Source organism: Micromesistius poutassou (assembly GCF_964030765.1).
Source record: "Micromesistius poutassou genome assembly, contig: SCAFFOLD_156, whole genome shotgun sequence".
NCBI lineage: Eukaryota > Metazoa > Chordata > Actinopteri > Gadiformes > Gadidae > Micromesistius > Micromesistius poutassou.
Window position 1 is genome coordinate 1 of NW_028178812.1, and position 65,330 is coordinate 65,330.

Below are 65,330 nucleotides of genomic sequence, written 5' to 3' on the forward strand. Positions count from 1 at the left end.
GAAGCATGAATAATGTGGAAGATTTACGAAATGAGAAAAGAACGCGTTTGCGCAAAGTTGAAATAAAGGTTGGTACTAAAACTCCCGGTATGATGTCACCACCTAGTGGTCGAAAGTGAACATTACATCTATTACTTAGAAACGACTTATATACATATTTGTCGCAATAGAACAATAGAACGTGCGCATTACATGTAGACCACTGCAACGTCTCTCATTACGTCTGCGAACCGATAAACGCTTTTTTTTTTCATAAGGTACGCACACCAACCGGCGCATTTAACACTCATGTTACAGGCGCTTAACTTGTATAGTAACAAACTACTTTAATTACTATTTGGCCGCGAACTTAAACGTGCTACTCGCCAACTCAGAACGAAGCGGATAAAGGCTGCACATGCGCAGCGTTGCTAGGCAACGTCACGTAACAAAGGGAGTCTTTCGTAGACATATTGAACCCAAGTTCGCGGGTTATTAACAGTTCAATAACCAATAAAAATGTACACAAGCACTGTTACGTATTAAACTTCAATAGCTCAATAATAAAACCTTTAATAAAACTCTGAATACACATTTTCCTGTCCAGAAGAAACCAAAATTTTTTTTTTTTATTCAAGCAATGTAGCACGAGTTGGAGTGGAGTTGGTAATGGATATAGCCTACCCACGGGCGTCGCAATTTATTTTAAACAAAATTAACAATAATGGGGGCGCCAGAGGATCAGGGTAAGTTAAGGGGGGCGTTTGCTCAAAAAAGGTTGAGAAACACTGAGCTAGAACAACTTGCGTCCAGGGGCCTCATGTACAAAGACTTGCGTGGATTTCTGACTAAAACTTTGCGGACGCCAAAATCTGGAAAGCTGCTGCGCACAAATAAATCCGGATGTATCAATCCTTGCGTAAGCACGATTTCACGCAGATTCTCTTTGTACATCCCAATTAACGTGAAATTGAGCGCACATGCACGAGCCCGTCTCTCCACCCAGTCTCCTCCCTCATTTAATATGCTAATTCGTATAAATAGGCCTGCAGTAGTGCACTCGTTAGGAGAAAGGAGAACATGGAGAAAGGAAGAAAAAATAACTTTAGTGAATGCGAGGTGGAGGTGCTGATTTCGGAGGTAGAGGCCAGAAATACGATCTTGTTTGGCTCTCTTTCCTCCGGAATCAGCACCAAAAGCAAAAAACTGGCGTGGGAAAACGTTGCCAAGTCGGTCAGTGAGGTTGGGGCGGAAAGCCGAACTGTGGCTGACATTTAAAAAAAGTGGTCGGACATCAAGGTGGACGTAAAAAGAAAGGTCTCTGCTCTGACCCCGGAGAAGCGTGGGTCAGAGCGCAGCGGGGCGGAGTCTGGGAGCTCGCCCTATTTGAGCAAAGGGTGGCAGCTGTGATTTGGGATCGGCTCTTTTTTGTCCAAAAAATCATAATAGTCGCGGAACACCCGTTAATTTTGAATGCGACCATCTTCTAACAAGGCCAACACTGCCATTGTCAACCGATTATTGCCACATTTTGCGCATGCTTTTATATTCTCATTTATTTGGATGCATGCTGACGATAGGTTGTATCCATACACCCAATGTGTCAATAATATGTACATAATTCGAAATTGGCCGACTGGTTCATTGATGGATTGATTTTAAGTAACAATGGCTTGTGCTTACTCCACTCAACATCACATAATAATATTGCAGTCAAGAATTTCACAACAAATGTGTGAAGAGAGATCATATGTCATGCGTGGTCCGGAAAATATGTAACGTTTAATAAACAAGCCATCACTGAAAATAATATTGCTGGGGATTCCTTTTAATTCCAATATTGACAATTTAGTTTTATGGGTCTGTTTAAGTTTAGCCTAACAACAGTGTCACATTATGCGTCTCGACAACAATAACGCATGATTGAAGCGCATTTAAGATCACGCATTCCGACGTTCAAATCCACTTTGAACTCGCCTCATATTGCAATATTACTTCATGACTCGTGATCGCGTAGGCTTAATGTTGTTGCGCTGCATTGCCTCTATGTGCCGCCAACTGACAAAATGCAGCAGAAATGTGCGTAAGCCAGGCATTTAGTTTGCGTGGAGAACCGCACTTTCTCACGTCAAGTCAGTCTTTGTACATCCGAACGTTTGCGTGAGAAGTTGCTTACGCAGCTTTTTTGTGCGTAAGCAAGCTTTGTACATGAGGCCCCTGGTGTCTGAATAGGCTTGTAGGTCCGCGCTCGGACCGTTTTAGAGACTGCTTTTACAAGCTGTACAAGCCTGACCCCTAGTGGTCAAAAAATACATTGTCAATAAAAAATGCTACAAGCTTAGTTTTGTGTAACTAAAGGAACCCTTTTGAAGTACACATGCGTGCGTTCTCACACATACAGAGTAAATTGTGTTGATCTATTAAGCGTCTATTTAGCTGTATTTGTAGTGAATTTGAAATTTTCTTTAAAGCAGCTCTTGAGTAATATGTTGTGCTTATATTTTGGTATTTGGATTAAGTTTGTACTTAGTCCCTTTGAGAACAGACATTGACCTGATATTTAATTTACTTTTGCGACTGTTTTGGGATCAAAACGTACTAATGTCAGTCAAGAAATGTTCAATCTGGCATATTTTGAATGGCAGTGTTCCAAAATAACGCTTATTAGTTGTTTTTTTTGTAAAAATCCTTTTTTATTAAATCTTTTGAATGTTTGATTCCTCTCTTAGCCCTATTGTCGTCAAATAGATAAGACATTATATATGAATCAATTATTTGAAATCCTCTTATCCTTTTTATTAACACATCGTAAAACATCATATTTAATGTTTTAAGGTCCTGTGTTCATTCTCTTCAAACAGAAAAACAAGTTCTGCTATTGAACTGTGTGTGTGTGTGTGTGTGTGTGTGTGTGTGTGTGTGTGTGTGTGTGTGTGTGTGTGTGTGTGTGTGTGTGTGTGTGTGAGCGAGAGGGCTAACAATTTATAATTACATGTATCCCATCTCAAAACACTGCTTTCAGAAACTCTTTCAAAAATATATTTTCACTGTAAGATAGTCTCTATCTCCCTCACAAGTCATTCTGTGCCCCCATGAATGAGTGTTTGGGTCACTTACTGTATGTCTGTGATGGTGATAATATTAGAAGCTTTTAGAAGGTTTTGACTGCCCAGTACTTTGATTGCATTCACACTTAACAAAAAGTTAAAGTGGCATTGATCTGTCGTGATTATCGTGTTCAACTAAATGTCTTATAAAAGGAACCTTTGCAATGGAAAAACACACCGTCCTTATCCCTCCCAAAGAAGAAGATCGCTAGAAACGCTGTCATAGTGCATTTTAACGCCGAAACGACATTACGATGTGGCCTTTCCCCCTGAGATTATAACGAGTGTCGTCCGTTTTGTTTAGGCAGGCAGATCTCCTGACATACGGGAGGTTTTCACCACCAGCCGACGGTCATATGGGTCGTTTTGGGGCGTATTGACACAACCGATCCTGTAGGTTGACAACAGGCTGAAGAGACTCAAGTTGGTGGTTTCTTGGAGGTTTGGTGGATCCGGTCAGAGTTGGATCCTCGCCTGTTGAACTTGTCTTTGAGTCGGCATTGACTGTGGAGGGACATTGGCAATGTTAAAGTTATGTCCACTACCACAAACCACCACCGAATGCAGGTTTATTCAGTGAAAACATTTTAGTATTTGCTAAAAAAAAAAAAAGAAAAAAGAATGAAACATATTGAAAGGGTAATACAATACGTCTTATAATATTTTGTCACTGGTACTTCAATAGGACCATCATTGTGATGTCCTATGGTCGCCTCTAGGGGGCAGTAATGTACAGTACCCGCTCTACTTGGCATTTGTTTAACCCAGGCAAGGAGGTAATCCCCAATCAGTGAGAACGAAAAGTTATTGGGCCTGCTACACTAAAAAACAGTGTTGTCTCTAGATTGGTAGTTATTCAGTTATTATTGTTTTCTCATAGTGTAAGGTAAGTGTGTGATTTCAGCATTTAATTGACATCAGGAGTGATATAATTTGCATGCAGTGCATCTATTTAGTTTTGTCGTGGATTCCTATGCATGCTTTTGAGGATTGTAGCCGCTGTGTTCCTTTAACCACCTTGGGCTTTGCTTCGCCAGCAAAGCCCAAGGTGAGCCCATAGGAGTTATAAAATAAAATGTTCTCTTTACTCCCAAACCACCCCCACCCACCCTCATAGGTAACAAGGAAAACCCTTTTGTTGTACGTCCTAGCTATCACAACTGGGCGCCTTGGATAGGGCCCCACACCAGGAGTGGCAACGTAGTCCTAAACACAGAATTCAGAAAGGTGCATTCCCCACGAAGTCCAGCAGAAGAGTTGGAGTTGAACGTCACAGAAGACCGACTCACAGACGAGCTTCTCAAGGTCAAGGTATGAAAGCAAAGTGTTGCAATAATGTCCCTGTGTAGGATGTACAGGCCTTTAATTGTCATCTAGGTCATTTGTGACTACACTTTTTGCATTTACTTTTTGTCTTTAACCACAATTTGCATATGCAAGTGCCTGCCTTGAACGGTAGATGTATTGGGTGATGAGATTGATTGTAAAGAAGACTGCTTGTTTTAACGTACCTGTACCTATGCTTTGGAGTGTTATACCGGTTGCCTGTGACCGTTGATAGAAACGTGCCGTAATAGCCACTTAGATTGTGTGTGTGCATGTTTACATTGTGTTGTACAGATGGCAGATCTACGTGCCTTGTGTGGGCAGTGTGGTGTGGACCCCCGGGGCTCACCAATGGACATTGTCAACAGACTTCAGCAACAAATGAAGAACAGAGATACCTATGACAAGGTCTTCTCTCAGATCTGGGGAGCTTCAGGTAACCAACCCTCTCTGGAAACCAAGTGTTGTGTTAATAAGTGTTTCTCAGTTGCTTTAGTCTCACAAAAGAAGGACACTTGTGACATTAAAAAATTATAGATCAACTTTAAGCACTTTTAATGCACTAAAAACTGTGAAAATGTTAATGATCTGAGAATAACAGAAATGCAACTGAAAAACTAAGTTGTAGTGTAGAACCCTTACTCAATCTGTGGATAACAGTGAAGAACAGAAACGTTATCTACCAAGGTCATGTTCTCTCGCTCTGACCCCTTTCCTCTATCTTTGGGGCTTGTTCTCATAGGTGGATGGGCAGTGGTAACCTGTCCTTGTGCCGTGGTGTATGCTGTCAAATTCAATATCCGAGCAGAAAGCCCACGCGACTACACCGACATTCTGCTGTCCATGAAGCATTTTCCAAACCTAACACTGTACGATTTTGCCCGCGGTTTGGCTACCCACGCCAACCAAAGAGTGCCTGGCACTTTTCGGCCGCATGGTGGCAGGTTGCTTGAACCCACCGAGAGCAACATTGCAGAGGCAAACGCAGGTGAACTTACAGTGAACTTACCATGGCTACATAACAAAAAAAAGTTGCCAGACCAAGAAGGACACCCTCTCACAGGATCATCGGATCATTACGCCCTCTATGATCGCTTTCATGAGGACAATACAAAGGACAAGAGTGATGTCCTTCGGAAAATCGAACTCTCTCCTGAGATCTGTGGCTGGGTGAACAGTCAGACAGCGGAACAGCTGTTTTCTGGAATGAGGCAGAATAATCATTTCTTAAACATGATGACGCCATCTTCGCATGTTTTCCTAATGAGAAACATTCTGCACCATTACAACCAAAACAAAAATGCTGCCACAATGGATAAACTGAAGAGGACATTTGGCCAGGAAGTCACTCTAAATTCTTATGGCCAAGCAGTGTTGGGTATGTATTTGAAATGACACAAATGTTGCCTTTATGCCTTCACCTAGAAGTCTAATTTACAGCATCCTTCAGCACAAAAGCAGAAAGCTGAATGAATGATGATTTTAATATTGGGTTTTTTTGTATTGTAGAAGGCACACAGTCCACAGACTCCCGCACAATTCAACAAGGTTCGACCGATGGGGACACTCTTGAAGAAGGTTTGTCTATGTCTATTATAGTTGAAGTGGCACATAATGTTTAATGTATGGGTCATTAGTAACCGTATGACATTGCACAGAAGTATTGCTTTTGTCCTTCACAACACATTTTGTTTGTCTTAACTACTTACTTTTGGTGTTTTCTTTTTTTTTTCTTTTTTTTTTTAACCTCACTTGTTTACGTTTCTTATGTGTACAATATCTGCCAGAAAACAGCCATGTGTCAGCAGAGCAAGGCCAAAGCACACATGAAGACATGACTGTGGACCCTCCTAAAGCAGGTGCACTTATGTCCTTTTGTTCTTAAAGGGGCACGCAAATAGTTTATGTACGATGCACCAATGTTCTCCCATTTTGTCTTTCAGTATCACTTCAACAGCAGGCATGCCGTGTGGGCCTCACTGTGCAGCTCTTACATGTGTAGGCTCAATAGAGGTCAAGAGGTCACGCTGGTCCTTCGCTTCGCACCCTGATCAACAAAAAGTGGTACTGTGATTGTCGATAGTTATAATGGAATATTTTAAAGAGGTAAACTAGGTTTGAATTAAATAGTAATAGTACTTTGTGTTTTCCAGCTGCATTATGTGTTGGACCACAACAGACCGGGCCATGAACTCATAGTGCGTGACCACAACAGCTGCCTAACCCGTTCCGACTTCCAAACACTAGGCCTGCAGAGGGAGATGGAGTCAACTCTAAGTTCCTTGTGGTACATAGTGCGAACCCAATACCCAATTTTCCACATGTAGTAATCAACTTTTTTTGTCACAGATTGGGAATGCCTGTTTTGATATAATCAAGAGGATAGCAGTTTCCAAGGTAGAGTAAACTAAGTATCTGCTATGTGCTGAGTTAATTGCCATTGTAGGTGTTAACCCTTGAATTTAAATTAAGGTTGTGTTTTGATGCTTGATCAGAGGAAGAAGGTCCACATTGTAGATCTGTACGTCTGACCAACTTGGCTGCCACCTCTTAGCAAGGACCCTATGGCAAATATACCTGTAAGTATGATCCCTATGATGTTGGACAATGCTATGCTTGAGTTGAGTACATTGATTAATCTTGTCTTTGCAAATCTCTTTTGTTAGAGCCAAGCCCATCAGCTGGATGCCATTTTCATCCCTCTGTGGACACCTGGTCACTATCAGATCTGTGTGCGTATTATCTACCATTAATTACACTGTCTCGAAAGAAGTGGGAAATCATGTCTCTTCTTTGTATATTCTCATTTCCTTCACAATTGCTTGACGTAGCAGCCAGGCTCCATGCTGACATGTACCTCCACGAGGAAACATTTTTTTCAGATGCACTTCACCATGATGCTTTTTTAACTTATTAAACCAAAGGTTGTTCTCTTTAGGTCATCGAGCCAGCTCAGAAACGCATCCTCTTCCTGGACTCGCTTTTTGCAGTGAGCGAGTCTGGATTTAGAGGAGGGCAACAGTATATTCCACTATTGAGGTTTTATATACTATATATTTACATATACACATAGCAAAATGTTGGACTTGGCCACGTTCCTATGACCTGTCCATGAAGTTCGTATGACCTTTTCGTAAGTTTCATTTGGTCGTGTTCGTATGACCTTTTCATAAGTTTCATTTGGTCATGTTCATATGACCGTTTTCATTTTTCAGGGATGCTAACAACTCGCGGGGGGTTTTATAAAAAAAGGTCAGGGTAAGAGCTGGCACACAGATCTGGACCCTGTGTGGCAAGCCTGGGGCTTGGAGATAGGCTTAGGGTTAGGGCAGTATGAGGGCTTGAAGGAGAGACAAAAATGTTTCTGAACATATCTTTGGATTCATGTGTAAGTGCCCTGTACATTTCAGATGAAATCAAATAAATAGATAAAAGTTGAAAATAGTGGACAGGTAACTAATAAATTTGAGTGGAAAAACACTGAATAACACAGATAATTTTGATTCAACTACCGCTCTCTTCTTTTTGACCATACATGCGTTTGCAACCCTGATTTTTCTTTGGTCATGTTCCTTTGACCTTTTCACTGTTACGATGTGGTTGAGTTCATTTGACTCTTGTAATTGATTTGGCTGTGTTCTTCTGGCCCTTTTCATTTGAATTGAAGCAATTGTTGATTGTTTTTCTCTTCATTATGACAAATGTAATTGTTTACCTTTGATTATTTTAGGAACATTGCTCAAAACATTTCTGTTGGTTCCTGGGAGGAGCTAACCGGCAAAGAGTTGCAGGTATTTAAATAGTTATATGCATCACACATTGCATGTGCGAGTGAGTGTGTTCAATTCATGAATACTTGACTTTCTTGATTAAGGGCTTCCCTAGCCAGCAAATGGGTTTGGACTGCGGCATCTTCATGATAATGGTGGGTCCTATGTCAATGGTGGAATTTATTAAATTTTAAATTTGCCATAAATTACTCCAATGCTGCACACATGTCTATATCAAACTTTGAAGCTATAAAACATTTTTTGGGGTACAGGCAGCCTTGTACGTCACCTTAGAGGCCGAATTTGACTACTCTGTTGTAAGTATTTTTTTATTATGACATTGTTATGACCCGGTTCTTTCATTCTGTGTTCAGTACTGAAGCAAAACCTTCTTTAATTTCAGCACGACATGCCTGCCCTGCGGAGATGGTGGTGTCTGCTGCTACTGGAAAATGACACCCTTGACAGGTATGTACAGTAATCTTTGTTGATGGCATGGGTCAATGACCATTGGTAGGTATTGGTAGGTATTTTCTCTCTTTCTCTTTCTCACATTCTCTCTTAATGAGTTCACTCAGTTTGACTGTTTTACCTTCGGTAGGTAATTTCAATGCCGTACTTATTCAATTGTACATTTTCATTTGTAGTCATGGCCAAGTCTTCGCACATTGGACAGCAGAGTGCCAGGAGCTATTGAGTGGCAATTATTCCCCAGTGTTTAGGCTGAAGAGAACGCGCAAACTGGGCTCTGAGGTTAGTCCTGAGGAAGAACCTAATACACAAAACTGCCCCCCTCCCCACCACCACCTTAACCTGACTCCCCCACCTTACTGTGCCACCCTCCCATATACAGACTACATACAACCCACTGCATCATCAGTAAGCCACTGCCCCACATACACAGCACACAGGCCACCCCCCGCCCCCCCCCCCACCTGTTAGGGTATGACTTCACTCATCACAACACACAACCACCTTTTTTAAATTTAGGGTTATAACCAACCAGTTTTTCTGATGACACCCCTAACATTTAATCTAAAAGTAGGGGACGCTAACCACTGCACCAACACACCCACTAAGTGTTCTTCAATATGCCATTTCTGGCCTTCCTGCCTTACTGTCTTCCTGTCTTTCATGTCTTCTCCATGACACCATCGGAACAACACACAACGGAGAAGGACTCACAGCGATGAGGGAAGGAGAGGAACCCAGCCAACCCAAAAAATTCACTGTTACCATTTATTTCACTGTTACCAGTCATTTATCAAATATGAGTGTTCTTTTTGTTTGTTTCTTTTAGTTTTTGTTCTTATGTTCTTCATTGGTTTCTTGGATAGACAGTGAGACTTGAAATAGGCGACTTGTAATATAATTTGTAGATAATTTGTAGAATAGCTTTGGGACTATTTTACTAACTAACTGACTGACTGACTGACTGACTGACTAACTACTGTTTTGGGACTCCGATGAGACTTGAAATAGGCGACTTGTAATATAATTTGTAGATAATTTGTAGAATAGCTTTGGGACTATTTTACTAACTAACTGACTGACTGACTGACTGACTGACTGACTACTGTTTTGGGACTCCGATGAGACTTGAAATAGGCGACTTGTAATATAATTTGTAGATAATTTGTAGAATAGCTTTGGGACTATTTTACTAACTGACTGACTGACTGACTGACTGACTACTGTTTTGGGACTCCGATGAGACTTGAAATAGGCGACTTGTAATATAATTTGTAGATAATTTGTAGAATAGCTTTGGGACTATTTTACTAACTAACTGACTGACTGACTGACTGACTGACTACTGTTTTGGGACTCCGATGAGACTTGAAATAGGCGACTTGTAATATAATTTGTAGATAATTTGTAGAATAGCTTTGGGACTATTTTACTAACTGACTGACTGACTGACTGACTACTGTTTTGGGACTCCGATGAGACTTGAAATAGGCGACTTGTAATATAATTTGTAGATAATTTGTAGAATAGCTTTGGGACTATTTTACTAACTAACTGACTGACTGACTGACTGACTGACTACTGTTTTGGGACTCCGATGAGACTTGAAATAGGCGACTTGTAATATAATTTGTAGATAATTTGTAGAATAGCTTTGGGACTATTTTACTAACTGACTGACTGACTGACTGACTGACTACTGTTTTGGGACTCCGATGAGACTTGAAATAGGCGACTTGTAATATAATTTGTAGATAATTTGTAGAATAGCTTTGGGACTATTTTACTAACTAACTGACTGACTGACTGACTGACTACTGTTTTGGGACTCCGATGAGACTTGAAATAGGCGACTTGTAATATAATTTGTAGATAATTTGTAGAATAGCTTTGGGACTATTTTACTAACTGACTGACTGACTGACTGACTGACTACTGTTTTGGGACTCCGATGAGACTTGAAATAGGCGACTTGTAATATAATTTGTAGATAATTTGTAGAATAGCTTTGGGACTATTTTACTAACTGACTGACTGACTGACTGACTGACTACTGTTTTGGGACTCCGATGAGACTTGAAATAGGCGACTTGTAATATAATTTGTAGATAATTTGTAGAATAGCTTTGGGACTATTTTACTAACTGACTGACTGACTGACTGACTGACTGACTACTGTTTTGGGACTCCGATGAGACTTGAAATAGGCGACTTGTAATATAATTTGTAGATAATTTGTAGAATAGCTTTGGGACTATTTTACTAACTGACTGACTGACTGACTGACTGACTGACTACTGTTTTGGGACTCCGATGAGACTTGAAATAGGCGACTTGTAATATAATTTGTACCCGGTTCTTTCATTCTGTGTTCAGTACTGAAGCAAAACCTTCTTTAATTTCAGCACGACATGCCTGCCCTGCGGAGATGGTGGTGTCTGATGCTACTGGAAAATGACACCCTTGACAGGTATGTACAGTAATCTTTGTTGATGGCATGGGTCAATGACCATTGGTAGGTATTGGTAGGTATTTTCTCTCTTTCTCTTTCTCACATTCTCTCTTAATGAGTTCACTCAGTTTGACTGTTTTACCGTCGGTAGGTAATTTCAATGCCGACACCATCGGAACAACACACAACGGAGAAGGACTCACAGCGATGAGGGAAGGAGAGGAACCCAGCCAACCCAAAAACCCAAAAAATTCACTGTTACCATTTATTTCACTGTTACCAGTCATTTATCAAATATGAGTGTTCTTTTTGTTTGTTTCTTTTAGTTTTTGTTCTTATGTTCTTCATTGGTTTCTTGGATAGACAGTGAGACTTGAAATAGGCGACTTGTAATATAATTTGTAGATAATTTGTAGAATAGCTTTGGGACTATTTTACTAACTGACTGACTGACTGACTGACTGACTGACTAACTACTGTTTTGGGACTCCGATGAGACTTGAAATAGGCGACTTGTAATATAATTTGTAGAATAGCTTTGGGACTATTTTACTAACTAACTGACTGACTGACTGACTGACTACTGTTTTGGGACTCCGATGGGACTTGAAATAGGCGACTTGTAATATAATTTGTAGATAATTTGTAGAATAGCTTTGGGACTATTTTACTAACTGACTGACTGACTGACTGACTACTGTTTTGGGACTCCGATGAGACTTGAAATAGGCGACTTGTAATATAATTTGTAGATAATTTGTAGAATAGCTTTGGGACTATTTTACTAACTGACTGACTGACTGACTGACTACTGTTTTGGGACTCCGATGAGACTTGAAATAGGCGACTTGTAATATAATTTGTAGATAATTTGTAGAATAGCTTTGGGACTATTTTACTAACTGACTGACTGACTGACTGACTGACTGACTACTGTTTTGGGACTCCGATGAGACTTGAAATAGGCGACTTGTAATATAATTTGTAGATAATTTGTAGAATAGCTTTGGGACTATTTTACTAACTGACTGACTGACTGACTGACTACTGTTTTGGGACTCCGATGAGACTTGAAATAGGCGACTTGTAATATAATTTGTAGATAATTTGTAGAAAAGCTTTGGGACTATTTTACTAACTAACTGACTGACTGACTGACTAACTACTGTTTTGGGACTCCGATGAGACTTGAAATAGGCGACTTGTAATATAATTTGTACCCGGTTCTTTCATTCTGTGTTCAGTACTGAAGCAAAACCTTCTTTAATTTCAGCACGACATGCCTGCCCTGCGGAGATGGTGGTGTCTGATGCTACTGGAAAATGACACCCTTGACAGGTATGTACAGTAATCTTTGTTGATGGCATGGGTCAATGACCATTGGTAGGTATTGGTAGGTATTTTCTCTCTTTCTCTTTCTCTTTCTCACATTCTCTCTTAATGAGTTCACTCAGTTTGACTGTTTTACCGTCGGTAGGTAATTTCAATGCCGACACCATCGGAACAACACACAACGGAGAAGGACTCACAGCGATGAGGGAAGGAGAGGAACCCAGCCAACCCAAAAAATTCACTGTTACCATTTATTTCACTGTTACCAGTCATTTATCAAATATGAGTGTTCTTTTTGTTTGTTTCTTTTAGTTTTTGTTCTTATGTTCTTCATTGGTTTCTTGGATAGACAGTGAGACTTGAAATAGGCGACTTGTAATATAATTTGTAGATAATTTGTAGAATAGCTTTGGGACTATTTTACTGACTGACTGACTGACTGACTGACTGACTGACTGACTACTGTTTTGGGACTCCGATGAGACTTGAAATAGGCGACTTGTAATATAATTTGTAGATAATTTGTAGAATAGCTTTGGGACTATTTTACTAACTAACTAACTGACTGACTGACTGACTACTGTTTTGGGACTCCGATGAGACTTGAAATAGGCGACTTGTAATATAATTTGTAGATAATTTGTAGAATAGCTTTGGGACTATTTTACTAACTAACTAACTGACTGACTGACTGATTGACTGACTAACTGACTAACTACTGTTTTGGGACTCCGATTGGACTATTATTTTTACTATTATTACTATGATCTCTGTTATCAAATGTGAGTGAACATAAATCCAAAGTGTTAATACACTGCAGTTGTCTTCCATGAATGCCCCAAGTTGTGATGCTTCCTACACTTTAAAACCTGACTTAAAAATATTATATATATATATATATATATATATATAGCTGTGTATAGCAGCTCTGTATAGCTGTGTGTATACGCTCAATATACAACAGTTGGGAACCAATCAGATCGCTTGATTTATGCCACCCGTTTTATATATATATATATATAAATTAATATATTTACGTAATTTACCGTCAAGCGATTTAACGATCTATATATATATATTATATATTAAAATATTAATTAATATATTCGGGCGCAAACAATCCCAGAATGCACTCGCCCGTGATGTGTCCCAGAATGCACTCGCCCGTGAGGCCTTCCCGCAGGCCGCAGCGAGACGTACTTGCTATTGTTAGCCATTAGCCTGTGTTCTCCCTGTAGTACGACAAAGCTTCAATCTGCTACGATGTCCATCAGTTCTCTGCTCAACAATCGTTAAATAAAGTGTTTTTATTTATTGATCGTCAGCCTCTGGTCGCGTTTATTCAGGGCTAGTAATTCGATTCAAATGTGATGTAGAACCTTTCGTTGTTATTGGGGTTAGGCTACACTAAAAGTGTCCATCACATGCAGCATGGAGAAAACGGGTGTAAAACCCTATGAGCGGGCGGGCATGAGCAGCGCTCATCGGACGGACATGGTCATCAACGTCAACCGCTCCACACCCACGCCCAGGTCGGTTCGTTCTCGTTAAAGAGTCGTTCATTCAAACTGATTTGTTCGCAAACGACCCATCTCACACACACACACACACACACACACACACACACACACACACACACACACACACACACACACACACACACACACACACACACACACACACACACACACACACACACACACACACACACCTGCTCGGAGGAGGCGCTTCGTCGGCGAGAGAAAAAAGTTTTTTCTCAATGACAACATGTCACCAACCACCGTATTTTAGAGTAGCGTTGCGTAGTTTCCTTTCTATTATCTATATTTCATGAAACAAAACGTTTCCGATAGTCCGACACGGCAAGAACCGTGGAACGAGTTTCTCCTCGTTCTCGAACGAGTTTCCTCGTTTACGATGAGACGAGTCAAATCTATGATTGGTTGGGTTAGGTGTGAGGGACGGTAATATTAGCATATTAGCTCTGATAATAGGCGGCGACGTTGGCCCCAAACCCATGCTTTGCTGTGCCTATGAAGTCTAAGTTGAACATTTCTCAACATTTTACGCAGGCCAAGTTCAGACTTGGCCCCTGGTGTGAGAGTCTGCATGGTTGTATTCAGTCAGGCTGAATGGACTCTTGAGCTTGGTGAGGCTGCAAACCTGTTTGAGCAAGCAAACAGAGCGCCACACACAATGGCAAGATGGAGAAGCATTGTAGCGTTATATTATATATATATATATATACATACACAGTAGCGAACCGTGACTCTTAAACCTGGGCCCTCTGACCCCCCTTCCCCCGTCGCGAAAAAAGCAAACCACCAGCTTATCTTACTGTGTCCTCTCTATAGTACTGCAAAAGTTACCTATGACAATTCCAGCTCTGAAACAAAAATGAATACGCTAGTCCAGCCTTAGCAATAAAAAAACAATATATATATATATATATATATATATATATATATACAGTAGCGAACCGTGACTCTTAAACCTGGGCCCTATAACCCCCCTTCCCCCGTATATATATATATATATATATATATATATATATATATATATCCGAGTCCTGTAACTAACTGTTAGTTACAAAACACTTGGTCAGTGTTGAATGACCATGTACGGAGGGAATACTTTGCAACAGGAATAGTATTTATTGTGACATAATGGTAAGCCCTAGATCAGACCCACAGGACATGACTAAAGAGGAGAGCGTAGTGAATGCTCTAGAGTCTACAGTCGGGGTTATGGAAAAATCTTGGTTTGGCTTTAAACTGTCTCTACCAAGCACTACCAGGAGGGACGTGGACTCCGGTCTCCTGTGTCCTGATGATAGTTGGGTGGCGTCTGTCACTGAAACGTAACAGCGTTTTGGTTCAGAAAGGTCGACCTTCCATTTGATTCCATGGAATGTAATCTGTTTGGTTACCACGTCCACGTAGGAGGAACTCAACCAGGAGGAGGGGAAGACTGACAATGTGTCAAGAACAGGTTATTATTGTTTGCACACTCAACAGGTTCCTCTTATTTGCAAACTCAACAGGTTCCTCTTATTTGCACACTCAACAGCCCGCAGAGCGACTGGACCAGGACAACCTGCTGGCATGTAGACTGTTCCTAGGATGTTGGAGAAGCATAAATCTTAATTGTAAGTATCTGCACTTCAACAATTGATAAGGATCATTTTCAACTAAACATACACAAAGGGATGCAATAAGTATTAGTATTGTGGCAGGATGAAAATACAGTCTGTCCGAATATGTGTCCCTCTATAACATTGGCTAGGAAAGAAGAAACATGTATATTTTTTCTTCAGTGTGCATTATAGAGAAGGGATACATATTTTGACTATTTTTGTGTAGGGGAATGAAAGGCACTATAATTGCGATAGGCCTGCATTATTAGGCCTACGATGATCATTGTTATAATTATTTATTCCGAATAATTTGTAACAAAATCCGCAGATTATGATAGGATTTGTGCAACTGTAACAAAAGACTTGTGAACTCATAACCCCTATGTTGTGTTTACAGTGGTAGAAATATATTTACGACTTCAAATTTACTGTTACACATTTGTGACTTTAGTGTATGCATGCAAAATCTGCAGTTACATGTGCTTAGACTTTTGCTACAATAATACCTTCATAGCTACGGCCAAAGTTGTTTACCAGAATAGATAAGAGGTGTGATAGAAACCTAACCACTTCCTCGTTGTGAGAATGTTGTCATTGTGTGTCATGTGAACCGATGCACTTCAACATTATGTCCTTCAATAGACCTCTGAAGAATAAGTCCCGCCTCTGAGGCTCCTGGTTCCCTCAGTCAAATGTCTATGGGGAATAACACGGGGTTTATGAATGATCGTACATAACAAACTCTGTAGGTGGCGGAGAAGTAAAAGCTGATATAAACCCCCGTGTTATTTCCCATAGACATTTGACCAAGGGAACCGGGAGCCTCGGAGGCGGGACTTATTCTTCAGAGGTCTATAACACGCAAGTTTAAGCAAGCACTCCGATTGGTCAATTCCCATTCTCGAGCGTGTTTAAATGCCTGGTGAAAGAACGGACAAAAAGAGCGTGCCTAATTACAGAAAGTATCGCTACGCTAACTAGCCGAAACCACTTTCATGAGCCTAGTTTCCATAACAACGTTCAACTGACCAAGAGTCGGCTATCGTTACTATAGGAACTATTTTCTGATGGAGATGAACTCGGGCAGAAAGCTTGAATTTGAGGGCAAATTAACCCACAATATGAAAATATTTTACAATATTGTTGATAATGAAGATGGTTTGTGTTATTGAATCGCAATCTTACACAGGACTTCAGAACTCGGCGCAAGCGCCTCGTTCCTACGGCTGTGCTTTGCGGATTGCTTAATTTGGGTTTGCAGCCGTTCCGAACACTCAGACAACCCGCTGAGCGCCTGGACCATAAGGAGGACAAGATGGCAGCTGGACTGTTCCTACGACGTTGGGGAAGCATGTACCTGCCTCTTGATTGTATGTATCTGCACTTCAACAATTGATAAGGATATATCATTTTCAACTAACGTACACAAAAGGAGGAAATAGAAAAAAAAGCACAGTTCAAATAGGAAAGATTAAGAAACTTGATTTCCTAGAGAAATGCAAGCTTATACAGCCCTTAGCACATTCATGTGGACATTTAATTTAGTTTATTTAGTATCTCTTATTGTCCATAGTAGTCATGTGGATCCCTTTTTTTTATAATCCTGTGTATGGTATCTCTATCTATCTAAATCATTTGTGTATTTTAACCAGGGACGTCACTACTAGGATTGAAATTGGAAAGAAATGTCACCACATCTTTAAAGTGTTTCTTTAATTCATTCCTGATTCATAATTCATTATAACAGTATAGAGTATAGCAGAGCCTCTACCAGGCCTGTTTTCTGTCTCACTCTTTTCTTCAACGGCCTTAAGAACTCCTGCTCCCCTCTGAGTCTTCAGGATGTCCTCCTTTTTAAAAATAGAAATAATCTAGACAAATGTGAGACAAGAGTTTATATGATTTAAAAGTCTACATATTGGGGTGAGTTCAATAAGATTAAAATATGGTAAAATTGTAATGACCACGGAAGAGACAATATGTTAAAATGAAAAAATGTATAGGCTGGTTTAGCCATCTTTCTGCCTGCCACTAATAATTCTATATATATATATTAAAAAAAAAAAAAAAAAAAAAAATTATATATATATATAGGCCTTATATATATTTCTTTTATGGGTGGGTGCTTCTGATCATCTGATCATCCCCCCAAAATAGGCCCAACGACGTCCCTGCTTTTAGCTGAATGAATACGTTGTAATCAGGTTTTATCATCATGGAAATAAGGTTATTAATTTCAGTATTTCCTCCACAGTTAATGCTGATTCAATTCGACCCACCCAACATGTTGTCCAGTTATGGCATGCCATTGGAGACCAAATCCGAAAATCTGCCTCGATTCGACCAAATGGACGTCAAAAAGAACGCGTTGGCGGGACCCACATTTAACGTCTTCGGACGTTCCAGTCACCATGTAACGAGTGGTCAAAATATAATATGCTATAATGGCCGATCACTAAGATGAACTAGCTACTTACTATACTTCAAACGAGACTGTAACCAAAAAGCTCTTAACTATCTCATAACCAAACTAAGCACCTTGTCTAAGTAGTGAACTGAAAATAATCTATAATCTTAAATCTCTCACATGTGTGATATTTTATCCACCGATAAACTGCGACTCTGCCGTAGCAAATGTAATTTATGTGTTCCAGACTCAATGCATGACAATGCATGACAGTACTGCCAGTGAATTAACAAGATAGGCCCATCAATTTAGTTTTGATTGGATGACGTTTCAACTGTCAACAAACGTAAATGTGCTAAAATGAACTACAGAAATAATGAATAAATAATAATAAAATAACAAATGATGACAATAAGCCTTGTTCGTTTAGCCCCAATAGTCCATTGAATAGGTAAGACAATAAGAGACACACCAGAAGATCACTCAATGGAGGTGAGTTTATTCCTGGTCTCATGACTTCCTGAGTTGGTGTGGTTTCAGATCAGGTACAGTTGGATCCTCGTCTGATGAACTTTAACTGTGGACATTAAAACGATTACGTCAAGTCCATTGATCACACACCACCACCACAGCAAGCAGGTTTCTTCCGTGAAAACATTTTAGCATTTTATAATGAGCTACAATATAAGCTGAGAATGAAACAGTCTCTGAAGGAGAAATTAAGTCCAATGCGTGTGTAACGGAGTTGAAAGACTCGGAAGTGAAATCTCACAATATTATAATGTTAACATGCTATTGTTAATACGCGTGTTTTATATGAAAGGTTCCAGATGTTGTACCGCATTCTCCAAGGTTGTATATGAGGCTGCGTGACTGCTTGTCTGTTTACTTTCACGCATTTTGGTCGTTTGCGCTACCCGTACATTAGAACTAGGCCATCTCCGTTGGAGGTAAGCAGGTTTCGGGAGCGCTCTGTATACGGCATTTCAGAATGTTAGTAAACAATAGCCGCAACGACACTTCCGGGTGGCAGAACGAGCGGCTACCACTGAGCTGAAGCCATCCAGCTGGCTGTAAACACAAATAATAATAATAAATAATAATAAATAAATAGCAATAAAGACTATGTCACACAGTCAACAAAACATTGTTGTTGATCTTAAGTTGAAACGATGACGAAAACTATATTAATATAATATAATATAATATATATATATATATTAATGAGACGTCCCGTAGCACCCCGCAAGAAGAAAATCATTAATTCAAGCCATTTACTCTGTTTTCTCGATCGTGGAAGGGTTTGTTTACTAGTGGTGCCAACGGAGAACGCATCGGCTTTTGCCACCCGGAAGAACATAGTGTGACGTCATGGTGAATTGCCGTATATAATTTGATATTTCAATAAATGAACGTTTATTTTATTTTTTTACAATTTTTGATTTAATATTAGTGTAGGCCTATATACGTCTAGGAACTTACGCTCTCGAAGTGTAATGTTGTTAACAGGGTTTAATTAATTCAGTTGGGAGAATCCGGAGCATTTCTTGTAAATGGTGTGACTTCAAATAATGACATAGCCCCGCCCCCTCCTGGCTGTAGCCCACCCAGCTCAGCTTTAGAGGCGCGGTAGAGAGACGGAGCTCACATCCTGCAGCCGGGACAGTATGGCAAGCCGAATTGTCATTTATCAACTAAGTTTGACTATCCGGAATTAACATTGTAGATATCAACAACTTCTTTCTGACTAGTCGTAATTACATTTTGAATAGTTGGAATTTTCATTCAAGATATCTGTAATGTAATTGTGACTAGTCGAAACGACAGATAAAGATATCTGCAATTCAGTTTCGCCTAGTCAAAAAGAACATTTTGGATATCCACAACTACATTCCTCCTATCCACAATTGTCATTTCAGATATCCACAAAGACATTCCTCCTAGGAGAAATGACGTCTTTTTTGCCATTCATGTCTATGGGGTTTCTCATTACAGATATCTACAATTCAATTGAGGATATCCACTATGTGAATTACGGATATCTGCAACTGAATTGTAGATATCTGTAATTCCAGTTTGAGATATCTACAATTTGATTCTGACTATCCCTAACTCCAGTTTGAGATATCTACAACGTCGTTTTGACTAGTCATGACTCCAGTTAGAGATATCTACAACTTAATTTTGCCTAGTCAAAACTTCATTTAAGATATCTGAAAAGGGACATGTAGATATCTTGAATTGAGGTGAATTAAAGATATCTTGAACTTGAATTATGACTAGTCAGAATCAAATTGTAGATATCTCAAACTGGAATTACAGATATCTACAATTCAGTTGCAGATATCCGTAATTCACATAGTGGATATCCGCAATTGAATTGTAGATATCTGTAATGAGAAACCCCATAGACATGAATGGCAAAAAAGACGTCATTTCTCCTAGGAGGAATGTCTTTGTGGATATCTGAAATGACAATTGTGGATAGGAGGAATGTAGTTGCGGATATCCAAAATGTTCTTTTTGACTAGGCGAAACTGAATTGCAGATATCTGCAACACATATCCAGTCTAGCGAATTTATGTCAAATTGGCTTGCCATAGGACAGCCAAGGTAGGACGGAAATGTTCTGATCAGTTGTGTTGACTAATCCGTTTGGAACGTTATCGAATGGACGTAATCAGTGGTTATCAGCCCCATAACTAACGTTAGAAATGTGGACCGTAAATGTCGTGGATTTTACTTCAAGTGTCATTGTGATTTATATTATTACAAGTGTGATGTTTAGCTACAATAATACCTTCATAGCTACGGCCAAAGTTGTATACCAGAATAGATAGGCCTAATAGATGTGTGATCGAAACCTAATACTTCCTCGTTGTGATAATGTGGTCATCATTGTGTGTCGCTCGTGACTCGTGTGAACCGAAAGGAACTCGAATGCACTTCAACATTACAACGTCCTCTTTTAACACAGACAGACAACCCGCTGAGTGCCTGGACCATAAGGAGGACAAGATGGCAGCTGGACTGTTCCTACGACGTTGGGGAAGCATGTACCTGCCTCCTGATTGTATGTATCTGCACTTCAACAATTGATAAGGATCCATCATTTTCAACAACACATACACAAAGGGATGAAATACAAAAGATGAGTGGGGGTGGGGGGCGTGTGGGGTTGCGGGCTAACACGGGATTGTTGACTGCAATGTAGCGGATCGACTGGAATCAACGATCAGAGGATACTGCAGTGAGAACGTTGTAGGGGGATGTCTTAAACTCCTCCCCTTTCATTGAAAACAACACGCTGTGGTCTAGTCTAGTCAAGTCATCGTCAGAAGATTCACGGGAGTTTTTTTTGGCCGTGACATTTGTTGCGTGTGCCCGACAGCGTGAGATTGATGCTGAGAGCGTGAGTGTCACGCCAGATCCTGCATGTGGATCCCTTTTTTTTTATAACCTGTGTATGGTATCTCTATCTATCTAAATCATTTGTGTATTTTAACCAGGGACGTCACTACTAGGATTGAAATTGGAAAAAAATAATGTCATCACATCTTTAAAGTGTTTCTTTAATTCATTCATGATTCATAATTCATTATAACAGTATAGAGTATAGCAGAGCCTCTACCGGGCTGTTTTCTGTCTCGCTCTCTTTTCTTTAACGGCCTTAAGAACTCCTGCTCCCCTCTGAGTCTTCAGGATGTCCTCTTTTTTAAAAATAGAAATAATCTAGACAAATGTAAGAGTTGATATGATTTAAAAGTCTACATATTGGGGCGAGTTCAATAAGATTAAAATATGGTAAAATTGTAATGACCACGGAAGAGACAATATGTTAAAATGAAAAAATGTATAGGCTGGTTTAGCCATCTTTCTGCCTGCCACTAATAATTCTATATATATATACAGTGGGGCAAAAAAGTATTTAGTCAGCCACCAATTGTGCAAGTTCTCCCACTTAAAAAGATGAGAGAGGCCTGTAATTTTCATCATAGGTATACCTCAGCTATGAGAGACAAAATGTAAAAAAAAAATCCAGAAAATCACATTGTCTGATTTTTTAAGAATTTATTTGCAAATTATGGTGGAAAATAAGTATTTGGTCACCTACAAACCAGCAATATTTCTGGCTGTCACAGACCTGTAACTTCTTGTAACTTCTTCTTTAAGAGGCTCCTCTGTCCTCCACTCGTTACCTGTATTAATGGCACCTGTTTGAACTCCTTATCAGTATAAAAGACACCTGTCCACAACCTCAAACAGTCACACTCCAAACGCCACTATGGCCAAGACCAAAGAGCTGTCAAAGGACACCAGAAACACAATTGTAGACCTGCACCAGGCTGGGAAGTCTGAATCTGCAATAGGTAAGCAACTTGGTGTGAAGAAATCAACTGTGGGAGCAATTATTAGGAAATGGAAGACATACAAGATCACTGATAATCTCCCTCGATCTGGGGCTCCACGCAAGATCTCACCCCGTGGGGTCAAAATGATCACAAGAACGGTGAACAAAAATCCCAGAACCACACGGGGGGACCTAGTGAATGACCTCCAGAGAGCTGGGACCAAAGTAACAAAGGCAACCATCACTAACACACTACGCCGCCAGGGACTCAAATCCTGCAGTGCCAGACGTGTCCCCCTGCTAAAGCCAGTACATGTCCGGGCCCGTCTGAAGTTTGCTAGAGAGCATTTGGATGATCCAGAAGAGGATTGGGAGAATGTCATATGGTCAGATGAAACCAAAATAGAACTTTTTGGTAAAAACTCAACTTGTCGTGTTTGGAGGAGAAAGAATGCTGAGTTGCATCCAAAGAACACCATACCTACTGTGAAGCATGGGGGTGGAAACATCATGCTTTGGGGCTGTTTTTCTGCCAAGGGACCAGGACGTCTGATCCGTGTGAAGGAAAGAATGAATGGGGAATGAATGAATAGTACTAGTCACTAGTACTATTGTCATCGCTATTCAACTCTCTCCTTGTTGTCCTAATTCCTTCATAACAGTCCATGTGTATGGGTGGGCCACTCCCTCCCTGTGTGTCACAATCCTTATTTTCTCCATTTAATGTGACCTCCCCTTTAATATCTACTGTGCCTGTTGTCAATGGGTACAGTCCTGTGTGATACGGTGGTGGCTGAGCCCTCGGGGGTAATGGCTCAGTTTTCTCATCTTTATTCACTATTTCCCTAGTTGTCCTCTCTTCTTTCCTCCATCTCTCTCCTTCCTTTTGGAACAAGGCTAGCGCTGACTTCTCCCATTTGTCAGAGATCTTTTTTATCTCATCTTTAAGCAATGGACGGTCTCTACTCAAAATTTCCACTGCTGTCGATGCCATATTTATTTTCTTAGGTGTACAAACACTATTTTTTAATACAATTTGTTTGTTTATTCTACTCGTTTGCTAAATTTTCTTTATCTCTGCCTATTGGAATGTGCTTCCCCCCCCCCCACCCTTCCTGTTCTCTAGCCTCTCCTCCTCCTCAGTGGGTAAACACAAAGTTTATCAACCGACAGGTCATAGTTCGAGAGGGGTGGTGACTTGTCTTCTTAAGCTTTTCTTCAACATTATTATATTTATATAGCATATAGGCCAGAAGAAAAGTATATGTTAGCATAATAATGTAAGGTGAATTTTCTTCCATACGGTCAGGATCAGGTACAGTTGGATCCTCGTCTGATGAACTTTCACTGTGGACATTAAAACGATTACGTCAAGTCCATTGATCACACACCACCACCACAGCAAGCAGGTTTCTTCCGTGAAAACATTTTAGCATTTTATAATGAGCTACAATATAAGCTGAGAATGAAACAGTCTCTGAAGGAGAAATTAAGTCAAATGCGTGTGTAACGGAGTTGAAAGACTCGGAAGTGAAATCTCACAATATTATAATGTTAACATGCTATTGTTAATACGCATGTTTTATACGGAAATTCACCATGACGTCACACTATGTTCTTCCGGGTGGCAAAAGCCGATGCGTTCTCCGTTGGCACCACTAGTAAACAAACCCTTCCACGATCGAGAAAACAGAGTAAATGGCTTGAATTAATGATTTTCTTCTTGCGGGGTGCTACGGGACGTCTCATTAATATATATATATATATATATATATATATATATTATATTAATATAGTTTGTCATCGTTTTAACTTCAGATCAACAACAATGTTTTGTTGACTGTGTGACATAGTCTTTATTGTTATTTATTTATTATTATTTATTATTATTATTTGTGTTTACAGCCGGCTGGATGGCTTCAGGTCAGTGGTAGCCGCTCGTTCTGCCACCCGGAAGTGTCGTTACGGCTATCGTTACGGCTATTGGCTATTGTTTACTAACATTGTGAAATGGGTTCCAGATGTTGTACCGCATTCTCCAAGGTTGTATATGAGGCTGCGTGACTGCTTGTCTGTTTACTTTCACGCATTTTGGTCGTTTGCGCTACCCGCACATTAGAACTAGGCCATCTCCGTTGGAGGTAAGCAGGTTCTGGGAGCGCTCTGTATATAATTTGATATTTCAATAAATGAACGTTTTTTTATTTTTTACAAGTTTTGATTTAATATTAGTGTAGGCCTATATACGTCTAGGAACTTACGCTCTCGAAGTGTAATGTTGGGTTTATAATTCAGTTGGGAGAATCCGGAGCATTTCTTGTAAATGGTGTGACATCAAATAATGACATAGCCCCCGCCCCTCCTGGCTGTAGCCCACCCAGCTCAGCTTTAAGAGGCGCGGTAGAGAGACGGAGCTCACATCCTGCAGCCGGGACAGCCAAGGTAGGACGGAAACGTTCTCTGATCAGTTGTGTTGACTAATCCGTTTGGAACGTTATCGAATGGACGTAATCAGTGGTTATCAGCCCCATAACTAACGTTAGAAACTGTTGTTTTGTGATGATGTGGACCCTAACTGTTGTGGATTTTACTTCAAGTTTCATTGTGATTTATGTTATTACAAGTGTGATATTTAACACTGAGATTTTCATTAGGTCTAACCGGAGCTGGTCTGGTCTCTGTGTTGAAGGCTGAACCTGGACCTGGTCCGGACCGATACAACCAGGTGCGTCACTTTGTATTTTATGGTCCTAACGGCTCGCGTGGCCTCGAGTGTGGCACTTGATCGTTAAAGGGGTGGGACAAAAGTTGAACTTCAGTAAACTTTTTGCAAATAAGCGTCTTGCAGTGCGATTGGACAATCGACCTTCAGTTAGGACTGGCCATAGATATATATATATATATATACTGACTAGATATCATAGATGTATATACTGACTAGATATCGCATTCGGCTTATAAGCATGCGTCAACAATGCCGCCATCTTGCCGCGGGGTAACCACCCACCTGAAGGAATGAACGTCGACGGGGCAGAAGTCCTTTGTCTAAGTCACTCTAAAACGACTTATTAAGGTAATATTCAAGCGGGTTGGTTTCTGACATAGGTCAGACGTGTAATGATAGTAAAAAATAAAAATAAAAAAGTATTTTTAGTATTTATTTTTACTAGCATTACCACAAACACACCTTTGACCCGACCCGATTGAAGATTTCCTTTAAAAAAAAGGCGTTTTAGAGTGATTTAGACCGGGAAAGGACTTCTGTCCCATCGACGTTCATTCATTCAGGTGGGTGGTTACCCCCGCGGTGAGATGGCGGCGGCATTGACGTATATGTTCCACTGAACAGCGCAGCTGAGGCGATATCTAGTCAGTATATATATCTCTATGAGGACTGGCGCCCTTACGGACTCGTGGTGAATTGAATTTCCTGGTTTTTAAGCACTTCCATCGACAAAGTGGTAAATCCCACCAGCAGCCACTAGAGGGGGGTGGGGTGTTGTCACGCGTTTGATGGGGCCGAGCCATAAGAGTTCATGTTGTGGCGTGTGCTAATGTGTATGTAACATGACATGGCGTCTCTTACATGTTTAGTGTGGAGAACGAATTGTGCCACAGAAATGATTCATGAATGTTTAATTAAAGGTACCCATTCAAAGACTCTTTTTCATAAGAACGCATTAAGCAGTCATCAAAGATGATTTTTTATGGAGCATTTAAGGAAACTTTTTAGGGACAAAAGCATTAAACAATACTATTATTAAACTTATTTTAAAAGAGCTATTTTAAAAACGGTTTATAAAACAATGCATATAATGCTGATTAAATTAGTTACCTGAAAATAACTTTTTAATGGGACGTTTAAATATGTTGTTTTCCGTATGCATTCCCTCATTGCTTTTCCTTCACGCTATTCATTTCCTGCTACTTTAACCAAGGCAAGCCTTTTATTTAAAGGTGTAGTGTGTGTAGTGGCATCTCGTGGAACAGACTTGGCAGAAACGTTGCATAATAGTCTAGTCTCTGTTTGAAGTGCTTAATCCCATGAAATTAAGAATCATTGTGTTTTTGTTCCCTTAGAATGAGCCCTTAAAGGACAATTCCTGTATTTAGCACATTGAGCCTCCTTTCTGGTTTGTCTAGGATGAAATAGAGTGGTTGACACCAAAATTTAGACTATTGGTCCTGTCTCGGGTATTTGGCTCATTTAGAATCGCCCCAGCCTGCTTTTGACCGGAAACGGAAAGAGGGGTTGGTTGTAGTCTTTTCGCTCGGTCTAGCCCTACTGTTGATACGGAGGACCGAGCGAAAAGACTACAACCAAACGTAAACAGCCCAATTTCCGTTTTCGGTTAAGGTCCGGTTTCCGTTTCAATGGGATTTACAAATGCCAAATAAAACAAGACAAAAACTGTATTTCGCTACGATACGTGGTTTGGACCATCAACGAACACCACTAACCACTCGGTGAGTTGCACATTTCTGAAAACTAACTTTTAGGGTTGTTTTAAGGACAGGTTTGTGAATGTCCATAGACAGCCATTCTGAAGCAGGCTGGGGCAATTCTAAATTAGCCAAATACCCGAGACAGGACCAATAGTCTAAATTTCGGTGTCAACCACTCTATTTCATCCTAGACAAACCAGAAAGGGGGCTCAATGTTCAAAATACCGGAATTGTCCTTTAATATCTACATACATAACATTTCAAACCAGTCTGATATTATCAGGCCCGACTCTTACTGTGGCGGGGACTGAAATCTGCGATTATGGTGGCAACTGCAATTGGAAAGAAACAAACTTCCCGTTCCTCATATCGGATGACTCAGATATCTGGATTAACATGATGACCATCAGACTTTGTTTTAAATGGCTTAAACGTCTGCTTAACTACGAGAACAACAAGTCCTCTTGTCTGACCTGCATAAATGTTTGTAAAAGTTAGTTTCAGTCGGCGTGCCATACTTTTTCAGAAAAACAGAACAAATATCCACATACTGAGCTGTACCAACTCGTAGGCTTATCTATGCATCATACATCTAGGTAGACAGTCCCAGTCCTAATCACACCTGGTGGTAAAATAGGGGCCCTTTAACAAGTCATCACATTATGATGTTTATACTTACCGAAACAGATTTATTATTGATAATATTATATTTGATGAGATTCAACAGCTTTAGTTTTATAGAAGTTTAACATATTTTGCTTCATCTCATTGGCTTCCATTGAGCCATTGTGACTACCCTAACCCCACCCCTGCTCTAGCCAAAGCTAGCTTTAAAAAAAGCTAAACATTTCTGACTTCATCGAGGCTATAAACGATTTCACTATTAACTATTCAATGTAAAGCTGAAACAGTTTTGGTGCTCCTTGCGTCACTCACATTATTCTGCGATTCTGCGATTGAAATTATACTATTTGAAAATCGGGTGATTATGTGTGATTTTTCCCATTTGTTTTAAAAATGGAGACTCCCCTCTTTCTTGACAGTCTCACACATGTTGTACATAAACATGCTTGCCTACTTCTACTGAGCACGACCATGTCCAATATGAGGTAGTTTTTGAGAACGAGGCTATGTTTTGAGGCTAGCCTTATCATACAAGGCATTGCGGTTTGTTTGCGGCAACAATGAGGGAAGCTTTGCTTCTAAAAGACACGCTATATGGATCCCACACTAAATTGGGGAAAGCTTCAAACAAAGTAAATATAATTTTAAAAAAACACAAATCGTGCAAAAGTCAAATTAGGATGTAATTGCTCTATACGCTTTGGAACAAGAATTGGGCTTGATTACATCACAGATACTGTTAAAACACAATACAAGCAAACTACGTAAGCTTCTCGGACACTCATATATCAGCTTGGTTTTAAATGTGTACACTAGAATCATAAGCATGGCAGATGTTATGTAGTACACTGGTGTCACATGGGTTGGGAGGACTTATGTCTCAACATAATATTCATTATGTCATTTATTCATATGTTGTAAGTCATATGTAAGTCTTTTTAAATTAAATTCAGTATTTTGATACAGAAAAGGTGCCGCCCCTCGGGTTGGGCCGTTTTCATCACTCGTTGCCAGACCCTACAGCGTTCTAGATGTGGCTCTGGATTTCCAGGCTACCTTCAATACAGAATCAATTAAAAATATATATTAAATTGTGTGTGTGTGTGTGTGTGTGTGTTTTCAGATGGCGGTGGACAGTCGGACCGTAGTGCTGGCAGCGCTGGGCCGGCCCTTCAGTCTGGGGATGCTCTACGACTGTCGCAGTGACTCACTGATCGCCGGTAAATAAATACAAGTCCCGAGTCTAAAGGATAAGACACAAGATCCCTTATTGTCCTTATTTTAAGGAGAGTTTTTTGGTGTTTTGGGTGGTATCGATGGATCTGGCCTAATGTCATTATGGATGTTATTATAAGGTGAGTGCTGCAAGCAGCGCTCAACTACTGTTGTTCTTAAAGGTCCCATGACATGCCACCAGGTGTGAGTGTGATTAGCTGTTGAAAAAAGAACAAAACGGCTTGTAACGGCTAATCACAGCACACCTGGTGGCATGGGACCTTTAAGGCCATGACACACCAACCAGATTATCGGTGGTCGGACAGTCTGGCCAGTCTGGCCAGTGACCTGAGTCTGTTCTGAGTCTGTTCGGTGTGTGCTGTGACCTGAGTCTGTTGGGTGTGTGCTGTGCGATCGGCCGTCAATCAAAGCCGTCTGTGATCTTTTCAGCCGATTGCACACGTTGAACCGGCTGTGACCAAATCGGTCCGACTGCCTTTTCTCACCAGACTGTCGATAATCTGGTGTGTCAGGGCCATTAGGCTTTCTTTCTTTATTATTCATTACAAATTCAGCCGACAATTTTTCACCTAGAGCCTCAAGACTTAAAATGTTCATATTAGCTTGGAATCGCGTGATACCATTACATTTGTTTAATATTTTTAACTTTTTAAGACATTCTACTTTTAAAATATTATTTTTTATAATGGAAGTCAATGGGAGGACGGCAGAGCTGTCCACCCATTTCAATTTTTTACCGTTGACCTTCATTCAAACATTTAACAAATCAACACACTTTGATCTTAAGATATATCTCATCAGATTTTTGATATCATTTATAATTTTTTCAGTTTTATTTTCATACCCGCTTTGTATATTTTCAGTTGGTCTCATTATCTTCCATTGTAGGTAGAGCAAGATGACGTCACCCACTGTAGCCCAAGATGGCTATCACAAAAGCTAACCATTTTGGACATTGCAGAGCCTAACAATGTCAATATTTAACCTTACGGTAACCGAAATACGGTTACCGTATTTCTCGTTCCATTGGCGCTAAAATTATTAATCAATTGGAAATATGATTATTATATATCGGGCATTTGTGTATAGCAATCCCCGTTTATATGGCTAGAGGCTAACTGCTTCTTACATATCTGGAGTACTTCTGGTAGAAGCTAAATGCTAACATAAACTATTTTTCCACGTCATGCTATCTATACAAACTAAATTTGTGTAGTGTGTGTAGTAATATTCTATATATTATATCTCAAATGTATTCAAAACTTTATCACTTTAGCTATTTGTTTAATTCTTCACTTGATTTGTTTCCAACCATTTTACATATTTTTAATGGTTTGCATGTTTACTCCATTTTGACTTTTTAATTTAAATCTCAATTTAAATCTTTCAACTTGATGAATGCCATTCAACATTCATTTAATTAAACTATGTGGATTTATTAAAACATATTTTCAACCTCACTTTGCATTACAGCACTCACCGCATTTTCTACTACACTACAGATTATCCTCGTTGATTCTTAACAAACAAGAATATTAGTGTTATAGTTAACTCTATATTATGGCTATATAATATTTACTCTATATTATAGTATATCATGTTTATTATTATAGTATAGTTTGTTTTGTCCTTACAGTTCATTAAACATTTAGCAGAAATCCTAGGATATCAATATAATAGTTCATATAAGCTTTAAACAATAAAAAGGTCACAAAGAACTTTTACATTATTCTCATACTAAGAAATGTATGCACTCCTCACAGTATTTTAAGACACTTTGGATAACATGTAACAAATGGCATGTGCTTATAATATTATTATTTAAATGAATTAGTCTAATCATAGTACATGGTATGTAGGGGGATGAACCCATGCCTAAAGAAACATTTATTATAATACCCAGATAAACCAACCTGTGTAGAAACAAGCCAGAGGACGGCTTCAACAGCAAGACAGAACAAGTTCTGAAAGACCAACTCTCTTCCATATTCAATACATGGGATTTGGTCAGTCAGACTCTAGTGCAGGGGTGTCAAATTCAAACTTACTGAGGGCCATTCTGAGGGCTGTGAATAAAATCAGGGGCCAGCCAGACAGTGTTTCCATGTTATGGGGTAATTCTTACCAGTAAAACTGATTAATAAAGCAAAGTAGTATTTGTCAAGTGCTGACCAATGTTTTTGTATGTGAATGTTTTTTCCCATCTCTCTTGGAATTGACGGTATTCATTGTCCACTTTTCTTTTTTTGGCCATTGTTTTGCTAGCTTGCAACCTTATTAACGTTGTTTGTCTCTGCGTGAGAGTGAGAGTTTAGCGCAGGAGTGGAGCGCGGCAGAGCTGCAGCGCCTCCTACGTTTCAATGTTATATTGTCACAAACGTACATTCAAACACAAGCGCACGGGCCAAATTTGATTGATTGTCAGAATTTATTGCCGGGCCTGTGTAAAAGTCGCGGCAGGCCTTATTAGGCCAGCAGGCCTTGATATTGACATATGTGCTCTAGTGTAAAGTATTAGTGTGAGTTAAAGCAGTGATGTGTTTGGAATATAGACCAGCTTATATCATCCCATATCAGGACAATTCCACACCTACATTCCTTTTTATTTAAAGTTTATTTATGCAGGTATAAACACATTGAGATTCAACACCTCTCTTTCAATGCTGACCTGACAGCCTTCATAGGAAAGCATTTACTTTTAGTAGGAAACCATATGGTGATATATAAACAAAATGTATGCGTTTTATATGTATTCCTCTGAGCTCAGATTCTGATTTGTTTTCTCTTTGTCTTCTTCTGAAGCTCCGACACTTTGGGACCGGGAAGCCTTAGAGAAAGATATGGATGAAAGACCCCAACCCAACAGTGACTTTGAGATACTTGCATCTGACTCCATAAAAGACAAATCTTCTGCATTGAATGTTGAAGCTTCACTCAAAGCCAGTTTTCTGTGTGGACTGGTTGAGGTAGATGGCTCTGCTAAATTTCTCAAAGATTCTAAGATTTCCAGAAATCAGGCTAGAGTGACACTAAAATACGAAAGGACCACCAAGTTCCAAAAGCTGTCAATGAATCACATTTGCAGAGGTAATGTGAAGGTTTTTGAGTCAGGACAAGCAACACACGTAGTCACAGGAATCCTTTATGGGGCACAAGCCTTCTTTGTGTTTGACCGTGAGGTGTCACAAAAGGAAAATAGGAAAGACATTGAGGGCAATCTAAAGCTGCTGATCAAGAAGATACCCGCCTTGAAGATAGATGGTCAAGGTTCTCTGAACATGGCAGACAAGGATATTAGAAATGTTGACAAGTTGTCCTGCAAATTCCATGGGGACTTTAACGTTGAAAAACGCCCTGTGTCTTTTCATGAGGCAATCGAAGTCTATCAAAGCCTGCCTAGGCTGTTGGGAACCAATGGAGAGAACGCAGTGCCTCAGAAGGTCTGGTTAATGCCACTGAAGGCTCTAGATCCTGCTGCTGCTCAACTGGTTCGACAGATAAATGATCGATTAGTCAGGGATGCTCAGAATGTCCTGGAGGACCTCAGCGAGCTGGAAAGGAGATGCAACGATGCAGAACGATGCACAACAGCCCAGCAATTCGCACAAGTTAACAAAAAGGTGAACGATTTCAAAGAACTGGTTTCGGAGTATAAACTGGAATTCCAGAATATTATGGCAGAGAAACTCCCATTGATCAGAGGAGGAGGAGAGGAGGAAGGTGTTCTTGCCAAGATCCTGAAAAAAGTACATTCTTCTCCCTTCAAAAGTGGTGAACTGAATGAGTGGATGGAATGCAAAGAGACAGAAATTATAATCATCAGCTCTCTGATTAACAAGATGTCCGACATGGCGATCGTCACCAGTCGCAACACTCTGAAACATGAGATCCACAGCGGAGATATCACACATGCAGTGTGCTTTGTCTTTACCTCCTTGGAAACCCCAGAGCCTTACCTTTCAGCTCTGTCCAACTACTTGGAAGAAACCCAAGCAGAAAATGTGCCATGTGCTTATGATGTGGAAAAGGAACAATGGTTCTCCTCAAAAGACGTAATGGACAAAGTGCAAGAGAAAGTAAAGCTCTTCAAAGATTTTGCCGAGGCCAACAAAGGGAACAAAAGCATCAGGTTCCTAACAGCTGCGATAAGAGATGATGAGAAGAAAGGTGCAACTCTCCACCTCTACAAGGATGGCTCCTTAGCCGACAACAACTTTGAACCACCTGCGAAGCCAGAGATGATCATACGTGACATAACCCATAACAGTGTAACACTGAATATTTCCCCACCTCAATTTGGGTTGAGTACTGTCACCCACTACACTGTTGAGTTCTGGGTCCATGGAGCCAATATTTGGCATAAAAAAATGGAGAGCAAGGCTGGAGATGTCACGGTGTCCGGCTTGAAGATTAATGAAAAGTATCAGTTCAGGTGTAGAGCCAAGTGCGCAGTCGGCCTCGGTCCGGCCTGTGAAGATAGCGCTTTAATTGAAACCTTACCATGCAGTCCTCCAGAAAAACTACAAGTGGAACATTATCCTACAGAGTTATCAGTCAGCTGGGAGAAACCATCTGACCTTGGACGTGGAGTAGAGATCAAGCAATACATCTTAGAATATGCTGAAACATCTCCAGAAGTGAAACCTGAAGAGTGTATATGGAGCAAACTAACATTCACAGCCAACGACTCACAACGAGTCACCGTCATTCCAGGGCTGCAGCCTTCAACGCAATACACTGTCCGGGTCAGATGTGACTGTGGATATGCTGGCCTTAGCAAAGAGAAATCTGTAGTTGTTTGCACAGAAAAGCTACCTGATAGACTGGCTACATCAATCAAAGCATTGAGCACAGAAATAGAACCTGGTTCTCCTTCAGTTTTCAAGTTACCCCTGGAAGAAAACAATATTGGGATAGAAGGATGCAAGAGCTACACATTTGACAAGGACAGAGTGGGTCCAAATCGCACTGTCATGTTTATGGGGGCAACAGGTTCAGGGAAGTCAACTCTGATCAATGGAATGATCAACTACATCCTGGGCGTAGAGTGGAAAGACTCTTTCCGCTTCAAAATAATCGCTGAGGACCAGACGAAGACACAAGCTGAAAGTCAGACTTCACACGTAACCACCTACAAAATCAACCACCAAGATGGCTTCCAAGTTCCTTATTCTCTAACTCTTGTTGACACTCCGGGTTTCGGCGACACAAAGGGAATAGAGAGAGACAGGGCGATCACAGAGCAGATCAGGAGACTCTTCACCTCGGCAAAGGAAGTCCGTGAGATAGATGCAGTTTGTTTTGTCACACAGGCCTCTCAAGTAAGACTAACGGCTTCACAGAGGTATGTGTTCGATGCGGTGCTGTCCATCTTTGGTAAAGACGTGGCAGAGAACATTTGCATGCTGGTCACATTTGCAGACGCTCATCAGTCTCCTGTTCTCGCGGCGATCAATGCTGCCAAAATTCCATGTCCTAAAACCGACATAGGACTTCCAGTGCACCACAAATTCAACAACTCTGCACTGTTTGCAGAAAATAAATCTTTCAGTGACAGAGCTGATCAAGACTCTGATAAAAAGGATAAGAAGTTTGATGCAATGTTTTGGGAAATGGGGGCCAATAGCATGGAAACATTCTTCACTGCCTTGGGAAAAATGACCACCAAAACCCTGCAGTTAACCAAAGAGGTTCTCAATGAGCGCAAGCAGTTGGAGGTGGCTGTGGAAGGACTTCAGTCCCAGGTTAGGGTGAGGTTGACGAAACTGGAAGAGATCCGATCAACCCAACAACAGATCGAAAAGTACAATGCCGACATCACTTCCAATGAAAACTTTCTAATTGAATTTGAAGTCATCAAGCCTGTTCAAACAATTCTTACCAAAGAGGGAGAGTTCATCACTAACTGCCAGCAGTGTAAAATGACCTGTCATTACCCCTGTGCCATAGCAGATGATAGGTTAAAGAGTCGCTGTTCTGCCATGAGGGATGGGACATGCATTGTTTGCCCTGGAAATTGTGACTGGAACCTACATTTCAACCAGAAATACAAGTGGGACTACGTCAAGGAGAAGCAGGTGACGACAATACAAGAGCTGAAACAGAAGTATGAAAAAGCCACTGAGGCGAAGATCACAGTCGAGCAACTGATTAAAAAGCTGGAAGAGGAGGTTGACAATCTGCAGGATGAGATAATAGTCCTGATGGACACGTCGTCTTGCTGTTTAGCTCGGCTGAAGGAGATAGCTCTGCGGCCTAACCCACTGAGCACGCCAGAGTACATCGACCTGCTCATTGAGGGAGAGAAGTCAGAGGCCAAAGAGGGTTACCTGACACGGATTGAGTCTCTGACAACAATGAAAGGAAAAGCCCAAATCATGACCAAGGTTTCCAAAGGGGAGCCACTCACTAAAACAGAGGAAGAATACGTGGATGGAAGAAAGAAAAGGGAAAAAAAGGGAATAAAACGCACACTTATGGTTTGGTTGGATGGGATAAATAAATTAATTAATAGTCCAGGGTAGTAGTTTTAAGTCCAGGGTCCTCCCCGAGGTCTCCTCCCCACTGGAGGAGCCTGGAACGCCTCCCTAGGGAGGTGCCCAGTGGGCGTCCTCACCAGAGGATGAACTGGCAAAGGGTCAGGGCTAGCTTTAAACAATAAAAAGAACAAATGATTTCCACTGGGGATTGACAGTTTTTCTTGGATTAGACACCAAAACATTTTATTTGAAAGCGATGGCATTCGTTTTAAATAGACATGTGTGATACTTTGTTTGAATATAACAGCAATTATTAATAATAATAATAATTAATTGAATTTATATAGCGTTTATGACCTCAGTGAGTCAGGACCTCGGTTTTACGTCTCCTCCGAAGGACGCCACCTGCCACAGCTCAGTGTCCCCGTCACTGCACTGGGGCGTCGGGGATTGATGTTTTGGCCAGAGGGAAGAGTGCTACCTACTGGCCACCACCCGACACCATTTCCAGCAGCAACTCCGTGTTCCCAGTTGGTCTCCCATCCAGTACTAACCAAGCCCACACCTGCTTAGCTTCAGAGATTCAGCTATGGCTCTCCATTGGTCTGGCACAGGTCTTCTGTTTCTATAGTTTATAGTAGTATCCTTCTCAGGTCATGGCCTATGTTCGCTTCACCTCCTTGTTTCTGCTGTAACTCGTTATGTTCAGGTTTGAGGTTTACGTTTTGCCACAACTTTGTACCGACTTTTGATGTAGGTAACATTTTCCCTCTTTATTGTTTTTATGCAATTAAAAAATATATATTCTTTTTTTTAATTTCCACAGAAGGTGTTCACAGCAATTAGTCAACATAACAGTTATTGACATCCTTCTTTGTCTGCTACATGAACTCATTTAATGGTTTGATATAATAACACAGATGCTGTTGATGAAAACGGAGTAATGAAATTGTGACCAATATTTGTTGGGTGTAAATGAGATTATGAATATGTTGGAGGAAACAAGAACAGAGGCTGTAAAAACAATATTTACAAAAGTATAATCATTGGCTGTATGCCTGCTATATGTCATCTTACTCTTTAAAGAAAATAAATAAATTAAAGTTTAAAAATAGTCTGTATTTACTCAATCCTATTTTTTAAAATTTTTTATATTAATTCAAGTTGGTTGTGTTGTGAAATATTGAAAGATAAGTCTCTTAAACTGGATCGGTAGAGAGTTGAACTCCTCAACTCTAGTCTTTACCGATCCAGGGTACCACTGCTAAGTTTAAACTTGTTCATGAAATCACCAGCAGGGGGCGACAACAATCAATCAAAATGAATTATGTTGCCGCCGACATACCCTGCAATCTGTCTTCACCTCAGCAGCAGAGGACGCCGTTTCCCATTTTAATTGAGAACACCAGAAATGTAATGTTATTGATATGAGGACATACAGACTTCTCTGAACGAGGTTCTTTAACTAGATGCTCTGTGGCCGACGCAGCGACTGCCGTGTCCTGAACAGGTGGAGATCTGTGAGCCAATCGCAGCCCTCCTTCTGGTGGAGCTCACGTGAGGACTGTCCAGTCACTTAGCGCCGTAGCCGTTCCCACAGATAAAGACTGTGTGGTATCTTAAGTATTAATAATTATGTTACTGCCTGGTGAGTTAGTGTGCAGCAATTAGTAGTGTGTCGTTTATAAGTTAGCCACTAGAACGGACATGTGTGTCTGTGTGTACGGTGATTGCTGCCCATTCTGTTAATTAAAAAGCTTATAACAAATAAACACGGATTGGTTATCACCTATTATGAAGACGCAACAGACTGTATACAATATTACAGCAAATCCATGTTAAGATCAGTCTGATTGAACACGTCTTTGGACGTTCCAGACACCTAGACATGTAACGAGTGGTCAAAATTTAATATGCTATAATGGTCGATCACTAAGATGAACTAGCTACTTACTACTTCAAATGAGACTGTAACCAAAAAGCTCTTAACTATCTCATAACCAAACTTAGCACCTTGTCTAAGTAGTGAACTGAAAATAATCTATAATCTTAAATCTATCTCACATGTGTGATATTTTATCCACCGATAAACTGCGACTCTGTCGTAGTGTAACCTGCGTTGTGTATTTCTTGTGTAGTATTCACTGGGACACTCAGCATGGGATGCAGCGCGTTTTATTGCCTGCAGCAGATATCGTCTGTACAATGGGTCAGCAAACAGGTATAAACATTAACTGGTCCGCCTGCAGCAGATATCGTCTTTTCTCCTAATTATTATGTGTTATGTAAACAAGTAAACACAAATAATTAACATATATAATTACTATTGCAATACATACAAATGATAACACAACATCCATTTTAAATGATAATCGCGCTGAACGCTCATAAACAGGTGCGCGCTCCGCTCGTGTGGCGACCAATGGTATTACATGTAAGACACAATAATGGCGGCGACACACACGAGGGAGATTCGAATACATACACAAGAAGACATAGAACTAAAACAACTTATTAGTTACCTGTACAATGGGTCAGCAAACAGGTATAAACATTAAACTGGTCCGCCTAAACAAAATAAATACAATAAGACAACTTGCACCACAGCCATGTAAACGTGCAACCGAAAAAACTAAATGAAATAAAAGAAACAATACTATGCCAATATCTCAATAAAGTGAGTTAAATTATGACATAAGTTAAACATGAATATCAATGTTAAACATGACTATTAATGATTATTTTAGGCGGACATGTTTCTTACTCAACCTACCTGCAGCAGATGTCGTCTTTTCTGCTGCAGGATACCCAGAATGCAAAACTATACGTATACGTAAGTATCAAAATAAAAGTCTCGACCCAATGACACAGGATTTAACTACTATTTTAATTATTTAATTGACTCCGTTACATACACCCCCCTTAAATCCTGCTAAATTGGGGACATACCGGTAAAACACCCACCAAAATAAAGCGGAAGATGGAGATCCTAGTCCACAAAACCGAAGAAGAGAGAAAGGAGAAAAAAAATATATATATATAGGCACTAAAAAATCAGTAAAACTAAATATCACTAGCTGTCGATTACGGAATCCTCCAACTAAGGAGTACTTAAAGAATGGAATGGCGCCATACCCAAGACCAAAAGTAGACCCTTGAGATGCCTGTTACACCTCAAATACTGCTAGAACTGATACTTATCTCTAACTGTGTCTTACTGACTGACTATACTGACATCTAGTACCTACATATGAAATCTCAAAACAAACTTTTAACTAAATAAATGAAAGAGTTCACTGTAGACTCTGGAATGTCAAGGACTTGCTCATTCATTTCACAAATGAGCCTCTCTGGGGGGTTGACAGCTCTGCCCCATCTGGTTCTAACTACTGTGTCCTCAAAACCCAGAGGTTGAGCGCATACTGTTAGCGCATCTGTGGCTACCTCTTCATGTACAATGACTACGGGTTGGAGCTCAGCACTGTGTTGGCCATTGATTACAGGGGGAACACCACTGTCCTCCAACCTCCGATCACTGCCGATGACACTTGCTGAGTCAAATGGCCCAGACATACAATCAGACACATCATGGGCTTCAGAGAGACCAGTCTGCCGATCCTCCATCTCAGAATCATCAAGGCTGGCCAGCACCCAGTGTACAGTCCGGTCAACACTGCCATCAATCTCTCCTGGGAGATTGACTTCGGGAACCATCTCCTCACTGACATCCATCTCAACTGGAGAGCTGAATTCAGCTACCACTTCGTCACTGCCACTGATGTGGGTCTCTATTCCATCGTCAATTGGTAAGAAGTTCACCGGAAGCAGTAGATTACGGTGAACTACCTTCAGTTTGTCAGAGTTGACGTCTTTGATCTTGTAGACATTAATATCAGGATTCGCAGCCACAATTTCATACATTGTCGACTCCCATTTGTCAGCCACTTTCCTTCTTCCTCTTTCACCTCTGTTCGCAACGAGCACTCTGTCACCAATGGTGAGAGGTGACCCCTTGACCTTCCTGTTATAGAGCCTTGCGTGTCGAGTCTGCTCTTTCTGACTGTGTCGTTGTGCAATTTGCACCGCTTCACGCAGGTCTTTCTTCAGGCGGGATACAAACTCATTGTGGTCCACCACTACATTGTCGGAAATCACAGTTTGAAACAGGACGTCGACTGGGAGACGAGGGACTCTACCGAACATCAGATAGAAAGGTGCAAAACCCGTCGTCTCGTGCTCTGTACAATTGTAGCAGAAGGTGAGTAACTGTAACATCTGGGGCCACTTGGCTTTGCACTTAGGAGGCAACGTTCTGATCATGGATCCAAGGGTCCTGTTGAACCTCTCAACCACGCCATTGCCCATGGGGTGGTATGGTGTTGTGTGCGACTTCTCGACGCCTGAAAGAATCAACAGCTCCCTGATCAACTTGCTCTCAAAGTTCGCTCCCTGATCAGAATGAATCCTCCTAGGGAAACCGTATATGAGAAAGAAATCATCCCATAGCTTCCGAGCCACTTGCTTGGCGGACTGATTTTTACATGAAAATGCATGAGCCATTTTGGAAAAATGGTCAGTCACAACAAGCACATCCCGTCACTGACCTCTGCAGACCAAAAGTCGATACAGACCAGCTCCATCCGCTCTGATGTGCGGATGCTTTCGAGTGGAGCGCAAGCATTGGGCTCTGGTGTCTTCCCAACAACACAGCGATGACAGTTTCTCACATGGTTATCAATGTCTCTTTTCATGCCAACCCAGAAGAATCTCTGCCTAGCCAGAGACAGCGTTCGGCTCTTCCCTTGGTGACCAGCGGAATCATGAATTCCATTCAGTACTTGCGCTTTAAGGGAGTCGGGCACGACAAAGAGAAAAAGTCGTCTGTTCATGCCTTGACCTTTTCTCACCTTGCACAGAAAGCCATCATGGATTACCAGCCTGTCCCAATACTTCAGGAGCTGTCTCACACTGGAGAGCTCATCTGTTCTTTCCGTTTTCGATGGTTTCCGCCGTCTCTCGATATAGTATAGGACTCGGCCGATGGTACTATCCTGCCCTTGTTGATTCACAAGACTGCTGTGAGGAATGGGGGAGTCAATCTGCTGCAATTGAGGAACAGCTGGACTCATACCCATGACTTCACCCAGACCACCACTGGAGTGAGCTTCCAGAACAGCTGAAACATCTGGAGCTCCAACCGAACCAGTGTCTGAAGTTTCGTTAACGGATGTGTTGTGTAGATTTTTGCCTGATCTCAGGACCATCTGATGGTTGTTGGAGTACCTGAAAGCATTTTGGACTGTGTCATCCACAACACCACTGACATTTCTCAAGAGTGACATGTACGGCTCAGTAACAATGCGGTGGCTTACGCATGACTGGACGAAAGGTTCTCTGCTTAAAGCATCTGCCACAATGTTTCTAGGGCCCGGGACATACTTTATGTCAAAGCTGTATGATGCAAGTTTAGCCACCCATCGCTGTTCACAGGCATCCAGTCTGGGCTTTGTCAAAATGTAGGTTAAGGGGTTGTTGTCAGTCCAGGCTGTGAAATGTCTTCCCTTTAACCAATGGCTGAACTTATCACAAACAGCCCACTTCAGTGCAAAGAACTCAAGTCTGTGAGCAGGGTAGTTCATCTGTGAACGAGACAACGTTCTGCTGGCAAAGGCTACTGGTCTTGCTATCTCCTCACCAGGAGGGATTTGAGAAAGAACTGCTCCAACTCCGTCAAAAGACGCGTCAACAGCCAGAATGAAAGGCTGGTCGAACATTGGGTGAGCTAGGGTCACACTTTGTAGTAGATCAGACTTCAATACTTCAAAGGCCCGCTGACAGGCAGGTGTCCAGTCAGCAGGTGTGAGTTTCGTGACGTTCGGCCTGTTCTTTGGCTTTTTTTTTTCAACTTCCCCCGAGTCTGCTTACCGGACCCTGCTGTCAACTTGAAGAGTGGTTTGGCCTTCGCAGAACATCCCTCGATAAAGTGTTGATAATACAACACCATACCAAGGAACGATCTGATCTTCTTGAAACATGGTGTCTGCCCGTCAGCCTCCATCAGATCAACTCTCTGGATTTTGCTGATGGCCTCGACTTTGTCCCGATCCGTCTCAATACCTTTCTCACAGATTACGTGGCCAAGGAATTTAACAGAACGTCTTAAGAAAAAACATTTCTTTGGAGCCAGCTTCAGATTGTGACTCGACAGACGTGAGAAGATCATTTCAAGACGTTGAAGGGCCACAGACTCGGAAGGAGCGAACACCATGAGATCGTCCAAATAGCACAGGACACTGCTGAAGTTCTCATCGCCAAAGATTGACATCATCATTCTCATGAACATGGCTGGACTGTTGGAGAGACCCTGAGGCAGTCTGTTGTACTCGTGCAGACCGAAAGGAGAAGAAAAGGCTGTATATTTCTTATGCTCTTCCTGCAAAGGCACATTGTAATAGCCTGACGTCAAATCCATGGTGGAGAAGAAGGCGTTCCCGCCAAGAGCAGCCAAAACATCAGACTGGTGAGGCAACGGGTAGGCGTCTCTGACAGTCCGAGCATTCAGCCACCTGAAATCTGTACAGATCCTTAATTTGCCATTCTTCTTCCAGACAAGCACGAGGGGAGATGCATAATCGCTGTGTGACTTGCGAATGATTCCCTTTTCCTCCATGTCATTCAGAGTTGTCCTCAGTTTAGCATACTGGCTTGGTGGTATACGCCTGTACGGCAACCGAAAGGGTCGGTCATCAGTCAGGTGAATGCGGTGGACAAAGTCCTTGGCTTCTCCGCAGTCCATTTTGTCTCTTGAGAATATTGATTCATATCTCTCAATGGTCTGAAGCAGCTGGTCTTTCCAGTGTGCTGACACCTCACAAGACTCCAGATCGATGTCAGGAAGGTCTAAACTGCACAGGGCACGTTTCATCTCCTCATCTGACCGGGGAGTTGAGGAGGGGCTGCTGTCCGTACACTGCACATTTGACTTGATCTGTTCTGGCTGTGGCAGGTCTTCCACAGCAATACATGGTGACACATCAGCTATCTTAGCATTTTTCCTCAGCACTACTCTGTGGTTGGTTGGGTTTATAACTTTCACCGGTATGGAGCCATCACCCCAAAGCGGTGTGATCACTCTGCCAACCATTATCTGCTTAGGGCTTGATCTTGACTTTGTCGGTTCAACGATGACTGTGCTACCCACAGACAGGGCTGAAGACATGGGTAGCTTACCCCAAACCAGGTGCTCTGTTTGTGGCTCTAGCGTCACACTTCTCATGATCTTTACAGTGCCCACTCTGTCTGGCACAGACTCACCTCTCCACCGCTCAGTGTTGGAGAAAAGGGACAAAAACTGAGAGCATTCATCACTCTGGTTGTTGCTGGGCATGGACATGAGCTTCCAATAGCCACTTGTCTCTCTCAGACACGTCAAAAGTCTTTTGATGACGTTAGTGCCCAGAATCATCTCCTCGGATTGACCTGGGACGACTAAAGTGGGAACAGTCATTGAACAGCCGTACACACTGACTTGGAGGTCATAGATTGCTGTTGGAGTTTCACGATGGCCTCCACAGCCAACAATCACAATATCGTGAGCTGACTGCATTGAAATGCCTGGAATGCATTGCAACATGGCTTCAGCAGACTCACTAAGAGTACACGCCATGGATCCACTATCAATAAGCGCTTTGAAAGAGAGTCCATTCACTAATGAAACTGATGTGTAAAATAAACTATCAGACCTGGGAACTGTCTGCAAATTCTGAAAAATAACTGTTTTCTCTGACGAACTATCACTGCTGTACAACTGACTAAGAGATTCATAGTCAGAAAAAGCCTCAAAGCTAGATACGGGGAGCACACTCTCACAATCTCCGTGGTTCTCCCCTACACGCAGATCTGTTAGTTTGACACCTGGCCACCGGGTGCTGCACTCTGTCCTCTATGCGGACATCTGTCCCTTGTGTGGTCAGGAGAGAAACACTGGAAACAGAGTCTGTTATCTTTACAGTGTGACAAAGCAGAATGAGAGGGGTCTTTGCAAACTAAGCACGGTGTGTCCTTAAGTCCTTGAATACGGGGTAGACCACTTGTCCTTCTACTCGCTGGTCTGGACTGAGCATTATTCATAAGAACTTTCTCCAGCATACCAATCATCCTCTCCAGGGCAGAGTGATCAGCTGATGCGGACTGTGGTGTTGACTGAGTGCTACACAGAGGAGCTGGGTTACTGCTCACCTCCATCCTGTTCACAGCCACTTCCTTCTCCACAACAGCTCTATCTTTCCCCATCCCTGCTGCTCTGATGACCTTCTCTGAGTGGTACTCATTCAAAACCTGTGAATGGTTCATTTTGGTCGTTTGCGCTACCCGTACATTAGAACTAGGCCATCTCCGTTGGAGGTAAGCAGGTTCTGGGAGCGCTCTGTATATAATTTGATATTTCAATAAATTAACGTTTTTTTTGTTTTTTTACAATTTTTGATTTAATATTAGTGTAGGCCTATATACGTCTAGGAACTTACGCTCTCGAAGTGTAATGTTGTTAACAGGGTTTAATTAATTCAGTCGGGAGAATCCGGAGCATTTCTTGTAAATGGTGTGACTTCAAATAATGACATAGCCCCGCCCCCCTCCTGGGTGTAGCCCACCCAGCTCAGCTTTAGAGGCGCGGTAGAGAGACGGAGCTCACATCCTGCAGCCGGGACAGCCAAGGTAGGACGGAAACGTTCTCTGATCAGTTGTGTTGACTAACCCGTTTGGAACGTTATCGAATGGACGTAATCAGTGGTTCTCAGCCCCATAACTAACGTTAGAAATGTGGACCGTAAATGTCGTGGATTTTACTTCAAGTGTCATTGTGATTTATATTATTACAAGTGTGATGTTTAACACTGAGTATTTCATTAGGTCTAACCGGAGCTGGTCTGGTCTCTGTGTTGTAGGCTGGACCTGGACCTGGTCCAGACCGATACAACCAGGTGCGTTCCCTTTTCTTTGAATTGACATCAAGAGCAGTAGGCCTACCTATTATAATTTGCATGCAGCAGGGGCGTATTTTATTCTACTAAAAACAAGAGTGTACGCATGCAAAATCTGCAGTTACATGTGCTTAAGACTTTTGCTACAATAATACCTTCATAGCTACGGCCAAAGTTGTTTACCAGAATAGATAGGCCTAATAGATGTGTGATCGAAACCTAATACTTCCTCGTTGTGAGAATGAGGTCATTGTGTGTCGTGACTCGTGTGAACCGAAAGGAACTCTAATGCACTTCAACATTACAACGTCCTCTTTTAACACGTATTGGGGTTTTCAGCCGTTCCGAACGCTCAGACAACCCGCTGAGCGCCTGGACCATAAGGAGGACAAGATGGCAGCTGGACTGTTCCTGCTACGACGTTGGAGAAGCATAGACCTGCCTCTTGATTGTATGTATCCGCACTTCAACAATTGATAAGGATCCATCATTTTCAACAACACATACACAAAGGGATGAAATACAAAAGATGAGTGGAGGTGGGGGGACTGTGGCAGCGCTGCAATGTAGCGGATCGACTGGAATCAACGATCAGAGGATATTGCTGTGGGAACGTTGTAGGGGGATGTCTTAAACTCCTCCCCTTTCATTAAAAACAATACGCTGTGGTCTAGTCTAGTCAAGTCATCGTCAGAAGATTCACGGGAGTTTTTTTTTTTTTTTGGCCGTGACATTTGTTGCGTGTGCCCGACAGCGTGAGATTGATGCTGAGAGCGTGAGTGTCACGCCAGATCCTGCATGTGGATCCCTTTTTTTTTTTTTAATAACCTGTGTATGGTATCTCTATCTATCTAAATCATTTGTGTATTTTAACCAGGGACGTCACTACTAGGATTGAAATTGGAAAAAAATAATGTCATCACATCTTTAAAGTGGTTCTTTAATTCATTCATGATTCATAATTCATTAGAATAGTAGAGTATAGCAGAGCCTGTTTTTTGTCTCACTCTCTTTTCTTTAACGGCCTTAAGAACTCCTGCTATATCGGTTTTATCATCATGGAAATAAGGTTATTAATTTCAGTATTTCCTCCACAGTTAACGCTGATTCATTGACAAGTTCAACGAGCGAGGATTCTACCCACCCAACATGTTGTCCAGTTATGGAATGCCATTGGGGACCAAACCGTCTGGGGAAAATCCGCCTCGATTTGACCAAATGGACAACATCAAACAGAACGCGTTGGTGGGACCCACATTTAACGTCTTCGGACGTTCCAGTCACCATGTAACGAGTGGTCAAAATATAATATGCTTTAATGGTCGATCACTAAGATGAACTACTAACTATACTTCAAACGAGACTATAACCAAAAAGCTCTTAACTATCTCTTAACCGAACTAAGCACCTTGTCTAAGTAGTGAACTGAAAATAAGCTATAATCTCACATGTGTGATCTTCTATCCACCGATAAACTGTGACTCTGCCGTAGCAAATGTAATCTATGTGTTCCAGGATCTTCCCCTGGACTATAAATAGCACTGAATGAGTATTCAATAACACGCAAGTTTAAGCAAGCACTCCGATTGGTAATTTCCCCATTCTCGAGCATGTTTAAATGCCTGGTGAAAGAACGGACAAAAAGAGTGTGCCTAATTACAGAAAGTATCGCTACGCTGACTAGCCGAAGCTACTTTCATGAGCCTAGTTTCCATAACAACGTTCAACTGACCAAGAGTCGGCTATCGTTACTATAGGAACTATTTTCTGATGGAGATGAACTCGGGCAGAAAGCTTTAATTTGAGGGCAAATGAACCCACAATATGAAAATATTTTACAATATTGTTGATAATGAAGATGGTTTGTGTTATTGAATCGCAATCTATACTACACTATAATAGTACACTACACTATAATACACTCGATGGCGTTCTTGAATGTCATTATTGGTACTTGAAGCACAGGACTTCAGAACTCGGCGCAAGCGCCCCGTTCCTACAGCTGTGCTTCGCGTACCAATAATGACACTTCCTTTTTTTGCACTTTATTCTGTTTTTGGCATTTCCTCCCAGTGCAAATGTTTAAATGAGTTACTGAAAGCAGTGTTCTGAAATAAGTTTTTAAACCTATGTTGAGTTACAGAAGAAAATATTGTTGCAAGTGGCCTGTATGCATGGCCTTCACATGGTTTTTGCAAAGCTGTACATGTCTTAAAGATATTGATGTGGAATGTTTCCAACATTCTCATACGTCTGTTTTTTACATTTCTTACATTGCAAATGTGTTTTTGAAAGTTTCTGAAAGCAGTGTTTTGAGATGGGATATATGTAATTATAATTTGTAATGTTGCAAATATAACAAAAAAAAACTTAAATGTTGATGCATGATTGTGGACTATGTTTTTGGTTGCGGTATCATAATTTAGCTTAATATTTAATGTAGGCCTATTGTTGCTTAAGGCACACTCATTGACGAGAAAATGTCAAACTGGCACTGCATGTTGAAAAGGTTGCTGACCCCTGCATTAGACACTCTGCTGCTACTGAACTCAATCGCTTACCACTGCAACCATGATTTATATTAATGGAAAGTTAGAGTAACTTAGAGCTGTAGAGGAAATTAGCTGTAACAGTGGGAAAATATGTTGATAGAATATATGATGAAAAAATAATGGCACTAGCAGTGCTTTTTAGTAATTTGGGTAGTATAAAAGCAAAGGAATACATAATGTTGAATGAATACGTAACTGGAATACGAGACTGAATTCACATGTATTAAAACGAGTAGGCCTACCGTAATGGTGACTGCAGTCAGCAAAGGGATGTACCATGTCGATGACAACGCTACACGCTATATGAAACTAACACACCCACACACACACACACTAACACACACAGAATACATGACAACTTATATTAACAATAGAATAATGATAAAGGCTATAAGATGCAAGAAACACGCCAAACTATTGGTTTGGAACCATTGCGAAAAGGTTTGCAATGCATCATGGGATGAGCAGTTCCTCACTCGGTCAAAAAAATAATGTACACAGTCTTGTACCTTTGCCTTTTCTTCCGTTTTCCAAATTCTTTTTTGGCCCGAATCAAACAATCTGGTCACGACTACCTTGACGAACAATTGGCTTGGTTCCAGGCTTAAAACTCTTTGTATAAGAAATTTACGAAAAGTGGACGAGATAAATGCATGGGAAATTTACTTCCGGCACCAGAGCTGTTAAAAAAGGGGGCGGTCACTGTTACGCTCCATTCTGAAGGAGCAGGGCTGCCCCCTATGGAGAGCATTGTTCACTAATTAGGGTGCCAAGCACAAAGTGCAAAGGCAACCTATTGTAATTGTTAGTTTTATTATTATTCCGCCACGTTTGACTTACACAGCCTAAACCGCTCGCACACTTTTTAATGAAACTTACTACACCTGTAGAGGCTGACTCAACATTAACAGACAGCAAATGTTACACTGATTGGTCCAAAGGTGGCGCTATAGCAACAGTCCAAAAATGCAAACTTTGAACAAGCATATCTCGTAAACGCTTTAACTTAGTCATGAAACTTTGTTCACATATGCATATCCTCATGTTGAACAAATCTGGCTCAAGAACCTATGACTTTCTTTGAAAAGATTTACCTCCATCTTGAATTGTTGAAAACACTAAATTCCCCAAGAGTCGTAGAGACTCGGGGGTGGGGGGGGGGGGGGGGGGTCGGTCCCGCCTCACTTAATTCGGCCACGAAACACGCCAGAGTTGGAAGAAAGTTTCTACGACCTTCCGTTCTGGCGCTACAGGCATAAGATTTACGACGTCTATCCTCACTTTAGTGGGGATAGACGTTGTCCGCAAGTCAACCTTAGTTAGGGCCAGGGTCAGCGTTCCCGTGCGCCGGGACGGACTTTGGTGTGAAAAACCACTACGGCCGGTGTCACATATGACAAGCGGTTGTAGCGAACGCCGCAGCTGGTGAGGGTTAGGGCGAGGGTGAGGATGAGTGTTAAGGCGAGGTTGAGGGAGGGGGGCGGTTACGGTATAGGGGAGGGGAGAGGATAGGGGAGGGGGAAGGTAAGGGTGTATGGGGAGAGGACGGTGGTGAGGATATAGGGGAGTGGGGATGTTAGGGTATATGGAAGGTAAGGGTATGAGGGGGGGAGGTATGGGTAAAGGGGAGGGGGGAGGATAGGGGGGGTATAGGGAAGGTAAGGGTATGAGGGAGGAGGGGGAGGATAGGGGGGGGTTAGGGTATAGGGTAGGGGGGGAGGTTAGGGTATAGGGGAGGGAGAGGTAACCTTACCTTATTAGGGTAACATGCATGTGTATAATACAAATGACCGCACAACAAGCCACACAGCCAGGTCATTTTAAATGATTTTATATCATAAAACAACATCAGTATACATTTCAACATCTGTGCGCACAGTGAAACAATTCTGGGATGTGATTCAAAAAAACAACGGTTCATCATGAGACCATCTGACCCTAACTCTGTCCCTAACACTGAACCATGAGGAACCCACCAAGGAACCAAGGAACCCTCGAAAGAACAAGGAACCCTTGACAACCTTTGACTGAAGTCACGTCCTGCGAGGTAGACGTTGAATCCGAAGTCTCCACCGTCCAGCTCTGATGAGGCGCCGTTGGTGGGTCACTGAAATGTTGCAAGAGGAAAAACACAAATCGTTAACCTTGTAGCATAATCTATGTTGTTAGCCATAGGCCAACAATGTCAATGAGGCTACCCATGTCCATTATGCTACAAAATCAATTATACTATGAGGCTAACGATATAGATAACACTGAGGCTAGCGATGTCGATTATGCTATGAGGCTAACAATATCCATTATGCTATGAAGCTAACGCTATCCATTATGCTATGAAGCTAACGCTATCCATTATGCTATGAAGCTAACAATATCCATTATGCTATGCAGCTAACTATAGCAACTATGCTAGGCTAACGATGTCCAGCTAGGAGGCTAACGATGTCCAGCTAGGAGGCTAACCACATTCCGGGTCTCCCTCCAGATAGGTGGCTCCTCCATCAGCTCTCCTCAGCCGAGGGTTCCTCATCATTTTGTCCATGATTTTTTTTTAGTTAATATAATTTGTGTTGAAATTGTAAATAATTATACTTGAAGAAATTTGTTTTGTTTTGAGAATTCTAAACTAGAAACACAGTGGTAGTAGTTTATTATTCTTTGGACACCTCGTTTAAATAATTATGAATCAAATCAAATGTTAAACTTCAACATGAAACATGCACACACAATTTGTAATTCAGGAATATCGTAAAACATTATGTGAATTTAACAGCATAGCTCTGGTGGTGAAACGATGTAAAGAAAACTGTTGGTATTAACCTTCCAAAGACTTAGAGCAGTCCTATCGTAGTCCTCGTCTCGCTCCTGGTGGGTCGTCAGCTTCATCTGTTCACAATACAAACACATTAAAAGGGTGATGTTACGTCACCAGGTGTTACGTTTTAGTTGTGTTTTAGTGTACACCTTGATGTACGCTGGATAAACTATAGTAGTAGCAGCTGATGTGACTTTAATTACGTCAAATCACAGCTTTGGCTAAAATTCACAGAATGAAAAATCTGAAGGAAAAACTAATGAATGATTGTTTGAAAAGTGTTTGGTGATGGTTACCCTCCGGTCCCCAGTCTCCGGTCCAGCCTGGTGCCCCATTCCTGGTCCAGGGGGATCTGGATACCCTCCGGTCCACAGCCTCCGGTCCAGCCTGGTACCCCATGCCTGGTCTAGGGGATCTAGTTACCCTACATCATCATCATCATCATCATTATTCACCCTGGTGCCCCATACCTGGTCCAGCGGGATCTGGTCTCCAGCCTCTGGTCTCCCATGCCTGGTCTTGGGGATCTGGTCACCTGCTGGTCCAGGAGATCCTGTGAAGTCAGACAGCATCTTTATAGACCCGTGCACATAGCGGTCTCGAATCTAACTACCAACCCCCCCGCAGAAGCCCCTTACCTTGAGCTGGAACGATGATGGAGATCTTGGGGTGCTTTGGTCGTCTCGTTGCAAAATACAGCCAACAGACTTACCTTGAGCAGATCTAGTAGTTTGTTGCTGTTGGTTCATGTACAAATAATTGACTATACATTTCATATCCCCCCCATTTAGCAAAGAATTCCCACCCATAAACAAGGCTGACAGACAACAGTACAAAATAACAAACTGTTCTCATGCCTTTTGTCTACTTCCTTACTACTCTCCAAAACATTGCATGCACATCGCATGAGTGTTGCCTTACTGAGCAGGGTGTGATCTGAGTGACCAGAGATGCATGCTGGGATACTGTGCTATCTGACGCCTACAGTTCTGTAGACGTTCCCCCTCAGGAGAAACCAAGTTTTCAAAAGGCTGTCATGACATCAGTTACATGACCGTCACGTCCGTCAAGACCGTGACAGGGACTCCCCAAGGAGAAACGCCAAAGGGAAGGACGTGAGGCTCCCCCACTCAGCGACTAGAATACAACCAAGCGCTTACAGGAGAGAATCATGGAGCACATTTCAACGTTCCTCTTTATAGACCTTGAAGCCCCAGTGAGGCTTTCTTCACCTCTTCTTCTGAAGAGCACAACTGAAGATGGGGCCGCTAGTTGGGATGTTTCCAAGATGGTTTCCGATTCAAGGGGGACCCATCTCCCAGGTCCAATTAGCCTCATCATTACAATTCAGCCCGAGAAAGACTTGGATCTCAGGGCAGGAGTACAGGAGATCCAGAGGGCTTGCCAGCAGTCCATGTTGAGGTTAGGTAGGGAAGCCACGTCGCAGACTGTTCATCTTCCATCTTCAGTCAGTTGGTTGGTTTCTCATCCGATTCAGTCCATTCGGAATGCCGTTAGTCCATCCATTGTACCAAGTAGCCATTCCCATTGTTTGCATGATTCAGTCACACTGGAGTCCAAGCTACATGACACTCAAGTCATCCTGTCCAGTGTGTAGAAGGGTCGAATTGAGATCCAGATGCTAGATTGCTCCAGGCTCTTGCTGTATTGAACACCCACTTTGTTATCCGCTTTGATTTAGGCCACAGTCTTGAGTCCTCCAGAAACGTCCGACCAAAAGACACCTCAAGGGTGTTTCAGGAAGAGTAGCGTCCTCCTATAGCTGAAAATTAAAATGTTCAGGTAATACAAGCCGAGTAGAAGTAGTAAGATTTCCTCACACATGTAGTGCCCAGTACCAGGTTATAGATTGCCCCTCTCACACTTAATGCCCCATGCCAGGGCAACGATTGCCCCTCTCACATAGTGCCCCATGCCAGGGCAACGCTTGCCCCTCTCACATAGTGCCCCATGCCAGGGCAACGCTTGCCCCTCTCACATAGTGCCCCATGCCAGGGCAAAGATTACCCCTCTCACATAGTGCCCCATGCCAGGGCAAAGATTACCCCTCTCACATAGTGCCCCATGCCAGGGCAACGATTGCCCCTCTCACATAGTGCCCCATGCCAGGGCAACGCTTGCCCCTCTCACATAGTGCCCTATGCCAGGGCAAAGATTACCCCTCTCACATAGTGCCCCATGCCAGGGCAAAGATTACCCCTCACATAGTGCCCCATGCCAGGGCAACAATCACCCCTCACCTGAAAGTGCCCCATGCAACGTTAAAGATTGCCCCTCTCACACTTATTGCCCCTCTCACACTTTGTGCCACATGCCAGGGCAACAATTGCCTGTCTCACACTTAGCTCCACATGCAAGGTTAAACATCACCCCTCTCACACTTAGTGCCCCGTGCAAAGGCAACAATTGCCCCTCTCACAGTGCCCCATGCCAGGTTAAATATTGCCCCTCACATGAAGTAGTACCCCATGCCATGCAAAGAAGAAGGAATACAAAGCCAAACGAGAGAGGAGAGACCAGTGGAGGGTTTGTAGGTCTTTGAGAGAGGAGAGACCAGCGGTGGGTTTGTAGGTCTTTGAAAGAGAGACCAGTAGTGGGTTTGACAGATAGACCAGTGGAGGTTTTGACGGAGAGACCAGTGGAGGGTTTGTAGGTCCTTGAGAGAGGAGAGACCAGTGGAGGTTTTGACGGAGAGACCAGTGGTGGGTTTGTAGGTCCTTGAGAGAGGACAGACCAGTGGTGGGTTTGACGGAGAGACCAGTGGAGGGTTTGTAGGTCTTTGTGAGAGGAGAGGCCAGTGGAGGGTTTGTAGGTTTTTGAGAGAATAGAGACCAGTGGAGGGTTTGACGGAGAGACCAGCGCTGGGTTTGTAGGTCTTTGAGAGAGGAGAGACCAGTGGTGGGTTTGTAGGTCTTTGAGAGACGAGAGACCAGTGGTGGGTTTGTAGGTCTTTGAGAGACGAGAGACCAGTGGTGGGTTTGTAGGTCTTTGAGAGACGAGAGACCAGTGGTGGGTTTGTAGGTCTTTGAGAGACGAGAGACCAGTGGTGGGTTTGTAGATCTTTGAGAGACGAGAGACCAGTGGTGGGTTTGTAGGTCTTTGAGAGACGAGAGACCAGTGGAGGGTTTGTAGGTCTCTAACAGACATACCGTAAAGTAAGGGGCCACCAGTGGAGGGGGGGCTGGTGGGTCAGACCAGTGGTGGGGGGGCTGGGGCTTCAATGCGTACGGAGGGAAACATTGGAACGTGCTCCGTGGTTCTCAGGTGCAGGAACCAGGTTGGGTTCTAGTCGCTGAGAGGGACAGCCCCCACATCTCGCCCCCTGCTGTGTCTCCTTGAGGAGTCCCTGTCTCCATCCTGAAGGACGTTCCAGTTCATGTAACTGACGTGACGACGGCCTCTTTAACACTTGGGTTCCCCTGAGGGGGAACGTCTACACAACTGAAGGCCTCAAACAGCGCAGAACCCTAGCATGCATCTCTGGTCAGTCAGACCACACCCTTAACAGTAGGACAACACACATGGGATGTGATGCAATGTAGTAGGAAAGTGGACGGAAAAATAATCTTCTAGGGGCGAATGAGAGGCATGAGAACGGGGGGGGGGGGGGAGAGAGAGAGAGAGAGAGAGAGAGAGAGAGAGAGAGAGAGAGAGAGAGAGAGAGAGAGAGAGAGAGAGAGAGAGAGAGAGAGAGAGACACTACAAGGGGCGGGGCAGGTCCTACGTGGGGCGGGGCAGGTCCTACGTGGGGCGGGGCAGGTCCTACGTGGGGCGGGGCCTGAGAACTGGTTCAAACTAAACGCTGTCAGCCCACAGCATTAAGAGAAAATGTTGTGACTTACAGTTCGCAGTTTCTTCTTCATGATTCGATCGTGATACTCACAGAATCTGTTTCTTCTTCTTGAGCTGTAAGGAGAGCAACAAGATTAGTTTTACAGCTTGTGTGTGTGTGTTTTAATTAGTGATTAATCCAATCAAAATAAGTTATTAAAATAAGTTATTTTTCCCATTTAACTACGACGGTAACCGAATGCGGAGTCATTGTGTGACGTCATGGCCCCGCCCCCCTACGTCTTCCGCCGCCAACTCCGTCATGGAGTCATTGATAAATACCAGCAGCCGCGTCACCCGGCGAAAAATATCAATTAACTCAATTAAAAACAGCTTACGACGACATACATCCAGAACTACTATTATTCAACTTATCAAGTATGCCTAGTAAAAAACAATTTAGATAAATTATAAATAAATGTCCTACTCACAGCAGGTCCGGATGTAGCGGGCCGATTTACTTCAAAAAGTGTTCGTTAACCCGACGGTCAACCTGGAGAACATAGGACCGGACGGATCATTAGTTAGGCTACTTTTATAACTTCAACCGGACGTTTCTAACCACGTTTCGGTTAAACTTCTAAAATAACGTCAACATTACCCGTGTAATGGAGACGGCTCAACGTCTTTTTCAATCTTACCTGTTTGATCTGGTGGAGTCAACAGCTGACTGAGCGCGAGCAGCAGCAGCACAGTGAGGCTCAATGGAGACGCAGCGCGAGTCGCACCGAGACCCGCGAAATAATCAGGGAATAATCAGCGGAACTACACGCAGGTGTGCGCCGCACTGGCGTAGCCAGAAATGTCCACATGGGTGGCACAGAAAAGAACGGGCGGGCAAAGCCAATTTGATTAAACAAAAGATAGATTAGATGCACCATACAAACATTAATCAAACGCATCTTATATTTAGGACATAAAGGTGGAATTTATTAAAGGCATTTTATTTATGTATTGAGCTTCAACGCTTTCGGTCACAGCTGACAATTTGCCGTTATAGGCCAAAGATTTTAAACATGCGCAAAACTGCATGAACGAAGCTTCGGTGTGTCATCACATCAAATTGAAACAGATTGGCCATATAAGACGCGCTGCTGCTTTTTTTTTTTTTAATAACTAGCCTATTAGGCTACCCTCGGGCGTGTCTTTTCGGGGTCTTGGTGTGGCCATAGTAGGAATCGTAAATTCGCGAACGGGAACGCTATAAGTGCTGGAAGCCAGGAAATTATGTCACGTTCTGGCTAGAGCAGGTTGGACGTCACGGTGTACCCGACAAATGGATAGCACCGTAATCTTAAGCGTGATGCTGTAATCAGGTGGTTGTTGCACAGTAGGCCTACTCCGATTGTATGACAGCGCATGAATAACAATAAACAATACAACTAATATCTTGAGGTCTTCTGATAAAAAACAGTTTTTTTCTCTTTACCTATTTCAGATATGCTCAAGATAAAAAAAAAAGACTTTTATTGTGTAGATATGAGGCCTTGGTAGAATTGTTAACATCCGTTAGGTTTAACAAAAAACGTGACACTTGTAAATTGATCACCTTTTATTGATCAGTGAAGCTAAAAGCAAATAGTTTCAGAAACGTCACAGGAAAAGTCAGTTGGCTTCAAAATTCAGTAGTCAGAATTATGCAAATCAAGAGGTAATATATTGGATTAAACGTTGTCATTATGGCTTTGATTGTCACGACTGAATCACAGACGTTCCCCTCCTGCTGCCCTGAACTCTGTTGTTCAGCCTGGTGTTTAAAATGGACGTAAATAAGAACTTAAATGAGGTCGATTTAATCCTCCACCTCAAAGCTTTGCTATAGGAGGGAGTATAGGCACGTCTTTATCAGTGCAGGCGTAATAGACTAAATAAGCACTTTGTCATCTCTGTGGTGGAGTCTCTTCATCTCTCGGTTCCTGATGCTGAAGCCTCAGTTCCCCATCGTAGGTTAGACCTGTTCTCTCACCTCCTCCTCCTCCTCCTCCTCCACCACAGAGAACCGGTCCTAACCAACCCCTCGGAGTCTCACTTCCCCTGACCGTCCCCGTGACAACGCTGTGGTTACCCCCCCCACCCCTCCCCACCCCCCCCCCCCACCCCTGGGTGACTGAAACACAGCAGCAGCTAAACAGGTTGGGACCTAAACTAACAGTTGAGGTTTATTACAGTTAATTACAGTTAATCTTTCTCAATCTCAGTACATTTCTCTCAGTCTTTCTCAGCAATAATCAATCAACCTTCCTCCGTTATAATCACTATTCCTCGTTAATAACCAATAGACGGTGGAATCAGAACAAAATGTCCGCCGGTCTTCAGCAGCCCAGCGCGTCCCGTCGGCGGGGGGCTGGCTGATTGACAGGTGTGGGGGGGGGGGGGGGCGGGGGGGGCGGGACCCTGTCTCAGCAGCCCTCCTCCTCCTCGTCCAGTCTGCGGGGGCTGGCTGATTGACAGGTGGGGGGCGGGGTGAAGACGGCGGGGTCGCTGATGCCCAGCTGCAGGTCGAAGAAGCGGGTGGAGGTGCTGACGCTGCTGTTCAGGGTGTAGGTCTCCTGCACCGGGTAGCAGTCCTTCAGGGTGTATACCCCCACCCACGCCTCGTCTGGAGGAGACAGACGGGTGGACAGACAGGTGAGACAGACAGGTGAGACACACAGGTGAGACAGACAGGTGAGACAGACAGGTGAGACAGACAGGGGGACAGACAGGTGAGACAGACAGGTGAGACAGACAGGTGAGACAGACAGGGGGACAGACAGGTGAGACACACAGGTGAGACACACAGGTGGACAGACAGGTGAGACAGACAGGGGGACGGGTGAGACAGACAGGGGGACAGACAGGTGAGACAGACAGGTGAGACAGACAGGGGGACAGGTGAGACAGACAGGGGGACAGGGGAGACAGACAGGTGAGACAGACAGGGGGACAGGGGAGACAGACAGGTAGACAGACAGGTGGACAGACAGGTGGACGGGTGAGACAGACAGGTGAACAGGTGAGACAGACAGGTGGACAGGTGAGACAGACAGGGGGACAGACAGGTGGACAGACAGGGGGACGGGTGAGACAGACAGGTGGACAGACAGGTGGACAGACAGGGGGACGGGTGAGACAGACAGGGGGACAGGTGAGACAGACAGGGGGACGGGTGAGACAGACAGGTGGACAGACAGGTGAGACAGACAGGTGGACGGGTGAGACAGACAGGTGAGACAGACAGGGGGACAGGTGAGACAGACAGGTAGACAGACAGGTGGACGGGTGAGACAGACAGGTGGACGGGTGAGACAGACAGGGGGACGGGTGAGACAGACAGGTGAGACAGACAGGGGGACAGACAGGGGGACGGGTGAGACAGACAGGGGGACGGGTGAGACAAACAGGTGGACAGACAGGTGGACAAGTGAGACAGACAGGTGAGACAGACAGGTGGACAGGTGAGACAGACAGGTGGACAGACAGGGGGACAGGTGAGACAGTCTACAGGCGTCCTGACAGAACAGAACAGAGCTGACAGCAGACAAGATGTCTGACTGCATCGCTCCTCACAGGCTCCACCCCCAAACCACGGAGCCGGAGGGCGGAGCCTCTCCCGCCTCAGGGTGTAGTTTACGTGTTTACACAGAAGGCCGCCGCGGCCACGGCCTCCAGGAGCTACGTCAGCGACGTAGCGACCCGCGGCGTAGGGGCAGAACTCGACCAATGGCAGCCTTACGTTTGCGGGCGGGCTTCCTGTCGGACCACTCCTGCACCTCCAGGACGTCCCCCGGGCCCCCGATGACGTACTGGTCCTCGAAGGTGGAGTTGGAGGGGATGTCGAAGGGGTCCCAGGCCTCCGTCAGAGCGGTCTTGGAGCACTGCTGGGTCTTGGTCTCGATCTGGAACATCACGCCGCTCTGGAACAGGAAGATGTACTCGAAATACCTGCGGACAATCAATCAATCAATCAATCAATCAGACAGCAATCAATCAATCAATCAATCAGACAGCAATCAATCAATCAGACATCAATCAGACAGCAAGCAATCAATCAATCAGACATCAATCAGACAGCAATCAATCAATCAATCAATCAGACAGCAAGCAATCAATCAATCAGACATCAATCAGACAGCAATCAATCAATCAATCAGACAGCAATCAATCAATCAGACATCAATCAGACAGCAATCAATCAATCAATCAGACAGCAAGCAATCAATCAATCAGACATCAATCAGACAGCAATCAATCAATCAATCAGACAGCAAGCAATCAATCAATCAGACATCATTCAGACATCAATCAGACAGCAATCAGACATCCATCAATCAATCAGACACCAATCAATCATCAACCAGACAGACGGTCCATCAATCAGTCAAGCTGTCATAGGGCATATACAAATATTGTGTGAACGGTTTTAACTAAACACAAAATATATATTATAAATATCTATATATCTCTATATGTATATGTATGTATATCTATATGTATATATATATATATATATATATATATATATATATAATATTTATATATATAATATGTCATTTGTGTTGTTTAGTTAAAACCGTATACTCAATAACACACAAAAGACAAACTACGAACTAGGAGACACGAACGTGGAGCTACATTACAAAAGACATGAATATGCATTAGGACACGGAAATAGAAATAAAAAGGCGTAGGAGATCTTCTGAAATCAGACGACCCGTCCTGTTGTTCCTGTTGGTGGAGGGTGTGGTGTTTCACAACCCCACCCACCTCCACCCACCACCCCCACCCACCGAGAAGCGGAATACACTTGACCCGCCACCACTGAAACTGAGACTAACACCTGCCACGGTTCCCCCTCACAGTAGATAATAAAACCCGATTGAAACATGGTAGTGATGATGACTGAGTATCGGGACAGCATGTCAACAAACCCACGGAGCGGCACCTGACTACGCCCTTAACATACTAGTGCGTCACGCCTAATTATAGCCATCTTACATATAATGAATAAGACACAGAGTAAGTGATAATGAAATGAGCTCGAGGTTGGATCGTCTGCCTTGTTGACCTATCGCGAGGTTTGAACTCGCGGTCCGTTCCCTGCAGAACCTTTAACTCTTTAATCACGTTGACATGACCCAGCGAATTATCGCAGCATAGTCACATGAACGCATTGTTGTTGTTGTTGTTGTTGTTGTTGTTGTTTCCGAGTCCTACTGCGGCCTGGTAGCTCCTAGAACACGCGCCCCGACACATCTGTCCGTCACTCACTTCTGACACGGCGTGTGCTTCTTGTGCTGCTGCAGCACCCGGAGCCTCTGGTTCCGGGCGTCGTAGGACACGGCCGCCCGGGTGTTGCGGCCCGTGTTGTGGTTGTACTGCACGGAGCGGCCCTCCCACTGCAGAGGGGCCAGGCAGGGTTCGGTGGGTTCGGTCGGCCCGGTCGGGCGGGCCGCGTCCAGGGCGGGGTGGCCGAGCGCGGACTGACCCGCCGCGGCGGCGAGGAATAGAAACACGAACCGAAACATTACCGCGAGAAGGAGAGGAGAGTCGGTGTTATTAAAGCCAAACGGCGCCGGGCGGTTGTCGGCGGACAGAGCGGTGTGTGTGTGTGTGTGTGTGTGTGTGTGTGTGTGTGTGTGTGTGTAATCGGTCTTTTGTTAGATGCGCAGTTACGCGCAGTTACGCACCCGCCAGCCGCAGCCTATGAGCGCTCATCAACCTCCGACCGCACGGAACCCAGCGAAAGATTTACCGAGAATACACATGAATAGACTTTGACTTTATAGAGTCCATTTCATACATTTTACGGTTATATTTACCTTATAATAATGCTACATTGCAGCACAATGTAAACGGTCTAAATATGGGCTCATTGGAAATGGTGAAATATTGAAATCTATTTCATTTTCATTATTCTTAATTGTGTGTTTATGATATCGCGCCACATACGCCTCACCCCAGCAGCACACACAAACCCTCCGGTAATAATCTATTTCTACTGTCCCGTTATCTTTAAAACATGTGCGGCTGTTGTTCACCGCCGCCACCACCAGGGGGCGACCGACCGACCGACCGCCCCCCCCCCCCCCCCCCCCCCCCCTCCACCGCCGGAAGTACTGCGCCCAAACCGGCGGCGCGGGGTGATTACGTACTAGAGCTCCCCTCCACTCAGCAGCAGCAGCAACACGTTGGAGATCCAACGTGGGAGCGACAACACGACAACAAGTCAGTCAGTTCAGGCATCGCCGTCATCATCCATCCATCCAACCCCGAAACATGTCGCAGGAGTTCAGCCTGTCGCTGGACTGCAGCAGCGGGGACGAGGCCCCGGACGAGCTGCCGCTGGAGGCGACCCGAGCGGCCGCGCAGCGGAGCCGGGCGGCCGCCGCGGAGTCGACCCGCAGGTGAGGAGAGAGAGACCCACACCCCGGGGGGGGGGGGGGGGGGCAGATCAGAGTCTCTACCAAAGACCCTACCAGACCCTACCCTATGTGTATGTTAGCGCATTTTAATCTGTAGACCGATCGCATTTACATTACAATAAGGCGATGTGTCTCTGACGCTTTTATCCGTCATACACCACGACACTCAGATAGGAGGAGGCGCCGGGGATCGAACCAGCGACCTTCCGGTTAACCAGCCGACCCGCTCCCACCTCCTCCTCCTGAGATTGCCTCCATCAAACGATGCTCTCCCGCTACAGAATCACGTTGTTTTACGTCACTTTGGTCACCCCGCGTACACCAAGAATACGGGGAACCTACTTTGATAGTGTATTATAGCGTCTTTACCGGAGAGTTCAGGGGTACAGTGTGTGTGTGTGTGTGTGTGTGTGTGTGTGTGTGTGTGTGTGTGTGTGTGTGTGTGTGTGTGTGTGTGTGTGTGTGTGTGTGTGTTTTACACACGCGGGTCAATAGTGTACTGTCGGCGTGCGCAGAACCACCAGGGAGCACTGGTGCATTTGATTGGCAGAGTGTCAGTGGGACGCTGTCGTGACGTTTGGTCTCTTCCTCCACAGGGAGAAACTAGAGCTGAAGGAGAAGCGGAGGAAGAGACACGAGCTGTTCCAGGAGCAGAAGGTGTGTGTGTGTGTGTGGCTGGCTACGGGGAGTTGACCCCGTGACCCTGCCTTGTGTATCTCGTACAGACCCCTCGCCTTGTGGATTAGTTATAAACAGAGCGTCTTTATTAAACCGATGTTCCTTTTTCTCCGTCTCCAGAAGAGGAGACTCCTCCCTGATGACGTCCTGGAGGAAATCGAGGCAGCTCCTCCACAGTAAGAGCGCGGCCTGGTCGCAATGAACGGATCCAAGTGCATGTATATGAAGTATATAAATACGTCTCAAATGTAATGATCTCAAGTGACCAGACTCTGATCTCATCTTTCAGGAAGAAGAAACCAGATGAAGACGAAGGTAAGCACGTTCACGTCTGACACTCCACATGTTAACCCCGAGTTCACATCACAACATGCTGCTTTAAGGAAAGAAACTCGATGGAAGTCATTTGAACTTCAACCTCACTTAAATAACTAAAGAATAAGAGCTATTTACGTCTTGTTATTATCCTGTTATTCAGGTGGAAGCCTGAGAGTGGGATCCATCTGTTTTAGTGTGCAGTATATTTAAGTTTATATTTAAGTACATCTGTTGTGCTCAGATGAACGTGACTAATACAGGTTATAGAAGTTAACCCGTTAACCTGTCGTTTCCTCCCAGCTGAGGAGGAGTCAGAGGAGGAGGAGGAGAGTGATGACGACGACGAAGGAGTCGGATCAGGGGAGGAGATTGACGCATCTGGGAAAATTAGAACGTAAATAACAATTATTCCTAAAACTTTACATGACGTGGTACTTAATTTAATTTTAACTTTAACTTTAAGAAAGTCAATCAATCTCTTATTATCTAATAATGTAAAGTAATAATAAGCGGTCGCGCATTGTGTAAAACGGGACTCCTTCGTTTCCACCAATTTTCTTTTTTATTGATTTTATTTTGTCCGTTCCCGAGTTCGGACCAGCATCCGTTATCTGACCTCTGACCTTCTGACCCTCAGCCTGCAGGGCGGCTACACGGTGAAGCTAGCCAGCGAGCTAACGCTAGCGGCGGCGCAGCAGCGCGCGGCGGCGAGCTTCGTCCAGGAGCGGCTCTACGGACCGGGCAGCCGCAGGACCACAAGTAGGTTCCGTCACGCCGTCACGGCGCCGCCGTCACGTTCTCTAACCACAGAACCGGTTTGATTTGTATGAATGAAGTGGCTCTCGTATTCAAATCAGCTGCAGTGACCCGATTGGCCGGTGGGCCCCTGGGGTGGGGGTGGGGGGGGGGGGGGTCGTTAAGGTGTGTGGTGGCTCTTTAAAGGGGCCCCCGTTTCACCACCAGGTGTCACACCTCTTGCCCGCTGCACACGTCCGTCGACGGATCCCATTGACTTTGCATGGGGGACGCTCCCGAAATGCATTGTGGGTCCGTCCGTCGGCTCCGTCTCTTCGTGTCCGAAAAGTTGAGAAAAGTGAGAAAACTTTTCAGGCAGCGACGGGATCCGTCAGCCAATCAGATCGCGTTATGCAAATATACGCAAGTGTCACTGTCCAAAATGAAATCGCCTTTGTAATACAACCCGGGAAAACACACGGACGCGTCAACAAGCCCCCCGACCGTCGACGGATGTGGGCAAGGGGTGTCAGGGTTGTTGTCGTTTCAACATCGACCCTGTAGTGACGTAGGGCTGGGCGATTAATCAAATTTTGATCGCGATTTCCATTTCAGAGTGAAACGATCACCAAACTAATACAATAGAGTTGAAACGATTAAAAAAATGTTTATAGAAATTGCAGAACAGCTGGATTCATATCTGGACTTTATTTTCTATTTGATCATTTTGTGTATATTTTTAAGGGGAAATTTCAAAGTTCTCATTTACAAAGAAATTATGAATAAATGCATCGTGTTTTCAAACTCAGAAATAATCATTTCAATATTGACCAAAATAATCGTGATGATTTTTTCCATAATGGAGCAGCCCTACTGTGACGTGTGATGAAGAGGGGAGTTCAAAAGTTCTAATTGTCTAATCTGGCCTGAAGTGGAAATAGAAACGGGCGTGCAAGCTACACTCTGTGGCAGAAGTCCTCGGACGATGATCTGTCTCAATTTGAGCGTTGCCACAGCGACCGCCGGCCTCTGACGAGAGACGCCCCCCCCAACATGGACGACCTCCACAGAGACGGGCTACAATGCTAGCTAGGGCCGCTGTAGGCTGTGTGTTAGCTTCTGTTCGATCGGTGACTTAACGGATGTCGCTCTGCAGATGAGGAGATCCTGTCCCTCAAGAACAAGGGGCCCAGGAAGGCGCCGTCTGTGGAGTTCGTGAAGAAGGGCTGGGGTGAGTTGACCGAACAGTGATGTATAAATGTGTACAACAGCACCACCTGTGGCGAAACCCTGGTATTACACGCAATCGCCCACCGTGTTGGCAGTGATTTGTGCACAACAGCACCACCTCTGGCTAAACCCCGGTATTACACAATTCCCACCGTGTTGGCAGTGATTTGAACCATTAAACAATCTTTAGAGCTGTACTGATGGGTTTACTGAAGTATGGAAACTTCTGTGAATGCATTTGCAAATTAAATGAATGTTTAAGCGTCATCCAGAACGCAGACAGTAACTTAACGTGTGGTTACCGTGGCGATGTGTCCCCCCACCCCCAGCACCCAAACACAAGGCCAAGGCGGAGCGGATGAAGCAGCGCTGGCTGCACAGGAACCAGGCGGTCTCCAGCTGAAGAGGTCAGACGGCCTCCGGCTGTAGAGGTCAGGGGTCAGACGGCCTCTGGCGGGAGCCTAAACGATGAGGGCGTGCAGCCTCTCCTACCCTGGTAATACATCTGATCTGTGCACAACGCTGCCGTCTGATTGGACGAGAGAGTGGGGTTGAGTTTGTACGATGCCCTGTACCCTGAAGGTGTGGAAGCAGGAGCGGTCCTGTGGCGGTGATGACCTGGGTATTTTTGTTGTATAGCTGCTGTACATGGTTTTGAAGTGTGCGTTTGATATTGACACGAGGTGGACTTTAATCCTGTAAAATAAACTAAAGTTTTTTTTGCTATTGAGCGCATATCACATTTCAGCTGTTATGATTTCCTGTTAATAAACACTATTTTGAAGATACTGGATTTGTTGGGTTTAATTTGTCACTGGTTTCAGCTTGACGCACTGCAAATTAATTTGAAGTGAGCCGCTCAACAGATTAAAGTCTAGTTTGAATACGGTTATATTTCTAAATCGAAATCATTTCAGGTGAAATTTAGAAGACCTGAAATACACTTAAAGTTTAAATATGACAACCGTCAAATACAAGTCATAATGTATTGTTGGTACATTATGTACTTTTACTTAATTTCGGTAGAATAGATCAGCTTCAAGTTTACTACGACGCTCTTAAACAAACTACGGACTCGGGTGAAGTGGTTGGATCCCATTGGCCCGTCACGAAGTATCCTGAGGTGACCTTAACGTTGAAGTTCTGTCTGAGGCTCCTCCTGAATCGTTCCCCCGGCGTCAGTCAGCATCCAGACACGCTGTCGTTTGTCATGTTTAATAGAAATCGTTTTCACCCTCACACACACACACACATTGCACATCATGTAGCAACCGCCACGGGGCAGAAATATAACCACACCCAGCTGCTCACTACGGCATGCACAGGGTCCACACGCACTCAAAACACGTCTAGAAAGACTTCTAAAGCTGTGACTGCTCTCCATCCAGACCAACGAACACGAGGGACACGAGTCGTCCGACTCTGGTCGGCCCGACGCCGGCTGGCTTCAGCCGGTACCGGGGCCCGCCCGCACGCCCACGCACAACCGGGCTACGGCCCGGGCGCCGCACTGGACGTCAGACGGGTTTCTAACTGGGATGGGTCGGAGGAGGAGGAGGAGGGACAAAGAAGGAGGGAGGACCCGTGGACAGAAGGAGAGGGTGGCCCTTCTAAAAGGGAGACAGACGTGTGGCGGAGGGGGGGGAGACGGGGCTGTTCAGACCGGTCCTAAGCGGCCTCTGGAACCCGGGGTCAAATCAATACATATCAAAACATACGGCCAACCACTTCCTTTATTGACAAGTTGGGATCTCGGCGCTCTGGAACCAAATCAGAGGAGAGCGCCGAGGCTGGCTCCTGAGTTCTGGGTTAATAAAGGGTTAATATAAACACATATCAAAGTCTAAATCATAAAAAAAGGTAAAAGGTATCAAGTCTGGAGGTCAGGGTGTGGCTACGTCCGTAGAAGGGGGGGGGGGGGGGAACTTCACCCTCGCTCACGCGTTCACCAACTGCCGAATCGTTTTTTTTTTTTAAAAAAGGTCACATGTTTACACCACCAGGTGTGGGTGTGAGTCGCCGCTACAGGCCGTTTGGGAAACCTGCCTCTTCTGACATCACAGGTGGGCGTGCCCACCTGTGATGTCAGAAGAGGCAGGTTTCCCAAACGGCTTGTAGCCATATTCACACCTGGTGGTGTAAACATGTCACCTTTAAGGATCATCAATCGAAGCGGTTCATCTCGACGCTGGAGGGTGGGCGGGTCGGTGGGGGGGGGGCGGCGGGGGGGGGGGCGTGGCCTCGTACCACTAATACTGGGGCTAGCTCATTAAATTAACGGATGGAGGAGGCGGTGTCCATTGGTCTGGATACGTAGCTAATAGCGCGGGGGGGGGGGGGGGGGGGGGTGGGGGATGATGTCAACGGTCAACAGGTACATCACAGCCAGCGGCGCTAGACGGAGTGGGAGGGGAGGGGGAGGGGGGGGGGGGGGCTTTATTACGGTCGCTTAACAAATATACTGTGAATGCAAGTAACAATCTGGATAATGATAATTAGAATAAAAATAACAATATTACTCATCTGTCCGATGCCATGTCAGCCCCCAGGGGAGGAAAACCTAAAACAAAACGGGGAGTAACATATCGCCCCCCCCCCCCCACCCCCCCCGTCCCCCCGCCCGCCAAAATATAACAGCCTGAACGAGGT

At 43.5% G+C, this 65,330-nt stretch overlaps 3 protein-coding genes and 1 long non-coding RNA gene across 5 annotated transcripts; 3 read left to right on the plus strand and 1 right to left on the minus strand.

Moving 5' to 3' along the window:
- The first annotated feature begins 24,701 nt into the window (after positions 1 to 24,701).
- Positions 24,702 to 36,230, plus strand: LOC311373367 (uncharacterized protein). Its single transcript, XM_084490134.1, has 4 exons — positions 24,702 to 24,773; positions 24,986 to 25,056; positions 28,525 to 28,621; positions 31,440 to 36,230. The coding sequence occupies exons 3-4, from the start codon at positions 28,525 to 28,527 to the stop codon at positions 35,159 to 35,161; spliced, it is 3,819 nt and encodes a 1,272-aa protein (XP_084346260.1). The 5' UTR covers positions 24,702 to 24,773; positions 24,986 to 25,056; the 3' UTR covers positions 35,162 to 36,230.
- Positions 36,231 to 42,714: 6,484 nt separating this feature from the next.
- Positions 42,715 to 46,476, plus strand: LOC311373369. Of its 2 annotated transcripts, XR_014642255.1 has the most exons (4): positions 42,715 to 43,831; positions 44,027 to 44,097; positions 44,437 to 44,548; positions 45,195 to 46,476. It is a non-coding gene; the product is annotated as an uncharacterized lncRNA (long non-coding RNA). The 2 variants fall into 2 exon arrangements; XR_014642256.1 differs by lacking the exon at positions 42,715 to 43,831 and having other exon boundaries at positions 43,852 to 44,097.
- An 8,948-nt stretch (positions 46,477 to 55,424) lies between these two features.
- LOC311373364 (mammalian ependymin-related protein 1-like) lies at positions 55,425 to 58,915 on the minus strand. The gene is made up of 3 exons (XM_084490131.1): positions 58,567 to 58,915; positions 57,032 to 57,240; positions 55,425 to 55,915 (listed from the first exon to the last, which is right to left on the minus strand). The coding sequence occupies exons 1-3, from the start codon at positions 58,821 to 58,823 to the stop codon at positions 55,716 to 55,718; spliced, it is 666 nt and encodes a 221-aa protein (XP_084346257.1). The 5' UTR covers positions 58,824 to 58,915; the 3' UTR covers positions 55,425 to 55,715.
- Positions 58,916 to 59,493: 578 nt separating this feature from the next.
- On the plus strand, positions 59,494 to 63,431 carry LOC311373362 (uncharacterized protein). The gene is made up of 8 exons (XM_084490129.1): positions 59,494 to 59,702; positions 60,317 to 60,377; positions 60,519 to 60,574; positions 60,688 to 60,713; positions 61,017 to 61,110; positions 61,354 to 61,475; positions 62,608 to 62,682; positions 63,011 to 63,431. The coding sequence occupies exons 1-8, from the start codon at positions 59,575 to 59,577 to the stop codon at positions 63,082 to 63,084; spliced, it is 636 nt and encodes a 211-aa protein (XP_084346255.1). The 5' UTR covers positions 59,494 to 59,574; the 3' UTR covers positions 63,085 to 63,431.
- The last annotated feature ends 1,899 nt before the right edge of the window (positions 63,432 to 65,330 follow it).

Excerpts from the sequence above, each read along its gene's own strand:
- LOC311373367 (XM_084490134.1), top strand. The coding sequence starts at position 28,525 with ATGGCGGTGGACAGTCGGACCGTAGTGCTGGCAGCGCTGGGCCGGCCC. Across the intron at positions 28,622-31,439 it reads CAGTGACTCACTGATCGCCG|CTCCGACACTTTGGGACCGG; the intron begins GTAAATAAATAC and ends CTTCTTCTGAAG.
- LOC311373364 (XM_084490131.1), bottom strand. The coding sequence starts at position 58,823 with ATGTTTCGGTTCGTGTTTCTATTCCTCGCCGCCGCGGCGGGTCAGTCC. Across the intron at positions 57,241-58,566 it reads AAGCACACGCCGTGTCAGAA|GTATTTCGAGTACATCTTCC; the intron begins GTGAGTGACGGA and ends GATTGTCCGCAG. Across the intron at positions 55,916-57,031 it reads CAGGAAGCCCGCCCGCAAAC|ACGAGGCGTGGGTGGGGGTA; the intron begins GTAAGGCTGCCA and ends TGTCTCCTCCAG.
- LOC311373362 (XM_084490129.1), top strand. The coding sequence starts at position 59,575 with ATGTCGCAGGAGTTCAGCCTGTCGCTGGACTGCAGCAGCGGGGACGAG. Across the intron at positions 60,378-60,518 it reads AGCTGTTCCAGGAGCAGAAG|AAGAGGAGACTCCTCCCTGA; the intron begins GTGTGTGTGTGT and ends CTCCGTCTCCAG. Across the intron at positions 61,111-61,353 it reads GCATCTGGGAAAATTAGAAC|CCTGCAGGGCGGCTACACGG; the intron begins GTAAATAACAAT and ends TCTGACCCTCAG.